Here is a 71,908-nt window from a genome sequence, read left to right on the forward strand (position 1 = left end):
GGGGCGGGCTAATGTAAGTTAGGCCCATGGCAACAGATCAGCTAGGGGGCCGGTCCTGTTTGTACACATAGCATGGGAGGTTTTTGCACTCATAACTACAGCCGCTCTGGTTCGAAGTCATCATAGGGACTGGAATCAGGAGGGGTGGGGGAGTGGAGACTGTAGTGAGAGGAAGTGCGGGGTGGGATCTTTGTGGTTAAAGTAATTGATCGTATCAGTATGGTTATGATTGCTATTGGTGTTATCCCTCTTTTCTACAGTGTACTGCTCTTCCTGTCAGTGGGGGTTGCCGCCGGGGTCTTCTCTTTTTAGCCTCCCTGATTGGACGCGGGACGCTGCTTCCTGGCGATGGGCTCCAGTGATTGGCTATATGCGGGCATAGGGTGGACCTACAGGGAGCGTCCAGGTCTCCAGTCTCCATCAGCTGCTCCAGGACCAGGAGTTGGTGGTGAAGGTTTTGGGGAAGTCCTTCTGGCTGTGGAGGGCGCAGTAACACTGAAGGGAGCCCAAGGAGTTCCACATGTCCCTACGCTTCAGCTGGGTCAGGTCCTTCAGGTACTCCTTCAGACTTGATTTAGACTGGACTGACAGAGACAGACACAGAGAGAACTTCAATGTGGGACTGACTGCATCAACATTGTCATACATACAGTTCAAATCCGTCTTACCTTCTGCTTTATCTGGTTGATCTCATTGTAAGTGAGGTGGTCCCTCTCCTTCATGGACATGTTCACCTTCATCTTCACAGGTGTGATCGTCTCCATTTTCTCCATCCCGGGGTGCTTGATTGACTGCTGGTACAAATACAAGAAGAGTAGCAACATATTTTCGCTGCCTTTCTATATTTCTCACAAATTTCAATTTGTGGAAATGTTTTCGAAAAATTAATCTCAATGGTCTTCCAGGTCTTGACAGACTTCATGTAGCCGATGCATTTTGGCCCTCTGTGCAGGGTTCGGGGACATGCATCCCAGGAGGTGTAGGCCACGTTAAGGCTGGGACGCCTCAAGTACGGGCTGTCCTTCTCCTTCTGGCTCTGGGCAATTGTCTCTGCACATCAAAACAACAACAGTCCCTCATCACTCCTCTGCCAATCAATATAAATTGGACTAGGAGAGTATGAAAGCTGAAGCAGTTCAATATGAATATAGGGATGAGGGAGAAAGGAGTAATGTATGTGCTGGGTGTTATCATGTGCTAGCTCACCCACTGGCTGGATGTACTTGAGGAGCTGGTTGCTCTTCAGGCCTATGAGATGAGCTCCCTTGGTAGTAGGTGAGAACATGGTCCCCGTCCTCCCTGTCTGGTCGCACGGCCTGCCGGATCAGCCTCAGAGTCTTTTTATGGTAGTACCTGGTCAGAGGTAGGGGACAGTCAAATATGGCTGACACAGCTGACCACCAGAATATATTATTTCTGTGTAAACAGATAACGTTTATTGAAAATTCACAAGATACTGCAATGAAAAGTTGTTTCTTTTTGTTTTTCCCTGAAAATGTCTTGTTAACCTTACATAATCTTTGACGACATCCAGTTAGTACACACTCATGTGTAGCTTCACATGATGTCGGTCGGCTATTCATATACGAAAAGAAAGTAGCGTGACTTAGAATGGCTTACTGTACTATCTCTGTTGTAGTACCACTGGACAGGATACCAGCAGCCAGCATCCTGGTCAGGGCCTTGTAAAACACTGTCTCACACACCTCAACAGACTGGGATGGGTCCGCTCCTTCAGCTCAGAAAGGAGTGAGAGAGAGGACAGTAAGCACCATCTTAATACAGTCTCACAAGCGCTATGGCAGCTCTGTGAGTCGTATGTTCATATTTACGTGTGAATCCAGATATGTTTATTGAAGGCAACATCTTAGTCGGGGATCTTCACCTTTCACACACTTGGAGAAGCGCTGGCTGTCCGCCATCACATGCAGGAAATCTTGAAACCCCACCTCTCCGTCCTCTGAAGCCAAGAAACAAAAACAGCCAGTCAGCCAGCCTGTCAACTCATGTCAACTAAGGGAATGTGTATGACTGCACCCCAAAAGGCAATCTATAGTGCACTACTTTTGACCAGAGCCCTATATGGGTACAAATGTCCCACACTATATAGGGAACAGGGGGCCATTTGGGACACAAACTATTTTTATGTATTCTGTTCTAACATGTTTATAATGGAAAGCATGTTATTATATTTTGGGGTAATTCCAGATACTGAGGCAGAAACATATGTCGTAGTCAGCCTTCTGCAGGGCTTTCTTCACCTCCTCTGGGCTGATACTGATCCCCACTCTGTCCAGTGTGGATGCCAGGCCCTCCTCATTGAGAGAGCCATCGCTGTTCTTTGCAAACTGCTCAAAGACTTCTTTGAAGGCTACATGTGGTAGAATAGACAATAGATATTATTGTTTGATTGTTTCCCATAACATAGGAACATCACTTCAAAATACATGTACAATAGAAGATCATCATTAATTAATACATTTTTAAAAGGGTTTTGTATTGGTAGCTAGTATTAGTTGACAATAGAAGACAGGCTAACAGTATGCATGCTACTTACCATCAGACTGGGTATCGATCTGGGGATCGTCAGGCACCGTAGTTGCCAGGTCTTCAATACGAGTCATGCCCCTACAGGCAAACAGGCACAAGCACATAGAGGTGTCAGGGAATAACAGTGACAGTTGTGGGGAACAGAATAGGTATGAATGGTAAGTATGGAGCAGAGGGTAGGTACTGACAGTGAGTTTAGGAACTCCTCCAGGTCCTCTGTGTTGATGGTGCTGTCTGGCATCTCTGCCGTGGAATCGCCGGGAGTTTAACCAGTGCAGCTTTATCTGGATTTGGCATTGGCTGGTTGGGCCTTTGCTGCAGCTCATCACAGGGAATTATCCTCTTGGTGATATCCCTGGGTTTGAATCGCTCCAACTCTGACATCTGTCGGTTGGGACTTTGTTGGAGATTCTCACCAGCGATCTCTTGGTGATCGCTCTAGCTTTGAGTCTGTCTGAATCTGTCATGGCTTGGTTGAGTCTGCACTGGATGTCGTAGGAGAGGCGCACCCTCCTCCTGCTATAGTCCCTGCCTCTGCCTTGCTCTGCTCCATGGAAGGACCCTTTTATCCGGGGTTCTTTGGCTATTGGCGGGATGTTATCTTCTTTCTGTTTACCTAGTTTGGTCTTGTAGAAGTCTTTGACTTTGCCCTGGACTTTGTCATCTTCTCCACTTCGACTGGGCCGTGACCAGCTGTACTTCGGTTTGGCCGGTAAGTTTTTCTGCATGACCTTATCTCCAACACCAATCTCCTCTGGGATACCGGCCACCATCACAGCCTTATGGGCCTTTTCTGCCTTGGCAGAAAGCTTCACGCTGGGCCGGTCATTCTGAGTGAGAAGTGGGTTGGTGGTGGTCACAGCCACGGCTGTCTTGGTGAAGAGGAGTGGGAACTTGATCTTCTTCCTGCCGCTGTCAATGTTATCTGGGGATGTAGCGGACTTCCCCTGGCGGACTTCAGCGTTAGCTCGCTCTGACTCCGAACTGGACCTGTCATCAGAGCTCCAAGAAGGACTCTTCAGCCTCTTCTTCACTAGGAACCTTGACACCTTCTTCTGGGCCTCCTGAGAGAACAAAACCCTCCAATAAATGTCACTAGCAAAGTAAACCTCAATGGAGTAAAGTACTGAAGTAAAAATACTTCAACATACTATAAGTCGTTTTTTGGGGTAGCTGTACTTCACAGTTGAAGTCGGAAGTTTACATACACTTAGGGTGGAGTCATTAAAACGTGTTTGTCAACCACTCCACAAATGTCTTGTTAACAAACTATAGTTTTGGCAAGTCGGTTAGGACATCTACTTTGTGCATGACACAAGTCATTTTTCCAACAATTGTTTACAGACAGATTATTTCACTTATAATTCACTGTATCACAATTCCAGTGGGTCAGAAGTTTACATACACTAAATTGACTGTGCCTTTAAACAGCTTGGAAAATTCCAGAAAATGATGTCATGGCTTTAGAAGCATCTGATAGGCTAATTGACATCATTTGGGTCAATTGGAGGTGTACCTGTGGATGTATTTCAAGGCCTACCTTCAAACCCTGTGTCTCTTTGCTTAACATCATGTGAAAACCAAAAGAAATCAGCCAAGACCTCAGAGAACAAATTGTAGACCTCCACAAGTCTGGTTCACCCTTGGGAGCAATTTCCAAACACCTGAAGGTGCCATGTTCATCTGTACAAACAATAGTACGCAAGTATAAACACCATGGGACCACGCAGCCGTCATACCGCTCAGGAAGGAGATGCGTTCTGTCTCCTAGAGATGAACGTACTTTGCAAAAAGTGCAAATCAATCCCAGAACAACAGCAAAGGACCTTGTGAAGATGTTGGAGGAAACGGGTACAAAAGTATCTATATCCACAGTATATTTACTTTTGATACTTAAGTATATTTAAAACCAAATACTTTTTTCAAGTAGTATTTTACTGAGTAACTTTCACTTTTACTTGAGTTTATCTAGACTTTTACTCAAGTATGACAATTGGGTACTTTTTCCACAACTGGTAAACGTACCCAAACACACAACAATATATGTGTCAATATAGCCGAGGGGGAGGCGTGATAGAGGTAAATGTAAGAACCATACCAGAATAAGAGATATTACATAGAAAACATAATGGTGACTGTAACCTTATTCCTTAGCTTTTTGATGTATCATGCCCTACAGGTATATGTGACTTGACTTGCCTCTTTCCAGCTCCAATCTTCCTCCATTGTTTGATGATATGACTGCTTGGCAGAATAAAAGTCACGCTGCACCTGCCTCTCAGGGCTGGACTAAAAAATGATAGGCCAATACTAAACTGGAAGGCAGGTGGTGCCCTTAGAGAATAGGTATGAAGCAAGAAGGCATCAAGAACTGAGTTGGTAACCCAGACAGTGGTGGTGGATCCAGTCAGATGGGTGTAAAACATGAGGGGGGGGGGGGGGGATCTCATTTAAAATCTCACATAACCAAATACCACTACCAAACAAACTCCTGAATTTACCAAAATAACACTTTGAAGACATGTTTGGAATTGGTAAACAAATATGTTATTGTGGAACAATTTTGATTATTGTTATGCAATAAATAGCTTTAACCAACCTCTTAAAAGAGCATGATCACCAATAGGACATAGGCCAGAGATGGAAAAAGAACCAAGCCTCGGGCACCAGAGGTGGCAGGGCCTCTGATCCTGAATTCCACCCTGTACCAGATGGACAACGGATGGAATTTCCAAGTGAAAATGTAACCAATAGTACTGCTCCGTGTGTGGGGAATATGACTCAACTGTGACCCAAGTAGAAACAATGACGCACCGCATCTCGTAAGGCTATTTTCTGCCGTTCTGCGACCGACTTACTTAGTGCCCGGTGAAACTGTTTAAAAGCTCTTTGCATCGCTCAGCAGGCTACATCGCTGGTGTTGGATCAACAGCTTCCCATTCCCCAATCCTAACATTAACCATTAGTAGGGGAAATGCGAAACTGGCCCAAGATCAACGTCTAGGGGCAACTTTAACCGGCCTAAGGTGTTTGTTTCGATAGGACATCATGGACTGTTGACAAAAACAAGTCCGTCATAAATAACAGTCCGAGATTAAACGAGAGAGGGGAACAATCGTGAATGCCCTTCCTAGTTCCCGTTTGCTTCTATTTATTTTCAATTCATGTAACAGTGTTACAGTATCCCAGTGTTACAGTATCACAACAACTGGGTAAACTCATGAAACTACACCCATCATATCCAGTTGGTTTTACAGTTCATTGTTGTGATGATGTCAACCGAATCATTTCAAGGATAGGCCTAGCTGATGCAGCCCACTTGCTTTATCTAAATCGTGTCGCTGATAACTTATTTTGCTTCTCTCTCTCTCTGACAAGTAATATAGACATTTGGAGCTATAGAAATGCCGTGTTAATTGAGCCTCCAATTCAATAATTCCAGGTGTTTGTACACATTTCAGGTGAGTCTCATGGTTTTGGTGTTAGATATATACTGGTATGCATATTTGTCAAAACGCTCAATGAAGTACAAAATGTTCTCGTGTACCTACCCTAACTGATATTTTCTTTAGCCTATTAGTACAAAACATATGTAAGTATAGGCAAAGTTGTACAAGTAATACAAATATAGAGAAGTGACTATAAAATCAAAAATGAATCTTGAATGTGGACTTCAAAACTCCTGTATACTTTTCAGTTTGGAAGAAAATATTTCTGAAGAAAGTTCTTCTTCATCCTCCTAAACGCTCTATTCTGGGTAAGTCATACATTCACCTCTCACACGCACAATGTCCTCAAATATACACCACTACCTGTCACTCCAGGGGCACTTTCATAGAACATATATGTGCCTGACTGACTGCAATTGCTCTAGAGTGAACCATTAAAAAGGTTTAAAGGTTATATTGAGAAAACTACAGTTGTTTGACTAACCTGTGATTTATATTGTATGTGTTAATGTTCTACCAGGTGTCTGGCTTGGCCCTGGTCATGGTCGGGGCTATGTCTCAGCCCACCTACACAGAAATGGAGTCTTTCACCCACATATCCCAGGGCATGTCTCACACCTCCATCCTCCTCATAGTGGTGGGCATCATCGTCTCCCTGCTGGCCTTCCTGGGTAGCATTGGGGCGTGGTCAGACAGCCGTCTGCTCCTTGGATTGGTGGGTAGTACAGCACAGTGTGAGATATGGTAACTTGGGGCTTAATGTTTTGGAGAACAGTCAATATGCCGTGTTCCATCTTCACATACTAAATCACAACCTGTCCTAGCTCTGCCACGTTTGCATTTTGCTTTTGGAGAAGTAACATCTTAGTTGTTTGTACTCTGTTCACACACTTCCTAATGCTGATCCTCAGTCTGCAGATAGTGTCTGGTATTCTCTTCTATGTCTTCAGAAACAAGGTAAACATGAGTCTGCTCGGCTGTCTCAACCTACTGCAGATGATCACTGTCTGTTTTCCAGGGAATTCAACTAGTATTGCTTGATTGACAAGGGTGAAAGTGCTTTTTGTGTCCTCTGCACCCTCTGCAGGTGGAGAGAAGGATCACACTGAAAGTCAACGAGGTGATCGTACAGCACAGCCCTGGGGATAAGGTTGCCATCATTGACCTAAAGCATGCAGTAAGCAGCGTGCTATTCACTCCTTACCAGGGGAATAGTCTCTGTGAGAAACAAACTTTGATAGTGTATATGTGTGTTTCAGTTCCTTTGTTGTGGTGCAGAGAACTACACTGACTGGCTCCTACAGAGCTCTCATGGGAATATTAGTTTTGTGCCACACTCCTGTTGCCATGTGGATTATGTGGCCTGTGTGAAAGTCGTCACCACAGACAACATCTACCAGAGGGTCAGTATTAACCAGCACAGGGAAGGGCGAGGGGGTTACAAAGGCCTTAGATGAGGTTAACAAAAAGGTGATCATGATTCCCTACATGGGAATTGCTGTGACAATGATGAGAGGTTTTAAGGGCCCTAAAGAGTAATGAGGCTTTATCTAAAATGCCCTGTCTTTTCACTAAAACCTATAATAACACGCTTTTAGTCATGCTTAGCTCAGATCCTGGAGGTCAGCAATCCAGCAATTAAGACAAGCAGGGACTTGAGAGGATAAAGTTAAACACGGTCAATATATATCAGATGGTTCTCTGAGTGACTGACTGCACACACTGTGGCCCCTGGAGGACAGACAGTTCATTAACAGCTCATTTAGTCACAGGAAGAGAGGATTCACAACACTGTGTTAGAGTGTGTGTGTGTATGTGTGTGTGTGCGTGCGTGTGTCGTCCCTCCAGGGCTTTGTGCAGGTGATCAAAGAGTCCCTGAAGAGGAACCTGGTGTGGCTGGGTGCCGCCTGCATTGTACTGGGTCTCATAGAGGTAAAACAACATATCAGGTGTTCTACTTAGGTCACATGTTGCATCATTGTACTTACTGTGTTATTATCATTGTATCAGTTAGTGGGATGCATCATGGGAATTGAGCTCTTTCGGGAGAAGAGAGAGGTAGGTGTATGAGAATTTGGGTTAAGGAGGAAGGGGACGGCTTCGGTCAAGATCCGATGCTAAAACCATATACCCATGACAATGCCCACACTATTCTATCGTAAATTGGGGGAGAATGCTGTGACTCTCATCATAATGCAGTTTAGACCCTGTGTAGCCTATTGTCTTTCCCAATATTGAATTGTTATCAGGGATTGGTTATTTTGTTGTTCTTCTTTTTCTGGAATGTCCAGCATTTTTATGGTGGTGGAGGCAAGGGTGTAAGAATAACAGTGCAGCTTGAATTCACACATTGTTGAGTTGATTTGTTTTTGTTGTCGTTTTGAATGTCTGCATTCTGTGTCTGCCATGTTTCACCAGGCCATTTGGTCCAGGAGGTGAGGTGGTCACCTGTCACACAGTCATTCTCCCATGTTATTTAGGTGGTTGTTCCTGGGTGGTTCACTAGGAACATTTGCTCCTGTCACCTACAAGCGATAAGGGTGTGGTGGTGCTAATTAGAGTTTATTCAGACAGCTGGTATCAGCTAAGGCTGCAGCTCCACCACCTCCATCGTTCTCCATCCAACCCCCCCCCCCCAGTGTTTTACTGCACCCCACCCTGCCTGTTAGTGGATCCAAGTGTATCCGTCAGCCGGACGCTGGACCCATGGCGGCGGGCTGGGCTGAAGGTTGGTCTCCCTGGCCTACAGTGAAACAGGCCCACTGGGCCTCTGGCTGGCTTCGATGGAGACAGGAGACTGCTGTCTGTCTGCTGTGGGGCCTGCCTGCTGCTCTACCTGGCCCTGCCGGCCCCTGTAGTGTCAGTAACTAGGTCAGTAGTAGTACTCAACATCCCCAGGAAATTGGATGGGCTCCCAGAAAGTCTTCTGTTATTGAGGATTGTGTTGTCAATCCCTAATTCAGCCAACACCCAGGCCAGCAACCCCAATTTGTAGGATTTCAGGACCCTTATTAGTTATTAGACATATTGACCCAGCAGAAGAAAACAAATATTTAGCACAAGCAGACATTTATAACAGTGCTAAAACCATGACAGAGTGGCTGCCCTGTGTCACCCAGGATAACAGGACGTGTAGAAGTGAGCTAACCCAGTGTGAGTGACTAGGGATGGAAGAGCAGCAGAGGATGTTGCTCACTAGAGATAGAAGAACTCTTATGTAAAGTCATGCACCTCCTCTCCTCCTCAGAATGTTTAATACTGTAATGTGTGCCAAGGGGGCATGGTGTAATTTAGGATACTTTTTCTGGTGATTCAGAGGCAATTTTCAAACCAGCAGCACTGGCAGGCAGCAGACACCACTAAATCCAAGCCTTCGGGGCCTCTATTCACTGTCTGTATGTAGCCTGCAGACGCTTCAGGAATGTTCTCTCTCTCTCTCTCTCTCGATCACACGGCATCTCTCCTTTCACCTTTTATTTTTCTCTTTTTACTTTCATCTTCTCATTCAGCCTCTGGTCTGACGGATGGTGAAGGACGACATAGAACTGATAAGACCTCATTCGGCATTAGGATTGGCCTACTTTAGTTGTCCCTGTGGTCAGCGGTACAGCGGAGATCTATCTGAGCGGTCCACTTGGCAGAGGGTTTGCTGTGCCGAAGGGCCTGTTTTTTTTGTTTGATTATTATTAGTTGTGCTGCACGTTGACCATGAACGTCTGGTCTGGAGAGTCTGTCTGTCTCTCCCCAAGGCCTTCCAACATACAGCTCAACATGTGCAGCAGGACAGATGGAACCACCCCCAACAGAAAGAGGAAAAAAAAAACTCAGGATTGAAGGAAGGAAATTAGAAAATGCGGTCTCATGCCCTTACCATAACCACACAATGCTAAGAGTTGCTCAATCAATTTCTATTGATAGAGTGGGCTACATTTTATTTTAAATTTTATTAAATGTTGTTTTGTTTTTTTTCTGATATGACTGGTTTAGAGGGCTAGTAGTAGCAAATGTAATAATGTCCCAGAAGGATTTGATGAGTGGTGCGAGACTGGACATGACTGTTAGGGTGATTTTGCTTCTCTGAAAGCTTTGTAGAATGTGACTGACTGTTCTACTGTTAGTATGTTTTTGGAATGAGAATATGTAGACTGGATGTGTATATTAGTGGGTGTTGTGTGTCTGCTAGAATATGGGTTATTTATGAGTGTGTGCATATGATATGGGTGTGTGTGTTTAACTCTCACCTCCTTGACGAGGCCCCTCCACCATTTCTCTCTCTCTCTCTTTGGGCAGGGCTCAGATGGAAGTGATTACGCTGCAGAGGGAGAGATAAATTACAGAGAGAACCTACAGAGCTCCAGCCCTTCTCCTTTATCCACTCACTCATTCACTCACTTACACATACAGGCACGCAATCACATGCACAGGAGCACATGCCCTGCCGCCAGTCCCACCACCTTGCTTCTGGTGGTACATTTCCACTCCTGGCTGTGTCAGGACAATGCGCCAGTGTGCTCCCCTCCCTCCCCTCTCGTGGGCCGAGTGAGTGTGCGAGGCATGAGGGCCAGGGTTGTAAATTCCTCTGAAAGAGCAGTTAAGAAGGCTCCCATTAAAACGGGGATCGACGCTCGCCAGAAAGGAGCCGAAGAAATGAGTCATCACCTGGAGCCTGAAGGGTTCCAGAGCCTGCAGAACCACAGAGGAGAGGAACTGTAGAAATAGAACGGATAGAACATACGGTATCTTTCATTTCAGATGTATACAAGTTAGGTCAACTAAGTTGAGATGCCAAGGAAGCATTGTGATTAGATGACATGAGCGTTATAATTGTGATATTTAACTACAATGTCACATTTCTATGTTTTATAATTTAATTATTTGGACATATTAAAAAATATATATATGTCTTGTCTTGCTCCATTTCATATGTTTTGGAACCCTAAGGCTAGTGCCGCTAGTTTCCTATATTGTAGAGTGTAGGTTTAGGCTTAGGGTTCTAACTAGCCACGAAATCTTAACATCAGTCGTGGAGGTCTATTCTAGCCCGTGAACCCCGCCCTCTCTCAGCTTCAGGTCTGTAGGTCAGTTGAGTTGCCATCGGAGCTCTCTGTGCTGTACCACACAGCTACTATACAGACAGGGGCTGATTCAGAAGGCCAGGCAGCGAGCTCTAACCAGTGAACACAGCTACGTCAGACAGGGGGCTTCCTGTGCACTGAGGTGGGACAGTAAGTGCTTTCGCCCCAATCCTTCAACCTAACTGACCACCGGTGTTTGTGTTTGTCTTAGCAAGGGCTCTGTGCCACGGGAGTCAGGACAACAATAGCTGGAAACCTACTCAAACAGAACTGGCTGGGTCGTATACAGGTTGGATTAGAGTTGTAATCGACTGTTTCATGTACTGCCTGGAGCACAACAGAGTTTCTTATTATAGGAGATCACTCACAGTCAGTTGCACTAACACAATAGAAGATGATGACATTGACTAGAAGAATTCCCCCCAGTGCTCTGTTTGTATTCTCATCACCAGATTGTTAACCTATACTCGCGCCATGGCCCGAGGAGTGGCATGGTTGTGTACACAGTGTGGTGTCTGGCTATGTATCAACCCCCCTCTCTCCTCCAAATCAAGCCCGTTATTATCCCAGGCGAACTCCAGGCTCCCAAAATATCCGTAACGCAGCTGTCAGCACCACTCTGGGCAGCAGCTGGAGCAGCTCATGGGCGCTCCCTCTCTCTCGACCCTCTCTACCACACACACCCAGACTCTCTCTCTCTCTCTCTACCCCATCCTTCTCTCTCTCTCTCAAAATTCAAGGGGCTTTATTGGCATGGGAAACATTTGTTAACATTGCCAAAGCAAGTGAGGTAGATAATATACAAAAGTGAAATCTCTCTCTCTCGACCCTCTATCACACAAACCCAGACTCCCTCTCTCTACCACACCCCCCCAGACTCCCTCTCCCTCTCTCTACCACACACCCCCATACTCTCTCTCTCTCTACCACACACACCCAGACTCCTGCTCTCTTGACCACACACACCCAGCCTCCTACTCTCTTTACCACACACCCTGTGGTTTTCTACGATAGGGCCTGGGACCTGAGCGGTTTACTCCAAGCATGCACAGAGGAATAGTTAGCCCCTTTAAAATACTCTGTATACACACTGTGTGTGTGTGTGTGTGTGTGTGTGTGTGTGTGTGTGTGTGTGCCTGCCTAGCCTGGGCCCCACCCGTCTATCTCACTGAAGCCACCTCTGAATGGCCTGTATGTACTCTGTGGGTCATAAAACCCCAGACAAATGGTGTGTGTGGGGTGTGAGAGTGAACCAAGGAGGGGGTGGAGCAAGTGAGGCTGGCTGTAACAGAGGCTCTGCCACCACAGTTGTTGTCTGCTTCTGTTCCGTTCACTTCCCTACTGCTGTAGTTAACTTACAACTCCTCTGAGCCCCAGAACAGACCATGGACTATCTTGACTGAGTGGCCAGTTGGTAAGATCATCCAAAGTCAAGGAGTTGAGAGTAGGCTTTCCAAATATCCATTCCCTTCTCTTTCTGTGTATCTTTTCCCCTGATAGTGTCCAGTCAAGGAATCTGTGAACTTTTCAACTGCTGCCTAATAAATCTAGAACTATGTCCACAAAGACTCTCACAGCATACTGATGAAACCAGGACAGGACATTAAAAACACTCATGTTGAAATGCATTTCATGGCCATTTGCAATGGGTCTGCCCGAAGAGAAGCACTATGACCGAGCAGGATATCACTATATTGAAGCAGAGGGCCTCTGTAACATAGAAACTGAAAATGCACATTTTAACCTCCTTTCTCCTGCCAACTCTCTGATTACCCCTCCCCCCAAATCTATACGGTGGCCTCAGGAAGCAATCCATGCAGGGACTAGGAGGAGAGGGAACATATTGGACTTCCTGTTTTGATTTCAAGGGGAAAACGAGATCCAAAGATATGGAGAGTCCTGGAAAATCTAAACTGCCCTGATTTAGCAGGGCTAATGTCTGACTATAACTAACTGAGCATAAGCGCTCAGAGCATGATACTCCTCTCTGAGATCAGAGCAAGACTTGATTAGTAACAGACCGAAGTCTGAGTCTTTTTTATTTATTTTTACCTTCATCTGTTTTCATGCGAACTTTCACAGAGAGCAACTTTTTTCACTCCCCATATTTGTCTCTTTTTTTCAGACCAACAACATGATCCATCTTTGTTAACAGCCTCTTGAGGGCTTCTTTCAATCGGGGGGATATGAGATCACATTATTAACATTCTTTGGAAGAGCATTCTTTCTCTCTTTCTGCCCAATCTTCTGCTTGTCCCTTCTTGCCCTCGAGGAGAGAATATGGCAGCATGGCAGATCTCAGACCAACAAAGAGAGAGAGCTAATCCACAGCATAGACAAGCTTAGCTGAGACCACCTAGAAGAGACTTGGTCAATAACACGCACAAAACAGACAATATCTGGTCTACATAGATAGCAACTTTCTTTCCCGGTAATACATTTAGCTTGATTGATGTGTCTCTATGCAATAAATGTGAGACCTGAGTACAGGGTGATAGTCATCATACCTCTATATACAGTGGGGCAAAAAGTATTTAGTCAGCCACCAATTGTGCAAGTTCTCCCACTTAAAAAGATGAGAGAGGCCTGTAATTTTCATCATAGGTACACTTCAACTTTGACAGACAAAATGAGAAAAGAAAATCCAGAAAATAACATTGTAGGATTTTTTATGAATTTATTTGCAAATTATGATGGAAAATAAGTATTTGGTCACCTACAAACAAGCAAGATTTCTGGCTCTCACAGACCTGTAACTTCTTCTTTAAGAGGCTCCTCTGTCCTCCACTCGTTACCTGTTTTAATGGCACCTGTCCACAACCTCAAACAGTCCCACTCCAAACTCCACTATGGCCAAGACCAAAGAGCTGTCAAAGGACACCAGAAACAAAATTGTAGACCTGCACCAGGCTGGGAAGACTGAATCTGCAACAGGTAAGTAAGCAGCTTGGTTTGAAGAAATCAACTGTGGGAGCAATTATTAGGAAATGGAAGACATACAAGAACACTGATAATCTCCCTCGATCTGGGGCTCCGCGCAAGATCTCACCCCGTGGGGTCAAAATGATCACAAGAACGGTAAGCAAAAAATCCCAGAACCAAATGGGGGGACCTAGTGAATGACCTGCAGAGAGCTGGGACCAAAGTAACAAAGCCTACCATCAGTAACACACTACTCCGCCAGGGACTCAAATCGTGCAGTGCCAGACGTGTCCCCCTGCTTAAGCCAGTACATGTCCAGGCCCGTCTGAAGTTTGCTAGAGAGCATTTGGATGATCCAGAAGAAGATTGGGAGAATGTCATATGGTCAGATGAAACCAAAATATAACTTTTTGGTAAAAACTCAACTTGTCGTGTTTGGAGGACAATGAATGCTGAGTTGCATCCAAAGAACACCATACCTACTGTGAAGCATGGGGGTGGAAACATCATGCTTTGGGGCTGTTTTTCTGCAAAGGGACCAGGACGACTGATCCGTGTAAAGGAAAGAATGAATGGGGCCATATGTCGTGAGATTTTGAGTGAAAACCTCCTTCCATCAGCAAGGGCATTGAAGATGAAACGTGGCTGGGTCTGTCAGCATGACAATGATCCCAAACACACCGCCCTGGCAACGAAGGAGTGGCTTCGTAAGAAGCATTTCAAGGTCCTGGAGTGGCCTAGCCAGTCTCCAGATCTCAACCCCATAGAAAATCTTTGGAGGGAGTTGAAAGTCCGTGTTGCCCAGCAACAGCCCCAAAACATCACTGCTCTAGAAGAGATCTGCATGGAGGAATGGGCCAAAATACCAGCAACAGTGTGTGAAAACCTTGGGAAGACTTACAGAAAACGTTTGACCTCTGTCATTGCCAACAAAGGGTATAGTTTTGAGATAAACTTTTGCTATTGACCAAATACTTATTTTCCACCATAATTTGCAAATAAATTCATTAAGAATCCTACAATGTGATTTTCTGGATTTTTTTTTCTCATTTTGTCTGTCATAGTTGAAGTGTACCTATGATGAAAATGACAGGCCTCTCATTTTTTTAAGTGGGAGAACTTGCACAATTGGTGGCTGACTAAATACTTTTTTGCCCCACTGTATAGTACAAAAGGTATAAACCATGTAAAGGTCTACAGTCTCCCTGCTGAGTCATGCTATCAGACTTAAGGTTTCCTAACTGAGAATATCAAGTGAACAGGGCTTTGCTGGCGAAACTCAAACATTCTGAAAAGTGAATCTGGGCATCTGTTTCTGTTTAGTTTTCAGGTTATGGCAGCAACATCTTTCCCTATCCTGATACTCCTTTTGTTCCCTTCTTTCTTACCTTGAGAGGAAGAAAAAAAGCGCCCCTATTAAAGTGAATTTTCCAAAATACCTTCCAAACCCCATCCCCGCCCACCCCTTGTAACAATCTTAGACTCTACCTGCCACCACCCCACCCCGCCCACCTCCCCCCTCCTCTTTTCTCTCTCTCCTCATTCATCTCTCTCTGCTTCAGTGAAAAGCCAAACAAGCCAGCCATTAAGTTGAGTTAAGCGCAGGAAGCGGGCCTTCAGGCCAGGCAGCCCTGTTTACACGGAGCTAGTCGGGTTTCAGCGAGTGAGGTGAGGCAGCTCACAGGAGACTGTCACTGGGCCAAGGCCTCTGCGCTGCTCCACTGACTCACTGCATTCCCCCATTCATCTGAGTGAAGAGGGGAAGAGAAGAGGGGGGCAGGGAGGAGAAAGAAAGGGGGAGCTAGGGCTGAGGCACAAAGAGGTGTGGAGGAGCAGAACATAAGTGGGACAGGTAGATTTATGTATTTTTCCCCCAACAGGGCATGGTCTCTTTTGCTGTCCTAAATCACACATACTGTACCTGTCGGTTGTTACAACCCTGGTACTTATACTGTGCCATGCCATACACTGCCCCCTCTTTCTGTACAAGACAGACAAACGATAGATCTTATCTGACAAGGGGAAATATCCAGTGGTCTTCAGCGAGTACAAACTGTTCAAGCCCTGCATATCGTCAAGTCTACCTCTATAGATTTCTTGTTGTAAATTAGGTGAGAAATTGGTAATCCCATTCTTACATGCAGGAGCTGTTCAGAAAGTATTCACACCATGTGACTTTTTCCACATGTTGTTGTTACAAAGTGGGATTCAAATGGATTTAATTGTCTTTTTTTGTCAACTATCTTAACAAAATACTCTATAATGTCAAAGTGGAATAAAAATGATAAAATGTATGAATTAATCAATGGAAAATAAAACACTATGTATTGATTTAAGTATTCAACCCTCTCAGTCAATACATGTTAGAATCACCTTTGGCAGCGATTACAGCTGTGAGTCTTTCTGGGTAAGTCTCCTTGGGCTTTGCACACCTGGATTGTACAATATTTGCCCATTATTCTTTAAGAAATTCTTTAAGCTCTGTCAAGTTGGTTGTTGATCATTGCTAGACAGCAATTATCAAGTATTGCCATAGATTTTCAAGATGATTTAAGTCAAAACTGTAACAATGCCACTCAGGAACATTCAATGTCGTCTTGGTAAGAAACATATTTGGCCTTGTGTTTCAGGTAATTGTCCTGCTGAAAGATTAATTTGTCTCCCAGTGTCTGTTGGGAATCAGACTGAACCAAGTTTCCCTCTAGGATTATGCCTGTGCTTAGCTCTATTCTATTTATTTTTATCGTAAAAAAAACTCCCTAGTCCTTTTCGATGACAAGCGTACCCATAACATGATGCAGCCACCACCATTCTTGAAAATATTAAGAGTGGTACTCAGTAATGTGTTGTATTTTCCCCAAACATAAAGCTTTGTTTTCAGAACAAAAAGTTCATTTCTTTGCCACATTTTTTTTTTAAGTATTGCTTTAGTGCCTTATTGCAAACAAGATTATTCTGTACAGGATTCCTTATTTTCACTCTGTCATTTATGTTAGTATTGTAGAGTAACTTCTACAATGTTGTTGATCCATCCTCAGTTATCTCCTATCACAGCCATTAAACTCTGTAACTGTTTTAAAATCACCATTGGCCTCATGGTGAAATCCTTGAGTGGTTTCCTTCCTCTCCGGCAACTGAGTTAGGAAGGGCACCTGTATCTTTGTAGTGACTGTGTGTATTGATACCCCATCCAATGTGTAATTAATAACTTCACCATGCACAAAGAGATAATCTATGTACGCTTCTTTTTTTTGCCATCTACCAATAGCTGCCCTTGTTTGTGAACCATTGGAAAACCTCCCTGGTCTTTGTGGTTGAATCCGTGCTTGAAATTCACTGCTCGACTGAGGGACCTTACAGATCATTGTTTGTGTGGGGTACAGAGATAAGGTAGTCATTTAAAATTCATGTTAATCACTATCATTGCACAGAGTGAGTCCATGCAACTTAATATGTGACTTGTTAAGCACATTTTTACTCCTGAACTTATTTAGGCTTGTCATAACAAAAGGGTTGAATACTTATTCACTGAAGACATTTCAGCTTTACATTTTTAATTAATTTGTAAACATTTCTAAAAACACAATTTCACTTTGACATATGGGGTATTGTGTGTAACCCAAAATCTCGATTACATTTAAAAAATTCCGGCTGTAACACAATACAATCTGGAAAAAGTATGGAAGTATTCCTCATATCCTCAGTGCTGTAGGTGTATCCACTTTCTCCAGCCAGCACGTCATTTATTTCATTACATCACCACAGATGAGGTTCAGTTTCAGCCATGCATCACTCGGGGGATTCCAGATCAATGTTGTGTTTACTTTAAAAAGTTTCTTGAAAGATAAAGTACTCTGTGAAGCCAAGCACCATTATTTTCCTTTGCTTCACTCGCATGTAGAGACAAATGCCATGTTCACAAAGAAATACACACACACACACACACAACGTAGCATACTCAAGTTCTTATTGGCATAGTAGCTAATATTCCATCTAAGGGTATGTCATTCCAGGTATCCAGTGTTACATCACCCCCTGTACCTTGGAGAGCCGCGTCAGGGTAATGCATCCTCGTGGCAGTCGCCACACAGTCTGAAAGCTAACAGATGTTGAGGGTATGACTCAACTGTCAACACATTGGCGAGGGCAGCGTGATGGAGACTTCTCTGAGTAGGCCTATTTTAGCCACACATCATGAGAGAGCAAGAGAGAGATAGCTGAGCGAGAGATGCGGACAGACGGGCAAGTCTACCGACAGACAAGGCTCTCATACATACAGCTACGCGTTGTGCACACACAAGGGCACGTTAAAGTAGGGCTTCTTACATCACCTCATCTTCGTAATTGAATGACTTTGGAGTGAAGGAGGCCCTTGTATTGGGTCCGGCCCGTAAAACTGCGTGGCCTCAAGACATACATTAGAGCCCAAATGTGATCCCCCTCTTCAACAGAGGCACAGTGATGTTTATAATGCTCAGCATTTGGATTGTTTCCAAAGGGGGCATTGTTAGTTTGAACCTGGTACATACACCGTGGTACAGCTAAGCCCCCTCCAACCACAGCCAGGCCACAAGACATACAGGTTTCAACCCTTAACCATAACTTTATAACATAATGTAGAAATGATTTTTATGGTCATTTAATTAGGGAACTGGGAATTGATGATGAACCTGGTGAAGTTGGGCAGAGACCACCATTTTGTAACTTCACTGACATCTTTGTGCATGAACATGTTACCACTCAGTTATAAGAAATAACGGTGGCTCTCGAAATGACACCGCATAGTTTGTGCTGTAGTATAGAACAATATAGTAACAACGACCCCCTTTTCTAACCCTCATCGACAAACCCTTACGTTCAGACAGTGACCACATGTGTATTGTTAACATTTCCATACTATAGCTATGTTGTTAGCACATTCTGAGCTGTAATGTAGTGGTAACTAAATCACTTTTCAATTCAAAGACAAACGAAATAGACAAGTTCAAGAAAATAATCCTGCTAGTCAAGATAACACAGGACACACACACACACATACAGCAAAACAAAACAAAAAATCAAATCATGTGGCTTTTATTTTGTCGTCACCTTCCCATCCCCTAACCCCCCCCAGCAAATCACGTGAGATACATTTGTTGATTAGTGGTTGCCAGATTCACACCACTTTTCACGTTGACAACATTAAAATACCACATTCTTCTTTGATTCCGTTTTTCAAAATACTTTTTTTTTTTAATTATTATTTGAACAGTTTGAGCAACACAGTCTCCAGAAGTGGATCTTTTTGGTGTTACTTTTTGGTAATGGAGTGTAAGTACTGACAATTAGGGCTAGCTTTCCCACCCTGGAGGCATGACCACAGTGTCCCTGCAGCCTTGTCTTCACCCCTACCACCCAGCTCAGCTCCAAGGGATTTAATTGGTGGGGGGAGACGAGAGGAAGGAGAAGGGCTAAGCTAGGGAAAATGCACAGCCAAAGACTGCCTTTACGACAACCCAGCTTCCCTGATCTGATACATCAGAAGGAAAATGATTACAGATCTGGGTTTGACAGGAGAAACTCCAAATGTGTATGTGTCATACTGCCAGTGAAAACAGCACTAAGAGACAGTGTGTCTATGGCTCCCTTCAGAAGGGGTGCTAGAGTTAACCAGGCACTACGGCTGTCGGACGACAAAACATGTCCTTTCTTTAAATACAAATATATAATATTATACTTTACAATTCCTATTTACATCTCACACATTCACAGAGTGAAAATAAAGTCTTAAAATGGCCGCCTGTCCTTTCAGGCCTCCTTCCTTCCCCCGCTCACTGTATTCCCAGCTGGATTCTCACTCACACTGGAGAGTTTTTATGGCTGATAACTTAAAAAGGGAGTAGGAACAGAGTGGGGGAAGAGAGAGAGAGCACTTCAGCAAATGGCATCCACTGAACACCTTTGTTGTTTGTTCATTTTGAGGTTTGGCCATTCTTCAGGTGAGCAACAGTTTGTCCTTTGGTCAAGACCCCCGTCCCCCACCCCGCGACTCTTAAAGCTTGATTTTGGCATGCAATATTTGACTTCTTAAAAATGATGTCAATGTTCCATAGAAATACTGACAATATCTGATGATCAATGTATAAAAGTACCACTGAGTCTCTGACAGTGAGTAAACAAATAGGAGGGAGAAAAACACACTATAAAACATCCAAATGAATGTCCAAAAACAAGTCCCATGTTTTGGCCTCCCTCCCTAGACAGTGGTCTCTCCATGCCTACGATTTGAGAGTCTGGTATAGAACTTGCGCCAGGAGTGGAGTGTCTTGCCAGACCAGATCCAGAACCCGGAGGTGATGCCCACTATGAGCGTCATCAGGTACTTGATCATGTAGACGGTGAAGTCAGGGGTCATGCGGGGGGTGTACTGCATGGGGCAGGGGATGGCTAAGCCTTTACAGTTACGGCTGACCCAGCTTCTCTCCCAGTGGTGGCGGAAGGCCTGCTCGTAGAAGAAGCAGGCGATGACGATGGTGGCGGGGACGGTGTAGAGCACGCTGAACACCCCGATGCGCACCATCAGGCGCTCCAGCTTCTCCGTCTTGGTGCCGTCGTGCTTCATGATGGTGCGGATGCGAAACAGGGACACGAAGCCGGCCAGGAGGAAGGAGGTACCGATGAAGAGGTAGATGAAGAGGGGGGCCAGGACAAAGCCCCGTATGGGGTTCAGGCTGTTGAGGCCCACAAAGCACACCCCACTGAGCACGTCCCCCTCGATCTGCCCCATGGCCAGGATGCTGATGGTCTTCACGGCGGGCACAGCCCAGGCTGCCAGGTGGAAGTACTGGGAGTTGGCCTCAATAGCCTCATGCCCCCACTTCATCCCAGCTGCCAGGAACCAGGTGAGGGACAGGATGACCCACCAGATGGAGCTGGCCATGCTGAAGAAATACAGCATCATGAAGAGGATGGTGCAGCCCTCCTTCTTGGTCCCCTGGACTATGGTCTTATATCCGTCTGGGGTGAAGCTGTCATTGCACACCACCTTGTCCCCCAGGAAGTAGCCAGCGATATAGGCTATGGAGACCATGGTGTAGCACCCAGAGAGGAAGATGATGGGCCTCTCCGGGTACTTGAAGCGCTGCATGTCCACTAGGTAGGTGGTGACGGTGAATAGGGTGGAGGCACAGCACAAAGATGACCAGATGAGGATCCATATGCGTGCAAAATAAATCTCTTTGTCATTGAAGAACATGTAGCCTCCACTGCTCCTGGAGTGTTCACAGGGTGCTCCACAATCCAGCTCCCCCAGAAACGAATAATTCAGGTAAGTGGGGACTTTGAGCACAGATGGACAGCGGAAAGGCCTGTCTGATGTGGAGTAGACATGGACGCCAGGGGTTCCAGGTACTGGCATGTGTACGGGCGGGGCAGTGGCAGTAGATTCATTCTGACCCACGCAAATGTGCCCGTCTCCAAGCACGGGGAAATTCTCGCAACGGAGGCGTTCTGGCCACTGGAACCCAAATTTATTCATGAGCGCCTCGCAGCCGTGCTTTGCCCTCTCGCAAATTGAGCGACAGGGTGGAATGGCCTTTTCCAAAACTGTACAAACAGGCGCATACATTGAACATAGGAAGAATTTAAGTTCCGGCGAGCACTGTACCTTCACCAAGGGATAAAACTGGTGCACCTCCAGCCCTGCGTCCTCTTGATTGTAATGCCCCACCAGATTGGGCATGATAGTTTGATTGTAGGCGATGTCCGTGCATAGTGGGATTGAAATAGGCTGGCAAAATCCGTGGTCCGGGAAAGCAATGCCATTATCCCCTTGCGCTGATACCATCAATGACGACATGATCAGTGCGAAAAAAGTCACATAACTCGTTTGAAAATCCATTTTCATTGTGAGCTGATCAATAAAAATCTCATCTATCTAGCCTGATAAAGTAATACAATTTACAGATACTTTTTATATTCCGTAGCATCGGAATTTTGGCTATAAATAACGGAATAATTCATATAAATGTATGCCGTTGTCCCGGTGAGCAAAAACCTGTTGCTGTTTGCTCGCCTGCAAGAGGCTGCTTGACTTTTCCTTTGTGCAACTTGCATGGATGGCCCAATCAGACAGTTTCAAGTTCCCCCTGCAACTTTCTGTGGTTAGTTTCAAAGTAATGTCGAGAGGAGGAGGGATGGGGATAAGGGGGCTCTGGAAACAGATTCCCACCCCCTTCCCAGTGTGTTGCTGGCCAATGGAATTGCAGAGCAGTATCAACTTGGGAGAGTTTGAGTAACTTCAGTACAGCATGCGTCCCCTGAATGAACCATACTGTAGTGTAGCCTCGCTCACAACGCCAAGATGTGCAGATGTCTATCTATCATCTATCTATCTATCTATCTATCTATCTATCTATCTATCTATCTATCTATCTATCTATCTATCTATCTATCTATCTATCTATCTATCTATCTATCTATCTATCTGTCAAGTTTCAAGTTGTATTCGTCACGAGAAATAAGAGATAAGAAAGCAAGAAGAAGACAAACAGTGTCAGTAACACATTTACAGGAGGAGCTGAAGTAGTGGAGATGTACATGTAGGCAGGCATAGATGAGGAAAAAGTGATTGGTAGCTGGATAAATAATAATAATGTTAATAACAAAAAACAATATAGCAGTGTAAACTGGGCTGAAAAGTAACTGGTAGCAGGAATATTTAAATACTATGTTACAGTAATATACTAATGGTAATATCAACATGTAACCAGGATTAATAGTGACCAGTAGCAGGATAAATTGGACGATATTATTGGGGATGCAGTCAAAAATGAATGAACAATGAACTGCAGCGTAATCGTAGTAATACATCAAATTAATAATAATTTAGCAGCAGTGAGCGGGTGGCATTGGTAATGTGTGTGTGTGTGTGTGTGTGTGTGTGGTGTGTGTGTGTGTGTGTGTGTGTGTGTGTGTGTGTGTGTGTGTGTGTGTGTGTGTGTGTGCGTGAGTGAGTGTGAGTAAAAGTGACAGTGAAGGTGTGTGTGTGTCAGAGTGGGAGACCTGTGGATGGGCCTAGAGTCAGTGTGGATAGTCTGTGGGAGAGGGAGATAAGTAGTTAGCCATGTAACAGTCTCATGCCCAGGGGATAGAAGCTGCTTAGGCCCTTACCAAAACAGATAGTGGTTTTGAAATTGCAGTAAAAGTGCAGTAACTGCAGTCAACTGTGGTATTTTGGTCGCAGTGATTGCACTGTAACTTCAGTTACACTGCAAAATTACTGCAGTAAAAACAATTGTGTTATATTGGACACAGTATTTGCAGCATACTGCAGTTATTCTGCATTCTAACTACAGTTATACTACAGTGTAGTGCAGTTATACTGCACTCTGACTGCAATCTTTTTTCGTAAGGGGGAGTCTGTTGGTCTGAGCCTTGATGCACTGGTACCGCCTGCTGGACGGAAGCATGGAGAAGAGTCCATGTCTCGGTTGGCTGGGTCTTTCTCAGACACCCCCTGGCATGTACGTCCTGGATGGCTCTGAGCTCACCCCCAGTGATGTGCTGGGCCATCCTCACCACTCTATGTAAGGCAGTGGCGGTTGGTGGCGTTTTAGAGGAGGAAAGGCGTTTTTTTTAATGGACATGGCCTTATTTCTATTACAGTATATTTGATTACTGTCATTCATATTCCATTCACCCAGTTCAATGTAACATCAATATTAATCTATCTATCAAAGCTATCTAGTAGGCCCACGCAAAAAAATATATATAAACATAGCGACATCTTGTGGGTATTGTAGGACAATGCATTTGCAACACTTGTAGCCAAAGATGTCCAGTCTCCAACTACTTATACAAGGGAAGTTTCTTCATATTTGGTTGAATAAATTGAGGTCCTGGACTTGACTAAGCACTATTTTTGCTATGATTTAGTTATTAGTATTAATTGTAACACATGATTGTATACTTTATAAGGATGTAGCCGACCATATGTTTACTTATAATTTTTTTTTGATGAAGATGATTCAAGAAAAGCAATACATGTTCAACAAAAATCCTTCACTTTGCATGAAAAAGCCTCATGATATAGTCCCTCATTGATAGTAAAATAGGATTCCCCCATCTTTTAATTTGATGAAAATGATTGGTTGCTATGCCCTTTATGTGTACAATTCTTATTTGAACCCATTGGGTGAAAAAGCTTCTTATGGACCAATCATCACCTTTGAGACAGTTAGTGATAAAAGAAGAGCATTTTATTCGCGGGGGTTGTTGTGAAGGTCTTGCTCGTGACGCTACTTTACAAAAGCGAGAAGAGCAACTGGCAAGCTCGAGATCAATACTTCTGTAGCTAGCCGCAATGTACTAGTGATTTCTCCTGTCATTGTTTAAAGTCCGTTTGATTTAATTCATTTTTTTGAAAAGTTATACTTTTAAATCGTGAACATTTCAGCTGGGGAAATTCCCTACAGAAACGTTGTTTACAAAATAATTTATGGAGGTAAGTAGCTAGCTAGCTAGCCCAGTTGGCTAACTAAATTTAGTTAGACATAAATCGTGTGACTGAGGGAGACAAGGGACACGAAAGCTAACTTAGGACAAAAGTCAAACCGTCTGTTATTACTGTGTTTTTCAGAATACGTTGTTGATTGAACTCATAAAAGTTGTTTGTTTTGAGTGTTTTGGGTTTAGCTAGCTAGACACCTGCTGAGCATCCTTCTTTCTATCTTTGTAACTAACTTAGCTAGTTAACGTCCGCAAACTTACTGTTGCTAGCTAACGTACAATTAATTACAATTTGACTTGGGCCAAGTTAGCATTGTGCAATACAATATGTTATTACCCTGCTAGCTGTATATCTAATAATCAAGATAGCTAGTCAATGAAACTCTATTGTTCTGTTGAATGTTTGTATGAATATCTTTGTAATGTTTAGTTTAATAATGCAGTGAAGAATAGAATAAGTGCAAGTTCAAGAGGAGTGAGAATGGCGTTTGATCGATTCCAGAGTGCATCATCAGGTTCAGACTCATTCTTTTCCTCAAATAAGCATCAGGTGAGACATTCAAAAGAAGTGTTTTACTTTTCTAGATTGCAGTTCATTACAATGTAGGCTATAGGTGATAAATAATTCAAGTGGTATGTTTATTAATGGTTTATATTAAGTAGCTAGTGTTTTAGGTATGAATTGGTATGAATTGTCTATTGTAGGCAAAACATAATCAGAATGCTATATCTCACCAGTGACTGGCTGACGTTTTCACTAGGGTTCATGAATTTCCTTTTTTATTGTATCACAGACCTGTGGAACTGCGGACAATGAAAGACTCTTGCAGCCGTACATCCCCTTACCCGAATTCTCATTGTTAGAAGAACCTCCCATGTCCTACACACCCTGGTCTGCACAGGATGATCCATACCAACTCATTAATTGCACCCAAAACAATGTTCAAAGCAGGTACCTAAACTAACTACTTGTTTATATCCCTGTTAGTGAGCATTTATCCTTTGAATTTTTCCACATTTTGTTACATTACAGCCTTATTCAAATTGATTGGGAATTTTTTTCCCCTCATCAATCTATTCAAATGCAATTCTCAGAATTGTATACTGACCTGGTCCATACTGTGTTTTGTCATACCAGTATTTAACATTGACAGTCTGAAGAATGTATTGGGAAAAGGAAGACCAAGTCTTAATTTATACTGAACAAAAATATAAAGTAAAGTGTAGGTTCCATGTTTCATGAGCTGAAATAAAAGACCCCAGAAAATGTCCATATGCACAAAAATCTTTTTGGGCACAAATTTGTTTACATCCCTGTTAGTGAGCATTTCTCCTTTGCCAGGAGAAACACAATGCCACAGGTGTCTCAAGTTTTGAGGGAGCGTGCAATTAGCCATGATGACTGCAGGAATGTCCACCCGAGCACCCGTTGCCAGAGAATTTAATGTTCATTTCTCTACCATACGCCATCTCTGTCGTTTTAGAGAATTTGGCAGTACCTCCAACCGGCCTCACAACCGCAGACCACATGTATGGCGTTGTGTGGGCGAGCGGTTTGCTGATGTCAATGTTGTGAACACAGTGCCCCATGGTGGCAGTGGTGGAAAAAGTACCCAATTGTCATACTTTAGTCAAAGTAAAGCTACCTTAATAGAAAATGACTCAAGTAAAAGTGAAAGTCACCCAGTAAAATACTACTTGAGTAAAAGTCTAAAAGTATTTGATTTTAAGTATACTTAAGTATCAAAAGTAAATGTATTTAAGCATCAAAAGTAGAAGTATGAATCATTTCTAATTACTTACATTAAGCAAACCAGTAGGCACAATTTTCGTGTTTTTTATTTATTTACAGATAGCCAGGAGCGCACTCAAACACTCAGACATCATTTACAAACAAAGTATTTGTGTTTAGTGAGTCCGCCAGATCAGAGGTAGTAGGGATGACCAGGGATGTCCTCTTAAGTGTGTGAATTGGACCATGCTCTGTCCTGCTAAGCATTCAAAATGTAACAAGTACTTTTGGGTGTCAGGAAAAATGTATGGAGTAAAAACTACAACATTGTCTTTAGAAATAGTAGTAAAAGTAGTCAAAATATTAATTTTAAAGTACAGATACCCCCCAAAATGACTTAAGTAGTACTTTAAAGTATTTTTACTTAAGGACTTTACACCACTGGGTTATGGTATGGGCAGGCATTAGCTACAGACAAAAAACAAAATTATATTTTATCAATGGCAATTTGAATGCAAAGAGATACCAAGACGAGATCCATTTTCGTGCCATTCATTCACCGCCATCACCTCAGGTTTCAGCATGATAATGCACGGCCCCATATTGCAAGGATCCGTACTCAATTCCTGGAAGCTGGAAATGTCCCAGTTCTTCCATGGCCTGCATATTCACCAGACATGTCACCCATTGAGCATGTTTGGGATGCTCTGGATAAATGTGTATGATAGTGTCTTCCAGTTCCTGCCAATATCCAGAAACTTCGCACAGCCATTGAAGAGTAATTGGACAACATTCCACAGGCCACACTCAACAGCCTGATCAACTCTATGCGAAGGAGATGTGTCGAGCTGCATGAGGCAAATGGTGGTCACACCATATACAGACTGGTTTTCTGATCCACTCCCATCTGTGACTAACAGATGCATATCTGTAATTCCAGTCATGTGAATATTCATAGTTTAGGGTCTAAGGAATTTATTTAAATTGACTGATTTCCTTATATGAACTGTAGCTCAGTAAAATCTTTGAAATTGTTGCATGTTGCGTTTATATTTTTGTTTATTATAATTTTATTGTACTGAAATCATAGAGAACGTTTCATATGTGATTTGAAGACACAAGGTGTTCATGAATACACTGTCCATTTGAAATTAAGTTGAACTTCTAATAACCTCTATATGTCCCACTCCATGTGAAATGTAAATGGTCTTCTTTTTCATGTGTTTTGAAATGCTTATGTTTTAAATCTCCAAGGAATCTCCCAGATGGAAATGACTGTGGAAGTGAAGCTGATCTCTATGGGCTGGTGTCAAATATCTTGGAGGAGGCTGATCAAATGGACAGTTACTATACTGAAGAGTAAGTTATTCATTAGGAGGGTATTTTTTTGTCTTCAGTGATATGAGCTAATTTCTTAGTATTGGGAGACAAATTAATGGGAATTGAAAATGTTAACCGCAATGTTTGCCAGTAATGACTTTGAGACTTTCAATTATGTTTTTAAAAAAAAACGTATTTAGCCTTTAACTTCTCAACTCTCCTTTCAGGACATTATCCCAACTGAAATCTGTCTGGTCTCCCAAGTCAATGAGCGACGATTGCCAGCAGTACTTCCAATCAGAGTCCAAAGTGCAGTCCAACTTTCTGCCGAACCATGTTTACCCTGAGTCTTTCAGCAAAGCACAAGGGCAGCCAATGAACAGAGGTTCCGAAGAGTTCTACCAGCATTTCAACGGCTTTGATACCAGTGACCAGCAGTGGCTCCTCTCTTCCTGCAATGGAGACATGGACACTAGATACTCTCTACAGACCCAAGAGCTGCCGAAGCCGCCGGGGCTTCCACTGCCCAACGTGGGGAACGCCTACCGTTCAAACACGAGGCCGAGTAAACACGAGTACAACACAGCTGAGAAGGTTGGAGGGTTCTGTGGGTCTGGGAACGCTCTTTCTGACCACATGGATGCTTTTGCACCCTCCTTCTGCCCCCAGAGCAAGATTAATAGCCAGTGCTTTGACCACTACTATGAAGAGTTCCCAGGCCAGATCAGCGCCAAGCCCAGAAGGACCAAGCAGTACACCATGCAAGAGGTCAACAAGCTGGCCAGCAACATCCAGACTCTGATGGTGGGTGAGCAGGACAACGCATGTGGTAGGGAGCCCCAGAAACGGCAGAGTGTGCAGATGCAGTATGACAACATCATGGCCGAACAGAGGAACTTCTCCAACACAAGGATGCCTGGGCAAAGCACTCAAGCCATGCAGTTTAAGAAGGAACTAGGAGGGGAGTATGGAGCCATGCAGAGGGAGACGGATGGAGGAATGAAGAGCAAAGAGCTGCTACAGAGTGACTTTGATTCCAAAGACTTATCTGGATTTGGTCCACAACACGTTGAGTATTTCCAAAAAACTAAATCACTCTCAGCGTCTTTCAATCCTACAATTTCTCACCAAAACAAGATGGCTGTCCAGAAAGGAAGCAATCCCCTCTCTACGGGCCTGAGTCTGAACCAGTACCATTATAGCCAGCAGAACCTATTGCAGAACAAACTCAAGCAGCAGCATCAGCAGCCAATGGGAAACTGTTTTTCCTCTCGGCCGTCCAAGATGCTGTCCCACTCTGTGTCTGAGTTTGTACCTCAGCACTCCCACCAGATGCAGAGAGGACCACCACCGTGCATCCAGGACTACAGTCAGGGGGACGGGCCCAGCCTCCACAGCAGCAGGGCAGGACAGAACCAGGTCAGGATGGGCATGGGCGGGCTGAGGAGGGGAGCCAGCGACAGTGACTTTGAGATGCAGCTGGACAAGAGCAGGATGCACATGGCTGGGCTGGTGGCTGATGGCTGCTCCCCGACTCAGTGCTTGGATGGGAAGACAAGGCCCCAGACCAGCACTCACATGACAGGAGATGTGGACAAGAAGCAGGGGCTCCTGCAGAACCCTTACCTCGACCTACTCGGCAGCATGTATGGCTCTCAGAGATTCGGCGGAGGAAACGGCACTGTCAACGCAGGAAAGAACCCAGCCTTTCTGCCTTGCATGTATCAGGCTATGAATGACCCCAGACAGAACTCCTGCCACATGTCTTTGAACTCTGCCAGCTTCAACTCCAGATCCTCCTTCCCCTACGGCGGTTCCATCCCCCCCATGGACCTGTGTGACCTGCTGCCAGACGGGGAGTTTGCAGCTTTCAACCCTTACCTCAATGACATGATGGGCTCCAGTGGAGAGAACCCCTACCCAGGGATGATGGGAGGCCTCCGCTCCCCGAGGATAATGAGGAACCGTGGAGGACCCATGAGCCAGCTCCACTTCCACCTGGAGGAGTGCTATGAGCAGTGGAGAGTCCTGGAGAAGGAGAGAAAGAAGGTGAGCAATAAAAATGAGTGCTTTATTTAGTGGGAATATTTTTGTTTCTTGTGATCATCTTGAAATCCTTATTATTTATCTGATTATGCTGCAATACAATACTTGGTAAGAATGACTCCCAAACTAGGATTAAAATGTATAGTTCGATTGGTTGGCATTAAGTGTTTTTTTTATATTATGTGTTTTAGACCGAGGACGTCCTTACCAAGAGTTATCCTGGAAAGCGGATTTCTGTGGTGACCAGCAGTGCCCTCCCCAAAATCCCACCTAACCCTTCCAGAGTGGACCGTCTCATCGTGGACCAGATCCGAGAACAAGCCAAGGTGAGAAATATTCATTCTTAAAAGTCTAAGCCTGGGGGGGGATTCTAAGCTGACATATGGAATTGTTTTAAGATGGTCATGCTATGGATCATTTAGCTATTTGATTTAGAATTTTAGGACTCCTTTAGGTATCAAAATCTATATTTTTAAAGATTTGATAAAATATTGAATTTGGCCTTTACTACTATAGAAACGCATTGAATAACACATTCATACAGTAAATTCGTAAAGAATTCAGATCCATTGACTTTTTCCACATTTTGTTACATTACAGCCTTATTAAAATTGATTGGGAAAAAAATGTTCCCTCATCAATCTATACACAATACCCCATAATGACAAAGCGGAAGCAGATTTTCAGAAATGTTTGCAAATTTATTAAAAATAAAAAACATGAATACCTTATTTACATAAGTATTCAGACCCTTGTGTCGAGGCACAGATCTGGGGAAGGGTACCAAAACATTTCAGCAGCATTAAAGGTCCCCCAAAACACAGCGGCCTCCATCATTCTTATATGGAAGAAGTTTGGAACTACCAAGACTATTCCTAGAGCTGGCCCCCCGGCCAAACTGAGCAATCGGGGGAGAAGGGCTTGGTCAGGGAGGTAACCAAGAACCCGATGGTCACGCTGACAAAGCTCCAGAGTTCCTCTGTGGAGATGGAAGAACCTTCCAGAAGGACAACCATCTCTGCAGCACTCCAGCAATCAGGCCTTAATGGTAGAGTGGCCAGACGGAAGCCACTCCTCAGTAAAATCCACATGACAGCCCGCTTGGAGTTTGCCTTAAGGCACCTAAAGGACTCTTAGACCATTAGAAACAAGATTCTCTTGCCTAATGAAACCAATATTGAACTCTTTGACCTGAATGCCAAGCGTCACTTCTGGAGGAAATCTGGCACCATCCCTATGGTGATGTATGGTGTTGGCAGTATCACGAATCAAGGTAAGACCCAGATGCAGACTGTCGAAGTAACAATGTTTAATGTTCCAACAGAGGCAAGCAGTAGACAGGTCAAGGCAGGCAAAGGTTGGTAATCCAGAGGGAGGCAGAGGTACAGGTCGGCAGGCAGGGTCAGGGGCAGGCGGGCTTAGAGTCAGGACAGGCAAGGGTCAAAACCGGGAGGACTAGCAAAAAGAGAATAAAAGCAGGAGTACGGGAAAACACGCTGGTTGACATGAAAAACATATAAGACCAACTGGCAACAAACAGACAGAGAATACAAGTATAAATACACAGGGGATAATAGGGAAGCGCGGCGACACCTGGAGGGGGATGGAGACAAACACAAAGACAGGTAAAACAGATCAGGGCGTAAAGGCAGCATCATGCTGTGGGGATGTTTTTCAGCTGTGGGGACTGGTAGACTAGTCAGGATTGAGGGAAAGATGAATGTAGCAAGGTACAGAGAGATCCTTGATAAAAACTTGCTCCAGAGTGCTCAGGACCTCCGACTGGGGCAAAGGTTCACCTTCCAACAGGACAACAACCCTAAGCACACAGCCAAGACAACGCAGGAGTGGCTTCGGGACAAGTCTCTGAATGTCCTTGAGTGGCACGGCCAGAGCCTGGACTTGAATCCGATCGAACATCTCACATCTCTGGAGAGACCTGAAAATAGCTGTGCAGCAACGCTGCCCATCCAACCTGACAGAGCTTGAGATGATCTGCAGAGAAGAACTCCCCAAATACAGGTGTACCAAGCTTGTAGTGTCATACCCAAGAAGACTCAAGGCTGTAATCGCTGCCAAAGGTGCTTCAACAAGGACTGAGTAAAGGGTTTGAATATTTATGTAAATGTTATATTTTAACTTTTTATTTTATTTAGAAATTTGCAAACATTTTAAAAACCTTTTCATGCTTTGGCATTATGGAGTATTGCGTAGATTGATGAGGGGGGGAAAAGCAATTTAATCAATTTTAGAATAAGGCTTTAACAAAGCAAAATGGGGGTCAAGGGGTCTGAATACTTCCCGAATGCACTGTAAATGGCAAAAAATAAATTTTAAGAAACAGGGTTTTGAAGTGTTTGTCCTATATCTAGGAGATATAAGAAAGCTTGGAAAATATATATACAGTTGAAGTCGGAAGTTGACATACATTTAGGTTGGAGTCATTAAAACTAATTTTTCAACCACTCCACAAATTTCTTGTTAACAAACTATAGTTTTGGCAAGTCAGTTAGGACATCTACTTTGTGCATGACACAAGTCATTTTTCCAACAATTGTTTACAGACAGATTGTTTCACTTATAACTTACTATCACAATTCCAGTGGGTCAGATGTTTACATACACCAAGTTGACTGTGCCTTTAAACAGCTTGGAAAATTCCATAAAACTATGTCATGGCTTTAGAAGCTTCTGATAGGCTAATTAACATAATTTGAGTCAATTGGAGGTGTACCTGTGGATGTATTTCAAGGCCTGCCTTCAAACTCAGTGCATCTGGAAGGAGACGCGTTTTGTCTCCTAGAGAAGAACGTACTTTGGTGCAAAAAGTGCAAATCAATCCCAGAACAACAGCAACGGACCTTGTGAAGATGCTGGAGGAAACAGGTCCAAAAGTATCTATAGCCACAGTAAAACGAGTCCTATATCAACATAACCTAAAAGGCCACTCACCAAGGAAGAAGCCACTGCTCCAAATCCGCCATAAAGAAGCCTGACTACGGTATTCAACTGCACATGGGGACAAAGATCGTACTTTTTGGGTAAATGTCCTCTGGTCTGATGAAACAAAAATATAACTGTTTGGCCATAATGACCATCGTTATGTTTGGAGGAAAAAGTGGGAGGCTTGCAAGCCGAAGAACACCATCCCAACCGTGAAGCACGGGGATGGCAGCATCATGTTGTGGGGGTGCTTTGCTGCAGGAGGGACTGGTGCACTTCACAAAATAGATGGCATCATGAAGAGGGAAAATTATGTGGATATATTGAAGCAAAATCTCAAGACATCAGTCAGGAATACTTCCAAAGTTGTGGCAAAATGGCTTAAGGACAACAAAGTCAAGGTATTGGAGTGGCCATCACAAAGCTCTGACCTCAAACCTATCGACAATTTGTAGGCAGAACTGAAAAGGCGTGTGCGAGCAAGGAGGCCTACATTCCGGATTCAGTTGCACCAGCTGTCAGGAGGAATGGTCCAAAATTCACCCAACTTATTGTGGGAAGCTTGTGGAAGGCTACCTGAAACGTTTGACCCAATTTAAACAATCTAACGGCAATGCTACCAAATATTAATTGAGTGTAACTGACCCACTGGGAATGTGATGAAAATTAAATCTGAAATAAATCATTTTCTCTACTTTTATTCAGACATTTCACATTCTTAAAATAAAATGGTGATCCTAACTGACCTAAAAACAGGGAATTTTTACTATGATTAAATGTCAGGAATTGTGAAAAACTGAGTTTAAATGTATTTGGCTAAGGTGTATGTAAACTTCCGACATCAACTGTATATATTTTTAACACATATTTAACCCATTTTTTGGGTAGGCGCAAAACTACCATCATATGTCCATAAATTTTGTATAACCAGTTACCTACAGACGAGTCCCATGACACTTGGGGCCGCATTAGTTTGTAGGCCAAACGCAGATGCCGAAGTGCGACATCGACAGATGTGGTAGAAAGAGACGCACCCAATGCAGACATCTCTAAGTTAAACTGACGGATTTTAATGGAGATTTTTTTTAAATTATGTTACTTAGATTGACGCACCGGTGCATGAATCGACTCTAGGAGGTTAAATGTCCACTTTGGAATTTTAGGATTGGGTGATGGCTAATTCCATACAAATTGGCATGAGTGTTGATAGAAGAGTAGATTAAGACCAATACATGAATAGCAGTTGCTGTAGGCTAGATGAACACCCATCAAGTTCTGCAAGTGTTTCAAAATGCAGTTGAATAATTTTTTATGGAATTTATTTTCCTCTTATATCATAGGTGGTGAGCCTTCTGGGTAAAATGGAGCGTCTGCGTAGCTTCCCCCTCCATGCCAATATTTGTTCAGCGCTGGACAGACACCTCGAGGCTATTTACATTACCCAGGCCAGACGCAAGGAGGAATTTGTCAACACTTCAAACCGTCAGAGACAGGCCAGCACACATTTCAGAGAGGACAGAGGTAACTCAACACTAAGTCATTAATGAGCCGCAGCTAGTTCTAAACAACTAAATCCCCAAGCATTTGTCTGTGCATTGTCTTCTAATTTTGTTTTAGATTTATTCTGGAAATATGGCTGCCATTTTTTATTCTGTTGAGCCTTTTATATTTTATTTCCTTGAAAGAGCAAATAACAGAGCTTGTCTTCTACATTTGCCTTTTCGTGTTTGGGATGAGCAGCATTTGTCAGCTCTGATGATGAGGCCTAAAAACCAGTGGTGGAAAAAATACCCAATTGTCATACTTGAGTAAAAGTAAAGATACCTTAATAGAAAATGACTAAAGTAAAAGTGTAAGTCGCCCAGTAAAATCCTAAAAGTCTAAAAAGTATTTTCTTTTAAATATACATAAGTATCAAAAGGAAAAGGATAAATCCTTTCAAATTCTTTATATTAAGCAAACCAGAAGGCACCATTTTTAAAAAAATAGATAGCCAGGGGCATGCTCCAACACTCAGACTTCATTTACCAAGGAAGCATGTGTTTTCTGCCAGATCAGAGGCAGTAGGGATGACCAGGGATGTTCTCTTGATAAGTGTGAATTAGACAATTGTCCTGTCCTGCTAAGCATTAAAAATGTTACGAGTACTTTTGGGTGTCAGGGAAAATATATGGAGTAAAAAGTACATAATTTTTTTTAGGAATGTAGTGAAGTAAAAGTTGTAAAAAATATAAATAATAAAGTACAGATACCCCAAAAAACTACTTAAGTAGTACATTCAAGTATTACTTTACTTAATTACTTTACACAACTGCTGTCTTATTTTTTTGCCTGTATTCCTGCTAGATATACTGCTACTTGCTACAGCACTGAGGGGTCTGTGTTTGACCACAAGGAAGTCCCGCACTGCCCTGTGGTGTGCCCTACAGATGACCCTACCCAAGTCCAACACGGACAAGCTGGATGAGCAGAGCACCTCTGAGGAGACCAGCCCAGGGAGAACACTTATCCAGTTCTGATGCCACTGAGCCACCCTATGGTTCACATGTGACACTCACTCACGTTCATGCTATAGATGTTGCTGAGAGCAAGACCAGTGAGGAGCATTAGGCCAGATGAAATTTTGATCACATCATTAGACAGAACAAAAGGAATTCTTGTATGTAGGCTCAGTTTGAGCAAATAGAGGAAATTAATTATTTTTGGAGATTATCAGTCTTATTTAAAATCTATCCTAAAGCAGGTGGTTCAGAGCAATGTAATGGGATAACCAGAGGTGCATTTATTTTAAATGGCAGTACAATTCTATTATGCTGTTGAATTGAGAATCCCCAAAATCCCTTCAGCCCCAGTAATTCCCTGCTAACGAGCTTCTATTAGGAACATGAGAGAGAGCAGAGCCTGATCAGATATGTTGGTGGTGATAACTGTAGAATATACAGTATTACATTCATCAGTATTGTCAACTACCTTAGAGCTAGGGTACTTGCAGTCATTGCAAGGAAAATGAGTTTAATTGACCTTAGTGGCCACAAATGTACAATTTGATTGATAGTTGCTCTTGGGCTAGGGGAATTCATAATATGAAATGTGTTAAGGCTTAATTTATCTTCAAAATCACCACATTTTGTGATTAGGGTCATCGAAAATAATGGGAATCTTGGAAAGGCCGAATATTATTTAAAGACACTATTTATAATTATTAAAACATGGCAGTCATTTGAATGTTTTCCTGATTGTTTTACTTATTTATTTGAATGTGATTTGACATTCAGTTCTCTAATATGCTTCTTAACAACCAATAATTGTGGATAAGTGATCATTGCCTCCTCTTAAGTTGAGTGGATATGGCAATGGGAACCACTTTTCTGTCATATTCCATGTTAACATACCAATCAATCGTCAACTTGAAGCATTGCGTTTCCTCGGTTTACCTGAAAAGCAACATAGTCAGTGTATTGTTTTTACTTACTCAGTAGGTTAGAAATTTGGACTGGTCATGCATTGATGTTAATTAAATCTTATGTTATTCTTATTTTGAATTTAGTTCTCTGAATGTTAATCAAGCTGCATTAAAGCTCATTTCAAAACATAAGAATTAAGTTTGATGGACACATACTATCAATGACATAATACACACTCGTAAGACAGGTGGCAAACATGTTCAAACCCCTGTATTTTTAATGTTCCTGTTTGAAATGGTATGTTTCACGATAATCGTTTGTTTTATTAATTCAAAAAACAATAAAGCTCTTTAAAATGGCATTTATTTATTCAAAAAATGTTGAAAATGAACCCCATTGCCATTCTGCAAACATTGTACATGATATAATCGAGGTGTACAGTATCAACCACCACGCTGTTCTGATTCTAATACAAGAGAGTGCATAGACAGTACATGAAGACTGGGGTGACAAACTGAATGTATTTAATATGACAATGCCTTGAGTGAATCCATCTCCAAAGAGGAAAAGCATTTGCAACACATTGGCTCAATCTTTGAGTGAGTTAAGATCCCATAGAGCACTTCCCCTTTATTTTACTACAATATAGTAATTGCAGAACATTTGAATGCCATTTAAAAACATTTATCTTGGAAAATTATTACTTAAACTGGGCAAACATTTTAGAGTGAAGGCTTGCATGCTACATCTATTGAATGACTATTCATTTTCAGAGACAGTCTCCCTATTAGTAGAGGCATATTGAAAAGGAGGCAATGATACAGAAACATCCGCCTCTTTAGTATCAACATGGTAGGATGAAAGATACAGGCAAGAGCTTGTGCAGGTTGATCAGAGCAAGTAGAGATAGACTATTAATGTTGGCTTTTCATAGAGTCACTGATTTACTTTAATCACAGTTGAGAAAGAACACATTGTAGATAGATGGACTGTTTCCCAGTTTTAGATAAAGCTTGATGACTGAAACCAATAGAAAAGTAAAATGGTAATTGGTTAAAACAATGTCCAGACAAGTTCTTGTTACAATGTCATGTTACAATCATAAGGGTGGAAAATAAGGGATAGGTAAAAATAGATGTTGATTTCAGTTTTTTTTATCCAGTAACAAAACATTTAATGTGACAATGTCCCAAGGTGTCATTTGTTTCTCATCTTTTGCGTTCCCCTTTCTGTGTGCGTTTCTTCTCCTTGTCCTTCCTGTCCTGCCTGGCTAGTTTATCCTTCTCACGCTGCATCTTGTCCGTCTCTTTCTTCTTATGCGAGTCTTCCTTAGCCTGGTCCCTCTGCTGTTTCTTCCTGCTCAAAACCTCCTCCACGTTGGTGTTCTTAAACAGGGCTGAGGCGACCAGTAAAGGAGTTTCACAGCAAAACCAACATCCCTATTCCTAAAGCATCTCAGAGTAGGAGTGCAGATCTAGGATCAGGTTTCCCCAAAACATTTAATCAAGATTTAATAGGCAACACGGATCCTGGATCAGCACTCTCATTCCAAGGCACTTTTCATATACAGACCAAAATGTACTATTACCTGGGTTAAGAAGTTGACGGTGCCATAAGTGGTCTTTAAAAATATAGTACTGGTTAAATATTACTTAATGCAGTAAACAATACATTTGCACTCCATTTTAGTCATTTAGCAGACACTTATCCAGAGTGACACAGTTAGTGCATTCATCTTAAGATAGCTAGGTGGGACAACCACATATCACAGTAAGTACATTTTCCCTCAATAGGAGTTATAGGAGGAGTAATGGGAGGCATTGACAGGATACATTTATCACCACTGGGGGGAAAAGCCTGCTCCTCCTCTTCAGCTTCAGTGTTGATGTCAAGGAAACTTGAAAAATAGTGCTCCTCATTGCAGTCACATAAAAATGAACATTTTGGGAAACACTGCTTTCATTATACATTTCAGAAATAAACACTTAAGACATTTAGAGCTGTATAGGTTTAACAAGGGGCAAAGCATAACTGTAGGGGCACACAATAAGTGCAATATATTGAGCCAAGGATATTCTTCATCATCTGTGATATTGGCATATTGAGCCAGGACTGCTTCTTTAGCTTCTTTCCTCTTCCTGGACTCCTGAGATACTTCCTTCTGTTTCACCACAATCTGTGCCTGCTTCTCTATCAGATTGGCAATGGCCAGTACCTCAGCTAAAGACAGAGAGAGAGGGAGGGAGGAAATTCAACAGATAATTCATACAACGGCTGCTCCAGCTATTAGCTCTTGTCTGAAAGTACAGCTAGAATCATTTGTCTTTTATGTTCATACCATCCTCCTTGTTTTTGGTTGCCGACCGGGCACAGCTCTCAGCCCACTGACTAATGATCTCTTTGCAGACATCTTCAAGTTTCTCATCCTCCTGTGCATGGAAGACAGTAGAGAATGGACATGCAATTAGTGAATTTGAACATCACTACTTTGAGACAAATATGGTTAGATGCAGCCCAATATGGCAACTTTAGTATGGACGAGTGGGTGTTTTGAAAGGAGTGGGTGTATGGAAAGTGAATCAGCTAATTGGGCAGATGTTGCCACTCAAGACCATTTTGCGTTGCTGATTGGGCTGCATGACGAGTCGATGAGCCGGTGACCAGTGTACAGGTGTTGTATCGACCAGCCTGCCGACCTAAAGTGCTTCCGACTGGGCAGCTGTATCGCGGTTGTGTCGCCGGTGGTAGCTAACATGAGCATTCCCTCCACTGATTTTATTTCAAGTAAGATAGCAGCCTATACAAAAAAATAGCATTTATTTGAAAATGTTTAGGTCCATTATAATTTATACATAATTTATAGTTATGGATGTTCAAGAGTGGCCAGGAGTGTTTAACCCAAAGTATATATATATATTTTTTTACTCAAACCTCCTGCCAGGCTAGATTGAATGGGCTCCCGGGCCAGATTGGGACAAATGGTCTAACCCAGTGGTTCACAAACTATGGGGGGCGCGAGGGGTCAGCAGTCTGGCGTTCAACATACTCTTGAAAGTTGTAATAGTAGATTGTACAATGTTCCATTTTGAAATTGGGTAGTGCATCATCAGTTTTCCTCTTGTCATATCAGTCATTGCATACATTAGAGAGCTATTTATTACTTGTCAGAAATGTCCAGATCAACTAGCCCAGTGGTTCTCAAACGTTTTATAGTCCCGTACCCCTTCAAACATTCAACTTCCAGCTGCGTACCCCCTCTAGCACCAGGGTCAGCGCACTCTCAAATGTTGTTTTTTGCCATCATTGTGTCATGACGTTGGCCTGGGGGTAGGTTTATGACAGTCATAAATACCTCTTTCCCCCCCCTTTTCCTCTCTCTACCCTACTGATGTGACATTTGTAAATCCCTTGGTTAACATAGAGATTCTGGTAACATCAGAAGGTGGGGGGAAATGAACTATATTCTGGTAATCCAACCAATTGAACATATGCGGTGGTACTTAATGAATATGATGTCAGTTCGGTTGTCTTCTGAGACATTCTCATCAATGACAGGATGACAAACTCTACAGTGAAAAGTCTGCACATTGTAGTTATCGGATTCACATGGAATTGTTCAATTTAAATGTTTGAATATAAAATTATTGGTGAAGAGATTAAATGTAATTTTAGCTTCCAAATGAGAGATTTGGGGGTTTTCATAAGGTTAGGGCTCTGCTCAATCAGTGGCCCACCCCTGTAAAGAGACATGGATTATAAAACTTTTAAAACACACCCTTCTTGCTCCACTATATAAAGCCTTGATGAAAATGTAATCTCCTGTTCCGAGGATGTGAGGACGACGGTCCGATGTCAGAATGGTTCAGATAATAACTACAGAACGAAGCCAACCTCAGCGTGAGCTTTGGTTGCGAATGGTATTAACTTTGAACTCTTATTGACTACAGAAGTGATACCTCCTAGCTGTTGAGTTAGCAACAGCAGCCGTAAACGTGGGCTAGGAAAGAACAAACAGAATCTACCACACAACGACGTTACTACAACGTATCCAATTTACCACGAGAGACATTCTTCAAAGGACTCTGTTGGGCAACACGGCCTTCCATCTACCACCAACCTACCGAGGCGCAGCTCAGAGTAAATAGTATTTAGAATGCATAAGATACTGTATTTACGACAGAGACATCGCTTCTCCCTTTGTTCCTCAGTCTTCCCGCTCTTTCACTCAAACCCAGCCCCTTTTCTTTGTGTAACCAGCTGTCATATCTGTTCCCTCCGCTAAGGACGTTTTCCTTCATTATATAATTTGTAATCAAGGTATGATTCATTCTGTGTATATGTAATTCTGTGTGATTAGTTATGTATTTAGTAAATAAATAAATAAACCCAATTTTGTATTGCTGATTCAACTTGTCAGCCAGGGTTCGTGAAGATAACCAAGAATTTACAACTTTCAGATGAGACTGAAATAAGGTGACGATTAATGTTGACTGCTATTGATGTAAAATATTACTAAGTCTTATAACCTCTTGAAGCTAGGGGGCACTATTTTTATGTTTGGAAAAATAACGTTCCCAAAGTAAACGGACTATTTCTCAGGACCAGATGCTAGAATATGCATATAATTGACAGATTAGGATAGAAAACACTCTAAAGTTTCCAAAACTGTCAAAATATTGTCTGTGAGTATAACAGAACTGCAGGCGAAACCCTGAGAAAAATCTAACCAGGAAGTGGCTTCTAATTTGAAAACGTCATGTTCCATAGCCTCCCATTGCTCCATTTAAAGGGATATCAACCAGATTCCTTTTCCTATCGCTTCCCCAAGGTGTCAACAGTCTTTAGGCATAGTTTCAGGCTTTTATTTTGAAGAATGAGCGTGAACGACCACATTGTGTAAGTGGATAGGTGGGGGCTCTGAGTGAGTTGTGCACAAAAGAGAAAGGCGGCCATTGTTACTCCCGGTCCTAGTGAAAAGCCAACTGTCCCGGTTGATATATTATCGAATAGGTATTTGAAAAACACCCTGAGGATTGATTATAAAAAACATCTGACATGTTTCTGTGGACATTATGGATATGATTTGTAATTTTTGTCTGTGTTGTCGTGACCGCTCTTTCCGGTGGATTCCTGGGCATAACGCACCAAACTAACGGAGGTATTTGGATATAGAAAATATCTTTATGGAACAAAAGGAACATTTGTTGTCTAACTGGGAGTCTTGTGAGTGAAAACATCCGAAGATCAAAGGTAAACGATTAATTTGATTGCTTTTCTGATTTTCGTGACCAAGTTACCTGATGCTAAGTGTACTTATTGTTTTGTCGAGCGTTCGATGAACTTACACAAACGCTTGTATTGCTTTCGCTGTAAAGCATCATTTCAAAATCTGAGACGACAGGTGGATTAACAAAAGGCTAAACTGTGTTTTGCAATATTGCATTTGTGATTTCATGAATATGAATATTTTCTAGTAATATTATTTGACTGTGGCGCTATGCTATTCAGCGTTGCTGATGACAATTATCCCGGATCCGGTATGGGTGGTTCAGAGAGGTTAAGTGACCCCAAACTTTTGAACGGCAGTGTATGTAAGATGGCTAAATAAAAAGCTAAATTATTTATTATTATTATATTATTTGTGCCCTGGTCCAATAAGATCTCTTTGTCACTTCCCACTAGCCGGTTTGTGGCAAACTCACACTCATTCTTATGTTTAACGTGTGTGTGTGTGTGGCAGGCTTACAATTGTCGTGTCTTTGGCTATGCCGGATTAAGTGATATGACATGCTATTCTATAAAATCCTTTCTCTGTAATTAATATTACCTGATCGAGTTAATCATGTAAATTAACTAGAAAGTCGGGGCACCACAAAATAATATTTATAGAGCTTTTATCTTCCGAATAAGAAATGTCCTTGTTTTTGAAAGAAAAGCAAATTTTTTGTCCATTAAAATAACATCCAATTGGTCAGAAATAGTGTAGACATTGTTAATGTTGTAAATGACTATTGTAGCTGGAAACGGCTGATTTGTTATGGAATATCTACAAAGGCTTACAGAGGCCCATTATCAGCAACCATCACTCCTGTGTTCCAATGCCACGTTGTGTTAGCTAACTCAAGTTTATCATTTTAAAAGGATAATTGATTATTAGAAAACCCTTTTGCAATTATGTTAGCACAGCTGAAAACTGTTGTTCTGATTAAAGAAGCAATAAAACTGGCCTTCTTTAGACTATCAGCATTTGTGGGTTTGATTACAGGCTCAAAATTTCCAGACACAAATAACTTTCCTCTGAAACTCGTCAGTCTATTCTTGTTCTGAGATATTAAGGCTATTCCATGCGAGAAATTGCCAAGAAACTGAAGATCTCGTACAACGCTGTGTACTACTCCCTTCACAGAACTGTGCAAACCGACTCTAACCAGAATAGAAAGAGGATAGGGAGGCCCCGGTGCACAACTGAGCAAAAGGACAAGTACATTAGTGTCTAGTTTGAAAAACAGACGCCTCAAAGGTCCTCAACGGGCAGCGTCGTTAAATTGTACCCGCAAAACACCAGCCTCAAGGTCAACAGTGAAAAGGCAACTCCACTCCTCTTTCTGTTCTGGTTAGAGCCAGTTTACGCTGTTCTGAAAGGGAGTAGCACACATCGTTGTACGAGATCTTCAGTTTCTTGGCAATTTCTCGCATGGAATAGCATTCATTTCTCAGAACAAGAATAGACTGATGAGTTTCAGAAGAAAGTTATTTGTGTCTGGACGTTTTGAGTCTGTAATCGAACCCACAAACGCTAATGCTCCAGATACTCAACTAGTGTAAAGAAGGCCAGCTTTATTGCTTCTTTAAAATCAGAACAGTTTTCATAATTGCAAAAGTGTTTTCTAATGATCAATTAACCGTTTAAAATAATCAACTTGGATTACCTAACACAGCGTGCCATTGGAACACAGGAGTGATGGTTGCTGATAACAGGTCTCTATCTACATAGCTGTACATTCCATAAAAAAGCAGCAGTTTCCAGCTACAATAGTCATTTACAACATTAATGTCTACACTGTATTTCTGATCAATTTGATGTTATTTTAATGGACTTTTTTTTTTTTCCTTTCTTTTAAAAGCAAGGACATTTCTAAGTGACCACAAACTTTTGAACAGTAGTGTGTGTGTGTGTGTGTAAATATATACACACACACAAAGTGGAAGTGGGAGGTTTACATACACTTAGGTTGGAGTCATTAAAACTCATTTTTCAACCACTCCACAAATTTCTTGTTAACAAACTATAGTTTTGGCAAGTCAGTTAGGACATCTACTTTGTGCATGACACAAGTCATTTTTCCAACAATTGTTTACAGACAGATTATTTCACTTATAACTCACTATCACAATTCCAGTGGGTCAGAAGTTTACATACACTAAGTTGACTGTGCCTTTAAACAGCTTGGAAAATTCCAGACAATTATGTCATGGCTTTAGGAGCGTCTGATAGGCTAATTGACATAATTTGTGTCAATTGGAGGCATAGCTGTGGATGCATTTCAAGGTCTACCTTCAAACTCAGTGCCTCTTTGCTTGATATCATGGGAAAATCAAAAGAAATCAGCCAAGACCTCAGAAAAAAAGTGTAGACCTCCACAAGTCTGGTTCATCCTTGGGAAAATTTCCAAACTCCTGAAAGGTACCACGTTCATCTGTACAAACAATAGTACGCAAGTATAAACACCATGGCACCACGCAGCTGTCATACCGCTCAGGAAGAAGATGCGTTCTGTCTCCTAGAGATGAACATTATTTGGTGCGAAAAGTGCAAATCAATCCCAGAACAACAGCAAAGGATCTTGTGAAGATGCTGGAGGAAACAGGTACAAAAGTATCTATATCCACAGTAAAACGAGTCCAATGTCGACATAACCCTAAAGGCCACTCACCAAGGAAGAAGCCACTGCTCCAAAACCGCTATAAAAAAGCCAGACTACGGTTTGCAACTGCACATGGGGACAAAGATCGTACTTTTTGAGAAATGTCCTGTGGTCTGATTAAACAAAAATAGAACTGTCGATAATGACCATCGTTATGTTTGGAGGAAAAAGTGGGAGGCTTGCAAGCCGAAGAACACCATCCCAACCGTGAAGCACGGGGGTGGCAGCATCATGTTGTGGGGGTGCTTTTCTGCACAAGGGACTGGTGCACTTCACAAAATAGATGGCATCATGAGGGGGGAAAATGATGTGGCTATATTGAAGCAACATCAATACATCAGTCAGGAATTTAAAGCTTGGTCGCAAATGGGTCTTCCAAATGGACAATGACCCCAAGCATACTTCCAAAGTTGTGGCAAAATGGCTTAAGGACAACGAAGCCAAGGTATTGGAGTGGCCGTCACAAAGCCCTGCCCTCAATCCCATAGAACATTATTGGGCAGAACTGAAAAGGTGTGTGTGAGCAAGGAGGCCTACAAACCTGACTCAGTTACATCAGCTCTGTCAGGAGGAATGGGCCAAAATTCACCCAACTTTTTGTGGGAAGCTTGTGGAAGGCTGCACAAAACGTTTGACCCAAGTTAAACAATTTAAAGGCAATGCTACCAAAACCTAATTGAGTGTATGGAAACTTCTGACCCACTGGGAATGTGATGAAAGAAATAAAAGCTTAAATAACTATACTATTCTGACATTTCACATTCGTATAATAAAGTGGTGATCCTAACTGACCTAAAACCGGAAATGTTTACTAGGATTAAATGTCAGGAATTGTGAAAAACTGAGTTTAAATGTATTTGGCTAAGGTGTATGTAAACTACCAACAACTGTGATATATATTTTTTTACCTTAATCACATTTTTATTTGGCGTATCACTGACGGCATTGTGCGTACACCCCAGTTTGGGAATACCTGTACTAGCCCATGTCAGCTAACGTTTTTGTATTTAGCCAATAAATGTAACGTTTGAGTCACTCAAATATTAAATGAACACACATTAGACATGGCAAAATGTATAGAATTGCAAGACAATGAGCTTTAAAAAGGTCAAATATTCTCTGCACGTCATGACAAAATGTGTAGAATTTATGGAAATAAACATTCAACCTTCCAAATGTTCTCTCAACAAGAGGGGTGAACAGTTTGTGTCATGAACAGTGCTTGTGCCCATAGAAATAGATGTGGCGCTCACGCGCATTCATCCACAATGCTGAAATAGGGCCACTATTCTTTCGAGACTCCCACACGCCACATTGAGCTGCAGTTACCCCTTTCTCCTTTGAGAGCAAGTGGGAAGGACGTCGTGTCAGTGAATCATCAGTTAGTATAATGTGCTATGTCAGGTGTTGCCACATTTTGGAGTAGCCTACTGAGCATGTAGGCTTTCTCCAACCCTGATCTAACAAACTTGATTCAACTGAACCTGACGAGCAGCTGATTAGTGAAAACGAAATCCTGCAAATGGGTTGGTACCCAGTAGCTCTCGAGGCATGGCCACCCTGCTGTATGTCATAACCATATGTTTGTCTGGAGAGTTCCACCGAAGTCTCAACACGGGATAACTGGCTAATAATAGAAAGGGTCTGGACAACTTCAGGTTTGATTCGCCTAACCCCGATCTCCAAATATGGCTAATGGTAGATTGACACGTCGCTAACGTTGTTACCAGTTAGTTATATGGGAACAGATCGATTGTAGTCACTCAGTTGTTAGATAGCGTAGTTAACACCCACTTGTAACCATTGAGCACGATAGCCAGCTATTGACTAACTTACCGCGGCGCAAGCATGGCATGTCTGCCCCCTATATTTACCAGAAATGCAGATAGAATTCCTAGCAGTGCGTCCTCCTTCTCTTCGTCACTCTCCTCCTCTTGAAGTATTCCTAAAATATAAGCTCCATACACCTCCTGGTCCACTTCCAAGGAGTCTAGTCGATCATTCAGCCACTTCTCAAACTCCCCGGCATCTGCCATGGACGCCGCCATCTTGGCCGTTCGGGGTCTTCCACACCCTACGACGATCCGCGTGTATTGCCTGCTAGATAAAACTTTAGCAGAATATGGTTGCTGCCTCGTACACTGTTTTAGTGATTGCCAGGAAATAATTAATAATTTACATTATTGCATTTAAGGAGGGATAATTAATCAACTACATAATCCATTTGAAATGTTATTCATTCGTTCATAGACGTTAGAATTCTTTAAAAAACTTCATGCGAGATTATGTGACCAATTAATACATTTAAATTATATCCGCAAATCAAACGACATAGTTAACACACCCCTATAATAAAATGTTCATGAGATTTTATCATGCTATTCTATGAGATTCGAGAGACTCCCCCGCCCTGACTCAGGTGACGTGGACACAGATGTGGTTCTCTACTTTTCACCACTGGGTGGGAGTATAAGACATAGTCTGATTTTTTAGTCAAGTATATTTTTTCTCCAGTTCTACTGCCTAAAAAAGTTTATATTTGGCTATTTTTTTATATATCTTATCTCACATGCATGACCATCACCTGGATATGCTGAAAGATTGTTGTGCATCTAAATGTATCCCTGACTCTGGACAATGTTTCCTGATCACTAGTTGATGCTTCCAGTCACACTAACTAGTACTATTCTCTGTTGATAGTGAGACAAGTAACGCCCTCCAGCTGTTGAATACATTAAGGAAGGTTTCCAAGGGGATGGTCTCACCCTGCATCCAGAGAGGCCTCACTGTGTTTGGGGTATCAGTTGCCCCGTATCTTCCCTCCCTACCTCCCTGCTTCTCTATAATGATTTCACACGTCGCTGGTCTTGTAATAATGAAGTGTGAAGCTTCTGTGCTGCCATGGGGAAGCTGCCATGTACAACATCCTCATGGCCTATATACATGTAGCCAGATCCTGACATTGATGTGAGCGAAGTTTAAATTAAACATGCAAGGGCCTAGTCCACTCCACACACACACACACACACACATTTTTATTGGAAATTGGGAGTAGCAAGTGTTGTGGTCTGGTTTGGTTTGGAGAGGTCACTGGGGTAGACTGGTTACACAAGTTTGTTGTTGCAACTGTTGTGTTCTATGTGTTCTATAGGTAATACACTTGTGGTTGTTTGTGTGCTGTAACTGAAGACAAGGTCAAGAGAGATTGAGATGCTATGGAACAGTGTATATGTTTGAGAGAAAAGGAGACATGACAACGTGGCTGGCGTCTCATCTGAGCCAGAGAGGCCCAAAGTCAGCCCATGCCGCTCTCCACAGTACCACGTAGCTTAAGGACGGCTGTCCTATTTTTATCGAGGGGCTGTGGATTGATGCGAAGTGACGAGGGCCGCGAGCTGCTGAGTGGGTGGGCACCCACATGCTCGGCTCCACAGGCAATCTCCCTCCACGGACACCCCACACACACACCACACACACGCACAAACACCGACATGCATGCACACAGAGGCAAGCACACACACACACATACGCACTCATGCGAGCACACACTCTCCTATCTTCATCTCTCCCCCCAATGCCATCGGCCTAAAAAAGCCCTATGGTCACAATTTGCAATGTCCTCCCTGTCAACATCTTCTCTGCTCCAGTGTCAATGTATTAGCACAATCCAGCCCCTACTACAGTATTTATCATTTAGATATTATTTTCTTAAGTATGTGTTGCATTTTAAAAACTCTTAGAACAATACCCCAACCTGGTAACACTCGATACGCAGCCAGTCTTACATTCAAAACCTTTCGTTGTGCATTCATTTTGTTTGCAGACGTCTTTCACCATTGATCCAAAATAGAAGTTTACTGTGAAATATAATGAGTACTTTGGTTTAATCATCAAATCACAATTTAGTTATCTTAACAACCAGTTAATCCAATATAATTATTTTTTTGATACGTTTGAAAATTGCTATTTGAATGTAGATGCTACAGTACTGTAAATTACAGTACATTACACTGTTTTCACATTAGGCAATACACTTGCACTACGATTAAAATTGACTGAACATCAAATTTCCATAATTTATATCCCATGTGTGATCAACGGTGTGATCATTAAAGACATCTTTCACAATGTAACAAATTAAATAAATGACATAAACATCATGTTTAACAGGTACTAGTTTGCATCACGTCTGTCTTGAGCATTTGGCCATAGGTTGTCATCGAAATCGCAGTAAATATCCTTATTATTCATGCACGTGGGGAAAAACCTTTCGGTATGGTGAATCCAAGCCTGACATAGGACTGAGTTGATGTTATTTCATGCCTCGCCGATGCCCTGAAGGAGGGTGGTACGCTTATGGGGATAACAATCATACATCTTCCACCTGTATTGTAATCGTGTATTGTACTTTACAGTATTGTATTTTACACATGTATTGTAGTGGTCCTGTATGCGGCTCAGGTCATAAGAGTATGACATTAGCAACACTAGAGTTGTGGGTTCAATTCCCACTGGGGTCACATACCAAAATATGTTGACTGTTGCCACTTTGGATTAAAGTATCTGCTATGTAAATAATAATAGATATAATAATAATTTGGGGGGTGCTGATATTTGTCCTGTTACACAGTCTGTAATGGAAATGTGTTTTTTGCATATCCCAACTCCCCCTGAGATACCCACAGGGAGTGGGGTCACGGCCAGGGTCACCATTGTACATCACTTCTGGAGCAATTAGGGTTAAGTGTGAGCTAGAAACACAAGCATTTTGCTGCACCTGGTGTAATATGCTAATCTGTGCATGCGACCAATACACTTTGATTTGAATACATCAATGTCAGATTTTTTCCAAATTTACTGTGACGTAAAATCATTAGTCATCATAGTACATATCACACTATTTATGTTTTTTTTTTAACTAGGCAAGTCAGTTAAGACTAAATTCTTATTTTCAATGACGGCCTAGGAACAGAACGACAGATTTGTACCTTGTCAGCTCAGGGATATGAACTTGCAACCTTTCAGTTACTAGTCCAATGCTCTAACCACTAGGCTACCATGCCACCTACTTTAGAAACATACATTTCTATTATCTATTGTAGTTCTCAAAATCTGTAGTAGACAAACCAGTATGTATACATGTCAAATCTATAGGTTTAGCAAATGTTTAAGTGATCATCAATTAAGAACAGCCCCCCCCCCCCCCTCCCTTATTTCCTGCAATTCTAATCATTTTGTCATGTGGTGCAGATAACTGATGATGCACTACCCAATTTCGAAATTGCACCTTGTACATTTTACCATTACAACTTTCAGGAGTAAGTTGAGTTCCTTTAAAAACATAATGGAAAAAAGCACTATGAAGCGCAGAGCCAGAGCTCTGACATGTATAGCATGTTACTGTACAGACACAGCTTTCCAATTTAGGCGTTAAGTGTCCAAATGGGCTATTTTGAACCTGTATGCAGGTAGAGTATGAAGAGCCACATAATAGCAAATGTATTATAACAAAAGAGAAGAGAATCATATCAAAAGTAATGGGAGCATTGCATTGTGAAAGGCACATACTTTACACACCACACATTTCTTGTTAACAAACTATAGTTTTGGCAAGTTGGTTAGGACATCTAATTTGTGCATGACACAAGTCATTTTTCCAACAATTGTTTACAGACAGATTATTTCACTGTATCACCATTTCAGTGGGTCAGAAGTTTACATTAAGTTGACTGTGCCTTTAAGCAGCTTGAAAAATTCCAGAAAATTATGTAATGACTTTATAAGCTTCTGATAGGCTAATTGACATCATTTGAGTACAAAAAAATTGTTGACATCCACAAGTCTGGTTCATCCTTGGGAGCAATTTCCAAATGCCTAAAGGTACCACGTTCATCTGTACAAACAATAGTACGCAAGTATAAACACCATTGGACCACGCAGCCGTTATACCGCTCAGGAAGGAGACGCGTTCTGTCTCCTAGAGATGAACATACTTTGGTGCAAAAAGTGCAAATCAATCCCAGAACAACAGCAAAGGACCTTGTGAAGATACTGGAGGAAACAAGTACAAAATAATCTATATCCACAGTAAAACACGTCCCATAGCAACATAACCCGAAAGCCCACTCACCAAGGAAGAAGCCACTGCTCCAAATCCGCCATAAAGAAGCCAGACTACGGTATTCAACTGCACATGGGGACAAAGATCGTACTTTTTGGAGAAATGTCCTCTGGGCTGATGAAACAAAAATAGAACCGTTTGACCATAATGACCATCGTTATGTTTGGAGGAAAAAGGGGGAGGCTTGCAAGCCGAAGAACACCATCCCAACCGTGAAGCACGGGTGTGGCAGCATCATGTTGTGGGGGTGCTTTGCTGCAGGAGGGACTGGTGCACTTCACAAAATAGATGGCATCATGAGGGGGGAAAATTATGTGGATATATTGAAACAACATCTCAAGACATCAGTCCGGAAGTTAAAGCTTGGTCGCAAATGGGTCTTCCAAATGGACAATGACCCCAAGCATACTTCCACAAGTTGTGGCAAAATGGCTTAAGGACAACAAAGTCAAGGTATTGGAGTGGCCATCACAAAGCCCTAACCTCAATCCCATAGACAATTTGTGGGCAGAACTGAAAAAGCGTGTGTGAGCAAGAAGGCCTACAAACCTGACTCAGTTACACCAGCTCTGTCAGGAGGAGTGGGCCAAAATTCACCCAACTTATTGTGGGAAGCTTGTGGAAGGCTACCTGAAACGTTTGACCCAAGTTAAATAATTTTATGTAAATGCTACCAAATACTAATTGAGTGTATGTAAACTTTTTAGATGAAACACCAATTAAGATTGGTGAAAAAGTGACAGTATGATTTTGTGTGTTGCACTTAGTCAGTTGAAATGTGATTTGAGTTTGAAACAACTGCCTGTTTGATGATCTGTTTTGAGTTTTGTCTAAGAGTTCTGATAATTAACCTTATACTTGTGAAAATGTAACTAAAGCGATTAAAAAAACTGTAAAAACAACAGCCAGTTTACAACATTAGTAAATAACATACCAATGGGCTAAGTTACTCCGTTCTTTGTGGTATAGGCCTGTGGATTTAGTTTGAGATGATATACGTTAGTCATGTTATTGTGATGATCGTCAAATGTGCTTTGATATGGTATAGACAAGATTTTGGCGGAATAGTGTCATTTATCTGCAGGACAGGTGTGCCATATTGCAGGTTTGATTGGATTGGCCACAGAAAGGCAGTGCTGGTTGCTGTGTCACTCCTGTCCTGTTGCTCTGTGGCTAAGTAGCTCTTTGGTAGATCAAATGGTAGCCTAGAGCAGATAAGTTCACAGGAACGTTTAGCTGTAGGACAGTATGTGATGATGAGGGCAGTTGTTAGTAGTTGTCGTGAGGTTGAGTCTGATGTTGTTGGCAGTCCACCCCCATCACCCCTGGAGGGACACGTCTGTCTGTCTGTCTGTGGTTCCCTCCAGCTAGCTCTTCACTCTGAATTATAGCAATTAAAAACCCACCACATGAGAGAGAGAGCAGAGAGAGTGATAGATCATGAATATGCAAGACTAACTGGACGTCGTCCGGGGAGACCTCTCTTAGAGTTCTGAGGTGTCCTTTCTCCAAGTCATTGGGACGAATAAAGACCAGTTGACAGCGCTTCCCTCCCGTTTTGTGCGTGTGGCGCCCCGAACTGGTTGGTGAACTTTCATGACCTCCAGAGTGAGAGGAAAGTTTTTGTCGCCGTGGCTTTGGCAGCCTGCCTCGCTGGCCGTGCCAACTGAATTCCTTCCTACCGCACCCCTATTGGGGGTCTAGGGGGAGGAAGCAGGGTGGACATTTCTAGACCTAGATAACCAAGAGGAAGAGGGCAAATATTTAGCCCTGCCACTGGAAGAGGAGGAGGTTTGGGGGGGGGGGGGGGGGGGGGGGTGTCCAGGCAGAGATAGCCTTCCCAGTGCAGAGATGTACCTGTTGGCCAAGGATCAGGCCATGTACCCCCTGTCTCTCCCCTGGTGCTCCACACTCTGTATTCAGAGTCACGGATCTCATTTCTGGGGGTAATATTTCAAGCGGGCCACAGATGTGGAATTAAATTGAAGACCTGGCTTGGAATGGGGCAGAGGGTAAGTGGAAAGGGCAGGCTAGGAGAGTGGGAAGGGAAAGGTTGTGCTTAGATAATGGTTAGAGGGTTTTGGTGAAGTGATTTCTGCAAATGTCACCCAAATCGTATGGTCCAGAAAAAGGCTAAAGGGTGACCATTTTCCACACTCATTGTTATACTATAATGGTTAGGAGGGTTTCAGCACCCGGAGTAGCCAGAGATCAAAATATGGTGCAAAATGTACAGTTTCATTTACAGTGCAGCCCCTGATAGGGCCAATATTTAGGTATAAGAAGCTTTGATGAATGCATCCAAAGTTCCACATTGCACAAAAATGACAAAAGAGACAAAATGTCGGGTTGACCAAAACTTCAGTTGTCCACTGGACACAAAACACCTATAGGGATAGACAGACAAGTCCCTCATCTGAGTATGACTGGAGAAAACTACACATCGCCACACTCATCAGTTCAGTCTACGGACGCAAAAAAACTGTTGACATTCTGTAATGTCTCTCTGATTTACCACGAACACGTTTGTCCGTGAACACACACAAGCCGACTCATTACAACGGTGATTGTCTTTGCACAGTGGATTGCTAAATGCGTTTTGCTTATGTTGTGCTTTCTTCGCAAAAAGACAGCAGCTAACAGACACAGACAGACAGGGTCACGGTGACATCTCAGCGGCTCCGCAGTTGTTTACACACACGTGCAAATATTTACCCTGATGTGTTGCACATCACAGCTTTGCTCTGCCACGGGGGGCCTACATCTGCCTTAAGGTCTTAAGATTTCCATAATCTGAGTCTGAATATGTTTCCTCATGGATGAGAAGATGACCGAGTAGGAAACGCCTCCTGAAGAAGCTAGACAAATCAGAGGTCATTTAACCTTGCCTTCGCAATACAGAAGATATGCGCTATGAGGGTTCCATTTTCATTCGTAACAAGCTGCTATCTTCATCCAGGGCTATACAGGGACCAGACGGCCCTTAGACCTTCACCCTCTAACCTCTCCCAGCTAGACAGAACAGGAGAGCCCAAGGTTAAAGATGGAAGAGAAGCAGGTGGGATTGATGTAGCTTCTGTCTACAGTTCCACTGCAGTGTATTGTCTGTCTGAGTCTGGCCTGTCTGTCACGTCTGCTCCCGGGCTCAGTCAACCCTGCACTACTGGTGGCCGTCACTCACACACACACAGCGCTGCGCAGTCAGTCTCACACCACCTGTGTTGTCGGTGACGTTTTATCTGAGCTGATCTGTCTCTACAGCCTCACTACTTCCTCGTCAACCTCTGCACTTAGCCAATGAGAGGAGGGTTTGTTCTCTGGTGAGGGGAAGTTAATCTCTCTCTCTGAATTTTAATAGTGGAGCATTTATCAAAGACGATTACATTCATCAACCCTGACCTCACCGTGGGCAAACCTCTTTTAGCCCCTACAGTGCTCCGTTTTTAAAGCCAATACTTGCTTTGTGCAAGGCCTGATATTTACTTGAAGATCGCCTTGCTTCATGTACTCTCTGTGGGTGAGTGAATGTGTGTCTGCCTACCAGACCTTTCTCCTGGCCGCTGTTGCCTTTACATTTGCGGGAGCCTAGTTTTGTCGTCTAACGTTAACGACTGTGATGCCGCGGTTGTCTTGATTACTGCTTACTAGTTCCGATACCAACTGGTGACACATTTTATCAGGGAAAACATCTTGTTTTCTCTCCTCCCACCTCCTTCTGGTTAATTGTTCCCCTCGGGACGTACTGTCATATGGACTGGTATCTATCGATGGCAGACAGCCCGGGCCCAGCAGTTATTAGAACTTCACACTTCACTTCGATTGGTTCATTAGATTTGAGTGGAGCCAAGTGACATGGCGGGAGGGCGGCGGGAGACGATGATGCATTTATTTATAGTCGGCTAGGCTGGCTGGGTTGAGTAAGTTCTCCAGACAGAACCCGGTTGGTTTGGTTCTTAATACATGAGGTTCTAATGGAGCACAGCTTTGAGAGGCTGGTGGTGGAGGGGAGGAGGCAGCCAGGGTTGGCAGGGCTGGGGGGCTGCTGGTAGGGGGCCAGGATGAGGGTGGGTTTATGCGTCACAGTGTGCGGGTGTGTGGCTCATTTACCAGTGTATCTCTCACCTCCTGGCCTTATGAGTGAGTGACAGAGTCACAGGCCACTGCAGTCTGTCTGGCTTTTTTGTTCCCTTCACAATAGCTCTGTCTTGTCAGATATAGATAGGCTTCCTGTCTGTCACTTTAACACTGATATTTTCCCTTCTTTTGTTTAAATGGCTAATATACCATAGTGTTTCCATGGCCTGCGCACTCGCTTGGGGAAAGGTGTGTGAGTGTGTATGTGACCTGTGAATTTGCTTTAGACTGCATGCCTGTGTGTGTGTTGAGATACTGATCTGCTGACAGCTCGGCTAGTCCCTCCGATGCCCCTCCGTCTCCATAGCACTACCCCTGACACGTGCTGTATCACTCGTAGAGAGAGATAGAGATCTGAGCCGGCCTCTCTGCAGCCTGCTACCCCGCTGTCTGCTCCGTAATAGAGCGGTCCCTTAAAAGGGCTTTACCACTAAACCCCACTCCCACCTTTATCTCTCCCCCCTCTCTCTTTCTCCCTCTCTCTCTTTCTCTCTCTATATTTCTTTCTCTCTGTCTCTTCTCTCTCCCCCTCGCCCTCTCTCCCTTTCTCTCCGCTCTCCCCCATTCCCTCTCTCTCCCTCCTCCCTCTCTCTCCTCTCTCCCCCATTCCCTCTCCCTTCTCCCTGCCCTTCTCTCTCTCTCTCTCTCTCTCTCTCTCTGCCTCTCTCTCCCTCTCTTTCTTTCTCTCTCTCTTTTCTCGGCTGCTATTGCACATGGAGGCAATTTGCCTCAAGTGTCTACAGCTTTGTTCCTCTCATCCCTACATTGGAGTCTTCCATCCGTTCATTTTTCACATGGCATTACCCCACTGTGCTCGTATTAATCATGCTTTTTCCAATCGTTCCAGTGTTCGAGCTCAACTTTTCTTCCCAGCCAATTATATTCCATGATATATATCTGTGGAAATAGGGGAGAATGGGAAAGAAGCAGCGTCTCTACTCTCCTCCGCTCCGCCTCCCGGTTTGTCTCCTCAAGGCCTGGGTCTCATCAATTGGGGGGAGATAATCAGCAGCTCTCACACCAATGGAACAGAAAGAAAAAATAGAAAAGGACGTGAGAGCGAAAGAGGGAGAAGAGCGATAGAGAGATTTACTCCCTCCTATCCTCCTGCCTGTCGGGGAGCACTGCGAGTAGCAGCAGCAAAAGCATGCAGGGGAATTATCTTGGCAGCGACACTAATGTGGTGACGGTTGTTGTTTCCTAAACTGATTTCCTTAATCCGCCGCTTGTTCCACACTCTGTAAAGACGGGGGCTTGTTTTTGTTATCTGGGAGGTCCCTCTAACCCCTTCCACCCACCACCCACTAACACACACCACCCACCAGCGTTAACACCTCTCCCCTCTACCTCCCCTCCACCCCCGCCTCCCACTCAGTCAGCCGCGCCCTAATTAGTCAGAATTAAGACGAATGCCTGGGCCTCCCACGATCAATTGGTATCGAGCGGACCTCCGTCTGCCCCTGCCCAGGGGGCTCTCGCGGCCGGCAGATCGTTTATATCAATCGCTTTTGTTTTTCTTTTCTTTTCCCCTTCCCCAGTCCTCCCGCCATCCTCCAGCCCACTCCCTCTCACAAGCAAGTAGCAGTGTAAGGCTCTTTGTATGGGATGGAGGGGTGGAGGGCAGGAGGGAGGGTGGGGTGGAGGGTAGGAGGGAGGGCGGTGGGAGAAGGACAACGGCAGGAGAGTAAATGGCGTTGCCTACGACGTTAACTTCTAGAGTTGTATCGACGTTACTGAAACCAAGTGGAGACCTGGGGTTAACGGAGAGAGTGATGGTGTATGTATGTGAGGTGTGTGTCTTTGTGAGGTGTGTGCCTTTATGAGGTATGTGTGTGTGTGTGTGTGTGTGTGTGTGTAGGCCTTTGTTTTGTGCGGGTGAAAAGCAAGGCTAAACTGACCAGTCCCTTTCGACGCTGCCTCCTTCAGCATTGTACTAACAAGCTCACCCTTTCGAAGCTGAATCCCCTCTGCCCTTTAGTGTCTGCAGCACGGCTGACTGAGGGGGAGATGTTAATGCTAGTGTGTGGTGGGTGGTGGGTGGAAGGGGTAGGACCTCCCAGATAACAAAAACAAGCCCCAGAGTGTTGAACAAGGGCTCTCGAGTGGCACTGCATCTCAGGCACTGCATCTCAGTGCAAGAGGTGTCACTGCAATCCAGGCTGCATCACATCTGGCCGTGATTGGGAGTCCCATAGGGCGGCGCACAATTGGCCCAGTGTCGTCCGGGTTTGGCCGGGATAGTCCGTCATTGTAAATAAGAATTTGTTCTTAACTGACTTGCCTACCTAAATAAAATAATTTGTGAATTGTTGAACCCCTTCTCTCCTCTCACTTCCTTGTTATTTGTTTGTGTGAAACAAGGCCATATGTGCTCCATACACATCTATCGATTCAGCCCCTCTGGACATTCTCTCAGCAAGGGTAGCAGGGCAACCTCTCTCTACCCCCTCTGGTCCTTCTCCACCCTTCACACACCATCCCCCTCTACCACATCGAGCTCCACTCTGTGTCCGCATTGTGTGGCCAGCCAAGAGATCTTAGACAAAAATGAAATAGAAAAATGATGGGGGTGAAAAGAAAGAGTATTTAGGTACAAAATGCTATTTTTTCCAAGTAGCCTACAGTACTGCAGAGTGTGTCCCCTGCATGGGTCCCTAGATCCCTTTGACTTCCTTTACTTTCATCTGCATAGCACATTCTAGGCCTGTGTGGTGGTGTGCGAGGAGAGCATGGTGCATTGTCTACCCTGGGGACAAGCTTAAGACTCTCAGGTTAGCGTTAGCCGCTTCTCCAGGAGACGCTTGGTGTGCAGGTCTGGTGGATTAGCCATGCTGTGGCGAGCTTTAGGCTAGCTTACGTTAGCCATGCCGCTGATAACGCTATGCCAAGCTTGGACTTTAGGCAAGGTATTTTGGCCATGCTTGGTGTAGTTGGAGACTGAACCAAGGTTAACCATTGCTATGTAGTGCATCAGAATGAGGTTGTGTATGATACAGCTGGAATGCAGACCTGATGAATTATCTATGCTTGGACTTGGCCTTGGTATGCTACAGTAAGACAGACCTCAGGCTCTTCTTGTCGCTCAGGCTTGTTGACTGTGGCAGGACCAGATGATCTCTCTCTCTCTCTCTCTCTCTCTCTCTCTCTCTGTAAGTGCGTATTTTGAGTGGAGAAGAAGAGAAAGAGTGTTTTTGTGTGTGAGCTCCCTGCTCTTTCTGCCCTGGCCCTAAGGCTGCGTCTGTTCTGGCATAGTGACTGTCCTCCTCTCTTTCCCTCTCTCTCTGTGCCTCCTGCTATTTAGTGACGAGGCCTGCCCTTTCCAACCCCCAAGACATGGGCTCTACGCAGCATGCACTAGACAAACCCCATCTGCACAACCAAATATCTCTCCATACTCTGTTTCCCTGCACTCAAAATATGGGTGGAGCGAGACTGGTGATAGAGAGAGAGAGTGTGTGTGTGTGTGTGTGTGTGTGTGTGTGTGTGTGTGTGTGTGAGAGAGAGAGCTTGCTCCATATACTATATATAAAGGGATAAAGGGGAGGAGATCACAGCAGCTATTAAAGGATGCATGTGACTATTAGACCACTCTATCGTCACCTCCCCTTCCCTCTCCCCCATCCTTCTCTTTCTCTCTCACTCTCACTCTTTCTTTATTTCTCTCCCTTTCTCCTCTCTCAGCACTTAAGAAAAGAGTATCATTTTAATCCTCGCCCCACCGTGTATGATGGTGACGAAGTGCCATGGTAAATATTAACCAGTGTGTTTTTTATTGTGCCCATTCACCTGTATTTCTCCTGATTCTCTGCTCTCTAATGAGTCTCAGAGGAGTGTACTAAGAGTTCCTTAAGTTCAGATTAATTCAGCAGTGAGGTGTGTGTGTGTTTCGTGTGTGTGTGTGTGTTCCGTGCGTGTGTGTCTATGTGTGTACCTATATGAGTGTGGGAGTGTGTGTTTCTGATTCTAATTGTTTGTGATGCCGTAATGAATGTACCATTGGGTGAGAGGGGGAACTGAGGCATGTCAGTTTTATGTTGTGTCCTAAACCCCTGATGCGGCTATAGCATAGCACTACTATAACACTAGCCTCGTAAGCGTTCCTGTGAGAGGTATCAGGGGAACGAGACATTGCAGTAGCCATATTGGATGCTGATGAAGCAGAGAGCAGGAGCTGTGGGGAGAGACTAATTTTCATACGGGGCCCAAGCCTTGGCATTCTTCGACAGCTTGGCATGTCATGCAGCCAGCCGCCATAAATGTCCCCCTTGGGAGGCCCAATGGTACAGGTCATGGGTGGGCTGATGAGCCCCTGCCAGGTCTACTGCCCAATCGGGCTGTCACAGATGGCAGAGAGTAGCACTGATGTGGCAGGTCAGAGGGCAGAGGTCATGGGAGGAAGATGGGGTGAGGGTGCAGAAGGGTAAAGATGGGGGGGGGGGGGGGGGGGGGAGCTTAGAGATCCACTAATTTATCTTATGCAATAACAAATGGATGTTTTCAGAGGATGTGTGTCTCTTCCAGGAGGAGGAGATGGTGGAAGATGGGGTGTGTTGAGAGTATATTGTTATTATTATTCGAATGGGGATACCAGTCCCCGAGGTCAAAGAAAGGTCCATTCAAACTTTTACAGGTCTTGTCAACTCTTACAGCAGAGTAGAGACAGGGATGCCAATTCTATACACTATCCATTCATAACCCTGTAGGAGCAGAAGGGAAGTAGGCTAAACTCTGCATGTTTCACGCTATGGCACCTATGACCCTGAGAACTGAGCCGTGTGGACAAACAGCATGGCCCCTCCAGAATAACCCGTCTGAATAATTACTGACCAGCACGGTGAGGAAACAAGGTTGTACATCACAGGCACACCACCACCACACACACTCACCCTGGGGTCACTGCAGAGGGCACAGAGAATGTAGGTGTTAAGGGTACTAAGGTAGTGTATGGTTAGGGTTTGGATTTAGTGTTCATAATCATAATCTGTGTCGGAGAAATTGTTAAAACAATAGTCCTTATCACAATGAAGAGAATCAAATTGTTAAAACAATAGTCCTTATCACAATGAAGATAATCAAATTGTTAAAACAATAGTCCTTATCACAATGAAGAGAATCAAATTGTTAAAACAATAGTCCTTATCACAATGAAGAGAATCAAATGGTTAAAACAATAGTCTTTATCACAATGAAGAGAATCATGTAACATGTATCTGAGGTATTTGATCTGTTGTGTAATTGCTCTCTGGCGTATTCCCTTTCAGTAAAGGCATTGTAAATGGGTGGTCTTTAGCACCAACTGAAAGCTGCTGTATGTTTACTGAGCACCAGGGGTCAACCTATAAGTCACGTGTTCCTTTTGACCTGTGGTGTGTTCAGGAGTTTACAGGTCTTAACGCCGGCTTTTACCGTCACAGACCGGCTAATTCCTGAATAATCATTTGTTGTCACAACTCACCCAACGCAAACAGACCAGGGCAAGAGATAGAGAGAGAGACAGAGACGTCCCCAGAGGGCTACAGTGGGTGGTGCTGTGTAGGCAGGGTCCTCTGGTGTCAGGAGATTTGTGTGGCTGCTGGGGGAATAGGGAGTGGGCCGGGGTGGGACAGTGTCAGGGCAATACCCTTGACGCTGATGTGATCGAGTAGACAGCAGCGACCCTCTCCTCATCTCCTCTCTTTTCCCACATCACTCCCTCCCCTCCACCCTCCTTCCTACACGACAGCACCCAGAGTGAGTGATCATTTAGAAATGAAAAGAGGCTGGTTATTGTACGTAAGCACATCCTAGTAATTTATGCATGATTGCCTGGCGTTCGGAAGCCATTTATCTTCCACTGCCTATCGTTGTCTTTTTAATCTGTTGGCGTCTTGTTCCTCTGCAGTTTAATCTAGAGCGCTATTAAGAATGCCTGTGTGATAATTGGTCCTGCTCAGATGACAGTGCGACATTGCCGTCGCCATTGTTCAGGGAATGGCACATTTGATTTAATAATGTTGCAGTTGTGGACTGGAGTGGTCCTCTGACATTACTGGTCCTCTGACATTACTGGTCCTCTGACATTACTGGTCCTCTGACATTACTGGTCCTCTGACATTACTGGTCCTGTGACATTACTGGTCCTGTGGCTTTACTGGTCCTCTGACATTACTGGTCCTCTGACATTACTGGTCCTCTGACATTACTGGTCCTCTGACATTACTGGTCCTCTGACATTTACTGGTCCTCTGACATTTACTGGTCCTCTGACATTACTGGTCCTGTGACATTACTGGTCCTCTGACATTACTGGTCCTCTGACATTACTGGTCCTCTGACATTACTGGTCCTGTGACTTTACTGGTCCCCTGACATTACTGGTCCTGTGACTTTACTGGTCCTCTGACATTACTGGTCCTCTGACATTACTGGTCCTGTGACTTTACTGGTCCCCTGACATTACTGGTCCTCTGACATTACTGGTCCTCTGACATTACTGGTCCTCTGACATTACTGGTCCTGTGACTTTACTGGTCCCCTGACATTACTGGTCCTGTGACTTTACTGGTCCTGTGACATTACTGGTCCTCTGACATTATTGGTCCTGTGACTTTACTGGTCCTGTGACATTACTGGTCCTCTGACATTACTGGTCCTGTGACTTTACTGGTCCTGTGACTTTACTGGTCCTGTGACATTACTGGTCCTGTGACATTACTGGTCCTGTGACATTAATGGTCCTGTGACATTACTGGTCCTGTGACATTACTGGTCCTGTGACATTACTGGTCCTGTGACTTTACTGGTCCTCTGACATTACTGGTCCTGTGACTTTACTGGTCCTGTGACTTTACTGGTCCTCTGACATTACTGGTCCCCTGACATTACTGGTCCTGTGACTTTACTGGTCCTCTGACATTACTGGTCCCCTGACATTACTGGTCCTGTGACATTACTGGTCCTGTGACTTTACTGGTCCTCTGACATTACTGGTCCTCTGACTTTACTGTGGCACTGGGGCTTCACCACACAGTTGCGGTGCTTTCATTTTTTGCTCTGGTTAAAAACAAGAGCAGAGCAGTGCTCCCTCCCATCAGCAAGAGAGAAGTGCCACTGCCACGTCAGAACATTCTCTAACTATGATGTCAGGCCTTTCCTGATGCCTTGTTGATTTTGTTGTTTGTGTGTGTGGTGTGTGTGTGTGTGTGTGTGTGTGTGTGTGTGTGTGTGTGTGTGTGTGTGTGTGTGTGTGTAATGCAAATGCACATATACAATGTTCTTTTAAAAGCATTGTTGTGTGTACTCTGTGTATGTCAGTGTGACTGAAGTGTGTGTCCCTGCTTCCTCTCTCCAGGAAACACTATAGGTGATAGTTGTCAGATCAGATGGCCTCAGTCAGCCGTACAGTGTATGAGGCAGCAGCACAACAACCAGCAGGCTGACCTGGCCCTCCTTGTTCTCTCTCTCTCTCTCTCTCTCTCTCTCTCTCTGTGACTCTGAGCCATAATGGATGCAGACCTTCCTCCATGTACTCTATCTGTTCCATTCAGCCTCTATCAGCCCAGGGATGCATCTTGATTTACCCCCTGCTCCCCTCTCACTCTCTGGCCTGCCTGCCTGCCTGCCTGCCTGCCTGCCTGCCTGCCTGCCTGCCTGCCTGCCTGCCTGCCTGCCTGCCTCCGTCGTGTAATAGCCAAGTACCGCCTGGGCTATGTTCTTCCACTAATCCACCTGCGCTCTGGAGTGGGAGGGGAAAAATAAAAGAATGTGGTGCATGGAAAAAGGTACAGGTTTTTATTTTCCACCAGGTTATTACAGAGGGAAGTGTTCCACAGGTGCAGCCTCTCACTTCTCCTGATCCCACTCCTCTCTCTGATAACCCCGGTTACAGTGTTTCTGGGTTTCATTTGGGTCTAATTTAAGGCCTAACTTGATTCACAGTGGGATTTGTCCGGCATTTAGAGCATGTTGGAGATCTGAGAAATGATTCTTCAAGGGGTCTCTTTCTGGTTGTGCTCCTCCTCTTCTCTCCATCATCCTCCCTCTTCAATCTATCCCCTATGTCTGTATCTGTAATGGTAATATTTTAAGCGACTATTTTTCCCTCTCTCGGGTTCCTGTGTGGAGGAGGACCCTGTCGACAGTGTGGTCTGCCCTGGGGATGGAGGTGTGTTAGAGAGGCGCAGGGATGGCTTGTGTTAATATCAGAAAGGGGGTTGGAGGAACATGAGTCACACCACTCTACTGGCCCCTCTAAGGTCATTTGGGGCGTTATCTGCTAACCCAAACTCGGCCAATCCTTGACGTCACAGTGACACTGTAGGACGTTGTTGAACTGTGTATACATGTGGCGCAGTATTCATATCCCTCTGAGCTGTTAACCTATTGTTATGTTCTTTTCTTCCACTTTCTTGTCCATTGACATGGCTATATCAAGGCTGTTTAAATGAATGAAAGATCGAGGGGGCTTGCAAAGTATCTATTTTGTATGCTTTACTGTGCAATAGGAAGTAATTAGATGAGCCAACATTTCATGACACCTAAATGCTATTTATTGAGTTTGTTCTGTGGATTTGTGCATGTATTTAAACAATCGTTGGTTCACTAATGTTTTTATTACCACTATGTACCACCCTCACACAGGAGGTGGCAATTGTAATTTTCACCTAGGCACCTGCATATAAAAGAAACCAATGGCTTTGGCACATCTCTTGATGCTCTGATGAAGGCATGAATGCCGAAATGCAGTTATGGCAAAATTTGACTTTTTGTCTTTTTTCAAAACCTTTCGGAGTGCCGCTGTTTCCCAATGTTCTTGAACTTTAATTTGAAGTCAAAAGAAGTAACTTCTTGAACTTCCCATGTGCCTAAATTTCACCATCAGACTTGATAGCATCATTTCAACTCCCAGTAACATGTCCCATGGGTTAGTTGGAGGAACAAACACTGGCACTATAGCAATAAAACTAAACGCACCCAGTTGTATTTTTTCTCCTCTTATTTCATTGAAGTCTTGTGCTTGTTTGTGTGTCGGCTATGCGGGTTAGTTGGCCTGTGTGAGAGACAATATACAGTTGAAGTCAGAAGTTTGCATACACCTTAGCCAAGTACATTTAAACTCAGTTTTTCACAATTCCTGACATTTAATCCTAGTAAAAATTCCCTGTCTTAGGTCAGTTAGGATCACCACTTTATTTTAAGAATGTGAAATGTCAGAATAATAGTAGAGAGAATTATTTATTTCAGCTTTTATTTCATTCATCACATTCCCAGTGGGTCAGAAGTTTACATACACTCAATTAGTATTTAGTAGCATTGCCTTTGGATTGTTGGGTCAAATGTTTGGATACTTGGGTCAAATGTTTCGGGTAGCCTTCCACAAGCTTCCCACAATAAGTTGGGTGAATTTTGGCCCATTCCTCCTGACAGAGCTGGTGTAACTGAGTCAGGTTTGTAGGCCTCCTTTGCTCCCACACACTTTTTCAGTTCTGCCCACAAGTTTTCTATGGGATTGAGGTCAGCTGTTGTGATAGCCACTCCAATACCTTGACTTTGTTGCCCTTAAGCCATTTTGCCACAACTTTGGAAGTATGCTTGGGGTCATTGTCCATTTGGAAGACCCATTTGCGACCAAGCTTTAACTTCCGGACTGATGTCTTGAGATGTTTCTTCAATATATCCACATAATTTTCCTCCCTCATGACGCCATCTATTTTGTGAAGTGGACCAGTCCCTCCTGCATCAAAGCACCCCCACAACATGATGCTGCCACAGCCGTGCTTCATGGTTGGGATGGTGTTCTTCGGCTTGCAAGCCTCCCCATTTTTCCTCCAAACATAACGATGGTCATTATAGCCAAATAGTTATATTTTTGTTTCATCAGACCAGAGGACATTTCTCCAAAAAGTACAGTCTTTGTCCCCATGTGCAGTTGCAAACAAATCTGGCTTTTTTATGATGGTTTTGGAGCAGTGGCTTCCTCCTTGCTGAGCGATATTTCAGGTTATGTTGATATAGGACTTGTTTTACTGTGGATATTGATACTTTTGTACCTGTTTCCTCCAGCATCTTCACAAGGTCCTTTGATGTAGTTCTGGGATTGATTTGTACTTTTCGCACCAAAGTACGTTCATTTCTAGGATACAGAATACGTCTCCTTCCTGAGCGGTATAATGGCTGCGTGGTCCCATGGTGTTTATACTTGCGTACTATTGTTTGTACAGATGAACGTGGTACCTTCAGGCATTTGGAAATTGCTTCCAAGGATGAACCAGACTTGTGGAGGTCCACAATTTTTTCTGAGGTCTTGGCTGATTTCTTTTGATTTTCCCATGATGTCACGCAAAGAGGCACTGAGTTTGAAGGTAGGCCTTGAAATACATCCACAGGTACACCTCCAATTGACTCAAATGAGGTCAATTAGCCTATCAGAAGCTTCTAAAGTCATGACATAATTGTCTGGGATTTTCCAAGCTGTTTAAAGGCACAGTCAACTTAGTGTATGTAAACTTCTGACCCACTGGACTTGTGATGCAGTGAATTATAAGTGAAATAATCTGTCTTTAAACAGTTGTTGGAAAAATGACTTGTGTCGTTCACAAAGTAGATGTCATAACCGACTTGCCAAAACTATAGTTTGTTATCAATAAATTTGTGTAGTGGTTGAAAAATGAGTTGTGATGACTCCAACCTAAGTGTATGTAAACTTCCGACTTCAGCTGTAGGTGTATTTTGGATGGCACTCACAGCATCAGTCAGCCCATTGATTTCCCATTGGTCGATGCCAGTTAAGGTTATATTCAACACAGAATACAGTGCATCTCTGAAATGGCTCCTCTCTCGCCCTTTCTCTACAGTCACTATACCATTCTCTACCAGCCTTTAGTCTTTAGAAGAGGGAGCTACCGACTGACCTTTTCTTCACAAAAAGATTAAGAACCACGGTGAAAGCCAGGGAGAGATAGTGGCTGGTTTCTAATGCACACTTTATTTCTGTCAATAGCTCAGCCTCGCTTGTTGGCTGGACTGGCCAGGGAGAAGAGAACAGAGAGGAGTTTTGCGGGAGTGTCTTATGGGATTTAGCCATGCTGTTGAACTTGCCCTCTGAGTCTGCTACTCCGTGGGGGCCAGTGTTGCACTCCGTTATGTTCTCAGATAGAACATTGGGTCTGCTGGCCACTGCTTGGGAGTCCCCTGAAAGTTGAATTTTATATTTTATTTTCATATCATCTCTTTTCTTCCTCGCTCTTTCATCACACACTCTCTCCATCTTGCCTCTAACCCTCCCTGTCACCACTTGGGAGCTCTCAAACTTATACCAGGAGAGAGAGAGAGAGAGAGAGAGAGAGAGAGAGAGAGAGAGAGAGAGAGAAGAGAGAGAGAGAGAGAGAGAGAGAGAGAGAGAGAGAGAGAGAGAGAGAGAGAGAGAGAGAGAGAGAGAGAGAGAGAGAGAGAGAGAGAGGAGAGAGAGAGAGAGAGAGAGAGAGAGAGAGAGAGAGAGAGAGAGAGAGAGAGAGAGAGAGAGAGAGAGAGAGAGAGAGAGAGAGAGAGAGAGAGAGAGAGAGAGAGAGAGAGAGAGAGAGAGAGAGAGAGAGAGAGAGAGAGAGAGAGAGACATACGGAAGATGTTTGTTTTATTCATGGGATATTTTGCTTCAAAACATATACCAGTGTACCTCAGTTTTGGAGGTCAGGTCAGGGTATACTGTAGGTGATGGTGACAAATCGAGGTACAGCCTCCCGGTGAATTAACACCCTCTTTCTCCTTCAGCCTCTGATGAATTATCACCCTCTATCTCTCCAGCCTCTAATGAATTAACACTCTATCTCTCCAGCCTCTAATGAATTATCACCCTCTGCCTCTCTGATTAATTAACACCCTCTTTCTCTCCACCTCTAATGAATTAACACCCTCTATCTCTCCAGCCTCTCTAATGATTAACACCCTCTATCTCTCCAGTCTCTCCGATGAATTATCACCCTCTATCTCTCCAGCCTCTCTGATGGTGACATCTCCTGCCCCTCCCTAAAACAATCCTTCTCTGGCTGGCTCCTCAGAGACCGAGTGGCGAGGGCGTGTGTCAGACAGCTGTGTTACTGTTCAGGGTTTGATAGAAGACAGATAGGGGATGGGCAGGAAGGGAGACGTGCTGTAATCAGGAGGGCTTGGGATGATGTCAATCACAGCAACTGCTGTCCTGGTAGAGGGAGAGGGGCTGGGAGGGCAGGATGGCAAGATGGCCGGATCCAAAATGTCTCCACAGTAACCCTGCCCATTTCTCTGCAGTCAGCGTCTTGAAAGGATTAATCTCTCCATGCTGCTCAATAAACACCCTCACTTTTCTGATGTCATCATCCGTCAGCCATGTTTTTCTACAGCCTGTCCCCTTTGACCTCTTCCTCTATTGGGCAATGCCGCTGTTCTGACTGCTATGTGGTAGAAACAGCATGTCACCAATTCATTTTTTACTACTTAACAATGAGAGAAGGATGAAATCAGATGCTGTACTTGTGATCTATCCCGATAGGTTCAAGGTTAGGCTGTGCCACTGTAAATGCCTGATATAGGGTTGATCAAGACTAATCTAATAATCCTTCCTTTTCCGCCCACTCTCTGTCCTAACTTTAAAGCCTTTGGACTGGATCCTAACTTGAGGTGCACATGCTTAACTCTGACTTATCATGAATTGATGTCAATGGAAGACACAAGTGAAAAGTTGAGCTTGTGTATCTCGAGTTAGGATTTGGCCCTTTATTTGCATCTAGTTGTTTTCTTTGGAAATAGGATCCAATTGACAAAATGGTTGCTATTCAATTGTGTTTGCTTCACACTGACTCAACACTGCCCTGGTTGTGTTTGTCACAGACAGGCAATAAAGTCCCTCATCAACAGCAGCATCAGTCAAAACCAAGCAGAGAAATGAAAAGAGATTGAGTTTCAGACAGGCGTTTTAGTCAGGCCCCTTCAGAGGGGGCCTCTCTCCTGACAGTGCCACATCAAGGCCCCCCAATGAAACGAGAATGGAAGAGAGTGGATCAACTTCTCACATCACACGAGGTGGAGGTGTCAGCACAATTTCCCCTGCTGATCTGTCGACAACCTTCAAGCTCGTAAGTATTTACTTATTTATCCACATCTGTTTGTTTGCATTTTTCATCTCTCCTACTTTTCCTATGCTTGGTTTTCCAGCAACCTTCATAGTGGAAATGTGTGTATTTGTATTTCCCAATTTCTTGGAAGAAGGGGATGGGATGGGAGATGTTACATTTGAGATGCTAAATTTGATGACCTTAAAAGAGAATCGGGATGCATCATATTTTCTGTCCTGTTTCTTTTTAAAATAGAATTTTGATTTGTTGGATGGTTGGTTGGACGGCTGTTTGGTATGAAAGAGCCCCAGTTCTGATCTGCCCAGAGTGACTGTCCAGCACAGTTAATCACAGAGCCCTCCCCACAGGGTTGTTGGTGCTATACACTGTATCGGGGCACAGCACAGGACAACAAGTTATTATGGCAAATGCTGATGTATGTCAGTCATTCATTCATTTCTGCCCTGAAAAGCTGAGAGTCTTGATGATATAATACATTGAATTAATCCAACTTCTTTCTGCACAATTTATTTAGTTTGATATCTCAACTTAATGTAATGTACAAGTGCAAGATTCAACTTAGGCCATTCAACTCTACAAAAACAAGTCACCGAACACCCATCCATCCTTACTACAAAGTAACACTTTTTTAAAAATGAACCTTTACTTTATCAGGGAGTCATACTGAGACCAAGGTCTCTTTTTACAGAGCCCTGAATGACATAAACTACAGAAAATACAGACATCGAAAATATAAATAAAAGTAAATGCAAGGAGAAAGAAAAACACAGTCATAAAAACCAAACACGTTCATCAGTAATACGGTCCTCAATCAGCTTTCTGAACAGAACCCAGAGGCACCAGAACATCACATTCATCAGTAATACGGTCCTCAATCAGCTTTCTGAACAGAACCCAGAGGCACCAGAACATCACATTCATCAGTAATACGGTCCTCAATCAGCTTTCTGAACCGCCGCAGAGGCACCAGAACATCACATTCATCAGTAATACGGTCCTCAATCAGCTTTCTGAACCGCCCCAGAGGCACCAGAACATCACATTCATCAGTAATACGGTCCTCAATCAGCTTTCTGAACAGAACCCAGAGGCACCAGAACATCACATTCATCAGTAATACGGTCCTCAATCAGCTTTCTGAACAGAACCCAGAGGCACCAGAACATCACATTCATCAGTAATACGGTCCTCAATCAGCTTTCTGAACAGAACCCAGAGGCACCAGAACATCACATTCATCAGTAATACGGTCCTCAATCAGCTTTCTGAACAGAACCCAGAGGCACCAGAACATCACATTCATCAGTAATACGGTCCTCAATCAGCTTTCTGAACAGAACCCAGAGGCACCAGAACATCACATTCATCAGTAATACGGTCCTCAATCAGCTTTCTGAACAGAACCCAGAGGCACCAGAACATCACATTCATCAGTAATACGGTCCTCAATCAGCTTTCTGAACAGAACCCAGAGGCACCAGAACATCACATTCATCAGTAATATGGTCCTCAATCAGCTTTCTGAACGGCCCCAGAGGCACCAGAACATCACATTCATCAGTAATACGGTCCTCAATCAGCTTTCTGAACGGAACCCAGAGGCACCAGAACATCACATTCATCAGTAATACGGTCCTCAATCAGCTTTCTGAACAGAACCCAGAGGCACCAGAACATCACGTTCATCAGTAATACGGTCCTCAATCAGCTTTCTGAACAGAACCCAGAGGCACCAGAACATCACATTCATCAGTAATACGGTCCTCAGTCAGCTTTCTGAATCGCCCCAGAGGCACCAGAACATCACATTCATCAGTAATACGGTCCTCAATCAGCTTTCTGAATGGACCTAGAGGCACCAGAACATCACATTCATCAGTAATATGGTCCTCAATCAGCTTTCTGAACAGAACCCAGAGGCACCAGAACATCACATTCATCAGTAATACGGTCCTCAATCAGCTTTCTGAATGGACCTAGAGGCACCAGAACATCCCATTCATCAGTAATACGGTCCTCAATCAGCTACCTGAATGGACCTAGAGGCACCAGAACATCACATTCATCAGTAATACGGTCCTCAATCAACTTTCTGAATGGACCTAGAGGCACCAGAACATCACATTCATCAGTAATACGGTCCTCAATCAGCTTTCTGAATGGACCTAGAGGCACCAGAACATCACATTCATCAGTAATACGGTCCTCAATCAGCTTTCTGAACGGCCCCAGAGGCACCAGAACATCACATTCATCAGTAATACGGTCCTCAATCAGCTTTCTGAACCGCCCCAGAGGCACCAGAACATCACATTCATCAGTAATACGGTCCTCAATCAGCTTTCTGAATGGACCTAGAGGCACCAGAACATCACATTCATCAGTAATATGGTCCTCAATCAGCTTTCTGAACAGAACCCAGAGGCACCAGAACATCACATTCATCAGTAATACGGTCCTCAATCAGCTTTCTGAATGGACCTAGAGGCACCAGAACATCCCATTCATCAGTAATACGGTCCTCAATCAGCTACCTGAATGGACCTAGAGGCACCAGAACATCACATTCATCAGTAATACGGTCCTCAATCAACTTTCTGAATGGACCTAGAGGCACCAGAACATCACATTCATCAGTAATACGGTCCTCAATCAGCTTTCTGAATGGACCTAGAGGCACCAGAACATCACATTCATCAGTAATACGGTCCTCAATCAGCTTTCTGAACGGCCCCAGAGGCACCAGAACATCACATTCATCAGTAATACGGTCCTCAATCACCTTTCTGAATCACCCCAGAGGCACCAGAACATCACATTGAAGAACGTTTTGAAGATTGTTCCACAAATAAGGTGCAAGAAAACTAAAAGCTGACTTACCTGATTCAGTAGAGACCAAAGGGATTTCCAGAGTTAACCATCCCTGACACCGGGTGTGCTAACTCGTATGTCTGAAGTTTATAAATGATGTTAGGTACAGTGAGACTTTTTGTAAAAGGGATTTATAAATTAAAACATAGCAATGTATCAACTTACGTGACATCAAAGAGGGACAACCAACTTTCTGGTAGAGAATGCAGTGATGAGTACTAAAATTGTCGCCCGTAATATAGCATAGTACGCTATGATAAATTGTATCTAATGGCTTTAATGAAGTGGCAGCTGCGTTCATATAGATGATGTCGCCATAGTCTAGGACCGATAGGAACGTCAACTGAAGAATCTGCTTTCTACTATTTAGCGAGAGGCAGAACCTATTTCTATAGAAGAAGCCCATTATATTTCTATAGAAGAAGCTTCTTACTAACTCATCAATATGCTTTTTAAAGACAGTTTTCATCTATCCAGATGCCCAGATAAATATGGACACATCCAAAGGGCATATGCTTAAATCATTACTTATTTTTTATGTGCTCTAGAGAACAACATATTCCTGCATTCAATACTAATTTCAGGTCAATAAAGTTTTTCTGCAATGCAAGGAAGGCAGACTGTAGTTCAGATAGAGCCTGGTAAACTGTGGGGGCAATAGGATACACAACAGAATCATCAGAATACAAGTGCAGATATTGCTCATGTACAGTGCCTTGCGAAAGTATTCAGCCCCATTGAACTTTGCGACCTTTTGCCACATTTCAGGCTTCAAACATAAAGATATAAAACTGTATTTTTTTGTGAAGAATCAACAACAAGTGGGACACAATCATGAAGTGGAACGACATTTATTGGATATTTCAAACTTTTTTAACAAATCAAAAACTGAAACATTGGGCGTGCAAAATTATTCAGCCCCTTTACTTTCAGTGCAGCAAACTCTCTCCAGAAGTTCAGTGAGGATCTCTGAATGATCCAATGTTGACCTAAATGACTAATGATGATAAATACAATCCACCTGTGTGTAATCAAGTCTCCGTATAAATGCACCTGCACTGTGATAGTCTCAGAGGTCCGTTAAAAGCGCAGAGAGCATCATGAAGAACAAGGAACACACCAGGCAGGGGCCGAATACTTTCGCAAGGCACTGTAAACAGTAAAAAGTACAGGACCCAGAATCGACCCCTGCGGAACACCTTTCATAGTATCCAGGAAACCTGATTTAACACCATCAGTAGATCTACATTGAGTTATTTCAAGTCATTTTTAAACCAGTTACATTCAGCCTGGTCTAGACCAATTGAGGAAAGCTTCTGAATTAGCAGTGAATTATCAACAGTATCAAAAGGTCAATGAAGAGGGCAGCTCAATGTTGCCTTTTATCCATACAGTTAACCACATCATTTATAACTAGGGATGCAGCAGAGATAGTACTACGACCTGGTCTAAAACCCGACTGATGTACATTTAGAATACATGTCAAAGATAAGAAAGTTCTTAGCTGAGAATTAATCAAGGAGTCTAATATTTTCTCGAGGTAAGAACGTTTAGAAATAGACTGATAATTATTAAACATATGGGTTGTGATATGATAATTAAACATATGGGTTAATAATGATTTAGCTATCAGGGGGTCAGAGAGCTGCAGCAGAAATATATCAAGCATATCAGCCCCAGTGGATTTTTTCGTTTACATCAATCTTAAGCAAGGCATCTAGCACATCACAGATAGTACATTTTGAAATGAAAACAAAGTTTCACTAGAAGTTGACGGGTTAACCGTCAAGTCAGCTAGAGGCTGGCTGAGGGAAGTAGTCGTTTGACTCACCAGGGTCAATTA

At 43.4% G+C, this 71,908-nt stretch overlaps 4 protein-coding genes across 4 annotated transcripts; 1 reads left to right on the forward strand and 3 right to left on the reverse strand.

The window, feature by feature from the left end:
* Window positions 1-1,885: 1,885 nt before the first annotated feature.
* LOC149979371 (uncharacterized) lies at window positions 1,886-4,776 on the reverse strand. Its single transcript, XM_090191398.1, has 3 exons — window positions 4,750-4,776; window positions 2,558-3,614; window positions 1,886-2,371 (listed from the first exon to the last, which is right to left on the reverse strand). The coding sequence occupies exons 1-2, from the start codon at window positions 4,774-4,776 to the stop codon at window positions 2,886-2,888; spliced, it is 756 nt and encodes a 251-aa protein (XP_090047524.1). The 3' UTR covers window positions 1,886-2,371; window positions 2,558-2,885.
* Window positions 4,777-17,533: 12,757 nt separating this feature from the next.
* On the reverse strand, window positions 17,534-22,148 carry LOC110538204 (frizzled-2). Its single transcript, XM_036938260.2, has one exon. It carries the CDS (start codon window positions 21,879-21,881, stop codon window positions 20,232-20,234), a length of 1,650 nt encoding a protein of 549 aa, XP_036794155.2. The 5' UTR covers window positions 21,882-22,148; the 3' UTR covers window positions 17,534-20,231.
* A 2,093-nt stretch (window positions 22,149-24,241) lies between these two features.
* meioc (meiosis specific with coiled-coil domain) lies at window positions 24,242-36,290 on the forward strand. The gene is made up of 8 exons (XM_021624862.3): window positions 24,242-24,479; window positions 24,915-25,034; window positions 25,279-25,436; window positions 27,471-27,575; window positions 27,764-29,585; window positions 29,774-29,908; window positions 33,866-34,046; window positions 34,872-36,290. The coding sequence occupies exons 1-8, from the start codon at window positions 24,474-24,476 to the stop codon at window positions 35,042-35,044; spliced, it is 2,700 nt and encodes an 899-aa protein (XP_021480537.3). The 5' UTR covers window positions 24,242-24,473; the 3' UTR covers window positions 35,045-36,290.
* Window positions 36,277-45,935, reverse strand: LOC110538206 (coiled-coil domain-containing protein 43). The gene is made up of 5 exons (XM_021624863.3): window positions 45,729-45,935; window positions 38,268-38,358; window positions 38,005-38,149; window positions 37,762-37,808; window positions 36,277-37,325 (listed from the first exon to the last, which is right to left on the reverse strand). Exons 1-5 carry the CDS (start codon window positions 45,900-45,902, stop codon window positions 37,138-37,140), a joined length of 645 nt encoding a protein of 214 aa, XP_021480538.2. The 5' UTR covers window positions 45,903-45,935; the 3' UTR covers window positions 36,277-37,137.
* Window positions 45,936-71,908: the final 25,973 nt, after the last annotated feature.

This window comes from Oncorhynchus mykiss, chromosome 12 (assembly GCF_057628025.1).
Source record: "Oncorhynchus mykiss isolate SJ-2025 chromosome 12, ASM5762802v1, whole genome shotgun sequence".
Taxonomy (NCBI): Eukaryota; Metazoa; Chordata; class Actinopteri; order Salmoniformes; family Salmonidae; genus Oncorhynchus; species Oncorhynchus mykiss.

Coding starts and splice junctions, on each gene's coding strand:
- LOC149979371 (XM_090191398.1), bottom strand. CDS start 4,776: ATGGAGGAAGATTGGAGCTGGAAAGAG. Junction 3,615..4,749: donor AAGATTGGAGCTGGAAAGAG/GCAAGTCAAGTC, acceptor TTGTTCTCTCAG/GAGGCCCAGAAGAAGGTGTC.
- LOC110538206 (XM_021624863.3), bottom strand. CDS start 45,902: ATGGCGGCGTCCATGGCAGATGCCGGGGAGTTTGAGAAGTGGCTGAAT. Junction 37,809..38,004: donor AATATCACAGATGATGAAGA/ATATCCTTGGCT, acceptor TGACATCAACAC/TGAAGCTGAAGAGGAGGAGC. Junction 37,326..37,761: donor TCCCCCCAGTGGTGATAAAT/GTATCCTGTCAA, acceptor TGGTCGCCTCAG/CCCTGTTTAAGAACACCAAC.
- meioc (XM_021624862.3), top strand. Junction 29,586..29,773: donor TGGAGAAGGAGAGAAAGAAG/GTGAGCAATAAA, acceptor TATGTGTTTTAG/ACCGAGGACGTCCTTACCAA. Junction 34,047..34,871: donor ACATTTCAGAGAGGACAGAG/GTAACTCAACAC, acceptor TATTCCTGCTAG/ATATACTGCTACTTGCTACA.
- LOC110538204 (XM_036938260.2), bottom strand. CDS start 21,881: ATGAAAATGGATTTTCAAACGAGTTATGTGACTTTTTTCGCACTGATC.